The sequence below is a fragment of the Brassica napus genome, chromosome C4 (genome assembly GCF_020379485.1).
Source record: "Brassica napus cultivar Da-Ae chromosome C4, Da-Ae, whole genome shotgun sequence".
NCBI lineage: Eukaryota > Viridiplantae > Streptophyta > Magnoliopsida > Brassicales > Brassicaceae > Brassica > Brassica napus.
The window spans coordinates 41,142,303-41,195,519 of NC_063447.1; the positions used below are offsets into that span (position 1 = coordinate 41,142,303).

At 36.1% G+C, this 53,217-nt stretch overlaps 5 protein-coding genes across 6 annotated transcripts; 1 reads left to right on the top strand and 4 right to left on the bottom strand.

Moving 5' to 3' along the window:
- Positions 1–234: 234 nt before the first annotated feature.
- BNAC04G29610D (protein MIS12 homolog) lies at positions 235–1,860 on the bottom strand. Its single transcript, XM_013831321.3, has 7 exons — positions 1,600–1,860; positions 1,470–1,536; positions 1,273–1,392; positions 1,112–1,192; positions 895–1,033; positions 532–663; positions 235–458 (listed from the first exon to the last, which is right to left on the bottom strand). Exons 1-7 carry the CDS (start codon positions 1,722–1,724, stop codon positions 406–408), a joined length of 717 nt encoding a protein of 238 aa, XP_013686775.1. The 5' UTR covers positions 1,725–1,860; the 3' UTR covers positions 235–405.
- A 191-nt stretch (positions 1,861–2,051) lies between these two features.
- LOC106390784 lies at positions 2,052–5,416 on the top strand. Its single transcript, XM_013831320.3, has 4 exons — positions 2,052–2,650; positions 2,735–2,798; positions 2,932–3,097; positions 3,623–5,416. Exons 1-4 carry the CDS (start codon positions 2,212–2,214, stop codon positions 3,905–3,907), a joined length of 954 nt encoding a protein of 317 aa, XP_013686774.1. The 5' UTR covers positions 2,052–2,211; the 3' UTR covers positions 3,908–5,416.
- Positions 5,417–5,937: 521 nt separating this feature from the next.
- LOC106390786 (glycerophosphocholine acyltransferase 1-like) lies at positions 5,938–7,962 on the bottom strand. The gene is made up of 8 exons (XM_013831322.3): positions 7,782–7,962; positions 7,594–7,713; positions 7,396–7,453; positions 7,213–7,313; positions 7,030–7,125; positions 6,847–6,940; positions 6,490–6,727; positions 5,938–6,421 (listed from the first exon to the last, which is right to left on the bottom strand). The coding sequence occupies exons 1-8, from the start codon at positions 7,872–7,874 to the stop codon at positions 6,058–6,060; spliced, it is 1,164 nt and encodes a 387-aa protein (XP_013686776.1). The 5' UTR covers positions 7,875–7,962; the 3' UTR covers positions 5,938–6,057.
- Positions 7,963–10,643: 2,681 nt separating this feature from the next.
- Positions 10,644–15,742, bottom strand: LOC106393764. 2 transcript variants are annotated; one of them, XM_048754730.1, is made up of 19 exons: positions 15,483–15,742; positions 14,721–15,035; positions 14,425–14,619; positions 14,254–14,337; positions 13,839–13,898; positions 13,659–13,703; positions 13,366–13,565; positions 12,958–13,276; positions 12,606–12,725; positions 12,334–12,531; positions 12,175–12,264; positions 12,037–12,099; positions 11,887–11,961; positions 11,770–11,820; positions 11,621–11,698; positions 11,374–11,508; positions 11,188–11,295; positions 11,045–11,110; positions 10,644–10,951 (listed from the first exon to the last, which is right to left on the bottom strand). In XM_048754730.1, exons 2-19 carry the CDS (start codon positions 15,021–15,023, stop codon positions 10,883–10,885), a joined length of 2,259 nt encoding a protein of 752 aa, XP_048610687.1. In that variant the 5' UTR covers positions 15,024–15,035; positions 15,483–15,742; the 3' UTR covers positions 10,644–10,882. The 2 variants fall into 2 exon arrangements, with proteins under 2 accessions (XP_048610687.1, XP_048610686.1); XM_048754729.1 differs by having other exon boundaries at positions 12,606–12,732; positions 12,938–13,276; positions 15,483–15,741.
- An 18,311-nt stretch (positions 15,743–34,053) lies between these two features.
- Positions 34,054–37,378, bottom strand: LOC106390787 (O-fucosyltransferase 35). Its single transcript, XM_013831324.3, has 9 exons — positions 36,712–37,378; positions 36,531–36,635; positions 36,376–36,448; positions 36,204–36,274; positions 36,031–36,119; positions 35,708–35,840; positions 35,366–35,598; positions 34,737–35,213; positions 34,054–34,646 (listed from the first exon to the last, which is right to left on the bottom strand). Exons 1-9 carry the CDS (start codon positions 37,204–37,206, stop codon positions 34,421–34,423), a joined length of 1,902 nt encoding a protein of 633 aa, XP_013686778.1. The 5' UTR covers positions 37,207–37,378; the 3' UTR covers positions 34,054–34,420.
- Positions 37,379–53,217: the final 15,839 nt, after the last annotated feature.

The following is a 53,217-nucleotide window of genomic DNA, read 5'->3' on the forward strand; positions in this document are numbered from 1 at the left end:
AATTTACATTGATTGAACGTGTTTTTATTGATATTTTCGGGATTTAATTTTGTTATTTGATTTATAGAGTTAGAATTGACTATTGAAAATTAATAAATCGGAGCTTTCAGGAAGAGTTATTTGAATTAATATTGAAAATGCGGGTGTTACGAAGGCTTTATAACTCTTTTTTTTTTTTTTTTGCGTGCTGAGACATGTGAATCAAAGTTGAGTATTCATATAGCAAACGAACTCTGCTTGCAAGCTTTCTATTTAGGAATGCGTAGGATCATTTTGTATGTTACAAAAACAAACATTTGAAATGCGGAGAAGTGGCCATTTGGTAAGTCAAAAACAACGTAGTGTTTCAAGCCAAGCTAGTAGTTTACAAAACGGCAGAGTTCAAAGGCGAATGTTGTAACATTTTCACATCTTTCTTAACTCGGCCAGAAATTTGTCAAGCTCTTCAATCTTTCCACCTGAGAAGTGAGAATCCACGAAAAAAAGTAAGACATGGAAACACTAACTCGTCAATATATAAAATTTGGTTACCGAGAGCCGTTGCCGGAAAATCAATTCCATTGTTCTTTAGCCTCTCCCCTGTAGCTGTTTCAGCAGCATTCGTTCTTGGTGTTTTGAGCCTATTGATCGCTGCGCGAAGTTCTGATGCAACTTTTGTCATCTCTGCAGAACAACCAAACAACAAGGGTCATATAATAAATTTGGAATGAGAGCAGGAATATCCTATCAAAACCCAATAGGAAGTATATTCTCCTGGAGATGTTAAGTGAGATCAGGACACTCATTAAACTATAGCTAGAAGCAAGAAAATGTCGATATGCCCATGTCTAAAACATAGGCAACCCAGGGTGTAACGATGTAATCCTCAGTAAATCAAAGGCTCAATCTTGTTACCTTTGGACATATCGTTCACGGATGATTCATCATAAAGCTTTGAAACTTCATTAACGAGTCTTGCAGACAGTTCATTTGAAACAGATCTTCTTTCCAAAGCCTGGAGCTCCGAGTTAAGCTCAACAGACCTGTTTCGTACCTGAAAACAAAGTTAAGGCACCAAACTGCACAACAAAAGTATCATCACAAGACAGAAGAACAGTTTTGTGTGTCTCACCAAAAGAAGCTTACGCCTTAGGGAATCCAATTCCGCATCCAAGTCTTGGTCATTTGGCAAAGGTTGGATATTTTGGGCATCCTGAAGAAGAAGAACAACAACAAGAGCAATCACAGAGAGTGTAAGAAGAGAGCAAAGAGAATGAAGGAAGGACTCCTCACACTCTCAGGCAGCACAAAATCTTCAGGAACTGCAAAAGTGTATCGAAGACAGTAGGCTTCCCACATCCTCAAGCGGTCTTCCAGAACCGATTGAATCATACCACGAACACGATCAATACCCTGAAAGACATGGAGAGAGATCCTAAGAAATCTAATCTAGCACAAGGAGAAGGAGAAGGAGAATTAAAGGAACTCACTTTCGCTAACTCCCGTGACCTATTATTATCAGCTCGTCCATCGATTTTGAGGAGATTGGATGCTTCGCTGCAAATGTAAGCGCCCAGTTAGAAAGAAAGAAAAAAAGCATCGAATCGAAAGAGAAATTACAGTGTATAGAAGTCAAAAGCCTCGCCGACAATGTCCTCGACGGTGTTGAGTGTTTCGTTGAGGAAAAGCTGAGGATTCAAGTTCATTGAATCGAACACCGCTTCGCCTTTTTTGCTGCCTTCCATTCTTCTCCCTCCGTTTAGTTTATTCTTAGAGATGTCGATAGATTATTTTGATCTAATATTTTGAAATTTGGAGAGAAAAACAAGGACAAAATTGAAATTGTCTTTTACCAAAAACTTCATATTAAAGCACCCAATAGAAAGCATTCGGGAGAGCATTTGTATTATTTAATTCAAGAGAGATCTAAAACCGCTAACCGTCGACATTTTTCTCTATTCTCTCTCTCTCCTCTCTCTCTCTCATTGATCTTTCTCTCCCTCCCCATGCGTGTCTCTTTCCTCGTCGCCTTGCACCTGAGCCATTGGAGACTGCCGCGCTGTCGACCCCCAAAGTCGACAGTTGTCGCGAGCCGTTACCTGTTACCGGTTGTTGTTCGTTATTTTGTGTGTTCTTGTTCATGTGCATATGCAGGTTGTCGATGGTCTTCTCTGTTGTCTTTAAAAAATTGATGTATGAGATGTGTTTCAATGCTTGGTAAACGCACTTGATATGTCGTGGGTGGGTGTCGATCGCTGCTCATCTATTGTTGTCGATCGGCGCTTGTCTGTTGGTAGAGATGGCAGTTCAAGGGCTTGCCCGCGGGCCTGGCCCGAAAAAGACCTGTTGCAGGACGGGGCCGAAAGCGGGATGCAGGAAAACATATTGAGGCCCGCTACATTTTTCTCACCGAGAACATGGCTAAACGGCGATCGGATGATGACTATGGCGATTCTTGCTCTCTGTGTTTCTTCCCTTTCGATCTACAATCACAAGCTCTTGTACACAACTCATCTTCTTCGCATGCGATCAAAGACTCGCCTTATTCTTCTCTTTTCTTTCCGTTTCTTCATCTCTTTCCGTCTCTTCACTTCTTCTTCTTCAATCAACGACCACAAAGCATCTTCATCTTCTCCTCTACACAGTAGAGCGGCGACGACCATGTGCAGACGTATTTAGCTCATGCCTCTCTGTTTACACGATTTTAGATTTCACATTATTACACTAATATCCTAATATGACATCTCGTACTTAGAGCAAAGCAGGAGGGATGATCTGGATTGTCTTGGCTATATGATTATGTATTTTCTTCGAGGAAGGTAAAGTTGCTGTAGCTGCACCTTTTTTTTCTTTTCGTCCTTTGTATTATTAGAGTTGTCACTGATCCTTCACATCTGTTTTTTTTTTTCAGCCTTTTTGTTATTAATCATAATTTTTTGTTTATCAAAACAGCTCCATCAGGTTGTGGGCTCTAAGTGGCGAAGTTCTAAGTCACGACTCTTCACCAAGGTGGTTTGTTTTGTACAGTGGAGTACCAGCTTCACAGCAGAACCTTGAAGACACTGATGAAACTTGTGCAGATTCAAGATATCATTCTGATCATGGAAGTGGTTCTCAGGTACCAATGATAAATAACTTATGATATGCATGATCGATCAGTCTGATAGCACTTGAACTGTTATTGCTTAGTTTGATAGGTAGTGAACATGTATTGTTTAGTCTGATAGAACTTGACTTGTGATATGCATGATCTATTCGTTTGTCTGTTAGAACTTGAACTGTTATTGCATTAGTTTGATCGTATTTTTCTGATGTTAGTAGAGCTAGGTTATGATTATTAAAATTTACTATACATATCAATCAAGAGAACATAATCAGTGGTGTTCTATTACATATCAACGAACTGAGAAATGGAAGCAAACACATATACATGTCAATCAAGAGAACAAAATCAGTGGTGTTCTATTACATATCAATCAAGAGAACATAATCCGTATCTTTGTTAATATAAATATTGTATGAGAAGATCTTATTGATATTTGTCTTTTATTTGTTACCATGCAACATCTACCTACCAGCTTGTTGGTATCAAGAGTCTGACTTATGTTGTAGTCTCATCTATCTTGGCCTCTTCTTGTCGCAGGTGACATGTGAAGACCGGAGTCCCGCGGGCCTGTACCAGGCTTGTGCAAGTTTCGGGACGGGATTAGGTAGCACTTCTCGGGACCGCATCCCGCACGGGCCTATATCGCCAAGACCCGCATTGAACGTGTACCACGGCGAGGTGGGACTATGCGGGGTGGTACAACCCAATTGCCATCAGTATCTGTTGGTGTCGATCGATTCCATCTTGTTGATGTGGATTGATGTCATCCGCTTTAACTCGATATGGGATGGGAGGATGCGTGTGTCGAGCGGCGGAGTCTGAGTGGCTCTGAATTTGAACTGTTTTGCACGATCCCAAAAGTAGTGTCGATCGACGGCTGATGGTCTCAATCGACACCAGTGCGAGCTGCCGATGGACGTAGAACTTTCGACTTGAAAGTCCCTTCTTGGAGCTTTTCTTGCTTTGCCAATTCCTCAAAATTATCATCTAAGATGGCATCAACCTAGTGCCTCTTACTTTCCTCAGCTTTCCCTTTAACCGAAGCTTCTTACTTCTGCAGTCAGAGAAACATGGGTGCCTCACGACATAGGCGTCCAAGGTTTCAGATTTTTCATTCAGCTCTTTGTAGTTAAAATCCAATCTCATATTTAAGTATGCACTCATCTTCTGCTGAATTTCCAGGACCTTTTCCATCTTAGATTCCATCCTCTGAAAACCGGCTTCATTGATGTGATTCACATCCTTCTCTACAGCCTGTTCCACCCTCGAGACTTCATGTATAGAACAAATTTTGGCCTTGACCTCAACGATCTTGTCACCATTGTAGCCAATTTCTTCATGTGCATATCTGCATTCTTGGTATTATTGCTAGAAACCAAGTTCTCAATCAGTCTCTTAGCTTCTTTTGAGGTCTTGGTCTTGATGTTTCCTTCATTTGTACCATCCAACATCAATATATAACACAAATGAATTCGCTGAAGAAAATTTCCAACAGCTGAACTTCCGTGAAACCATGATGTGAACAGTCCCGTTGGTATCTTTTAAACATGTTCCAAGAGCTTTTGAAAGCTTCAATAGGTCCCTGAGAGACAAATTTTATTCTTCATCTCTTCACCCTTTTCATCATCGGAAAATTCAGTTAGGAACGCAGTCTTAACAACATTCCATGTAGTATAGAAAGCATAGCCGTCAACAATGGCTTAGAAAATACATAAATATGGTTTCAAGTCGTCCAGAGGCATTCTGGTAATTTGTGATGACTTCTGGGCGTAAGTCGATCTTGAAATAAACTCGGACCGTCAGCGACACTAAGGCTGTGTTGTCGATCGACACTCCTTCTAATCCTCGACAACTTCCTCTCGCGAGTCAGACAGACCACTCTTTAGTAAAACGATCATAACCTCTGCTATAGAATGCTGACTGACCTCAAACCCAGAGGAATTGGAAAGCTAACTCAAATCTCTATCATGTGTCAAAAGATGGGCTCAATCGCACCGTGGCAAATTCTCCATCCATAGCTAAACGTCTGACGCACCTAAGCAATTCTCCACTTCAAAAAGTTCCAGAATCACCAAAGTTCTCTAAAATGCACCTAAACCTGAAAACACTGTAAAACAGAATTCAAACACATATAGTAGACTCTAAATAGATCATATACCATGGTCTAAAAATAGTAAAATCGATGATATACCAGTTAGGCGTGGAGAGCAAAGACTTTAGTTGTTTTGTCATTTTCAAGACCTTGTGTATGTACAAGGATCTTATTTATTTAAACTGGTCGAAATTTAATGAAACAGCAACCATTTTTCAGACTAAAAACTTGTTTTTCTTCTTCAGTTCTCTTTTGAGTACTCATGTGCTGGTGTGTAATATCCATCAAATCAAGAACTTTGTTTGGTGTGTAATATGAACAAAGAACCTAGAAATATCATGCGAAGAACCATCTCTTTCTTCTTACCATTCGATCCACACGTCTTGAGAGACTTGAATCTTCAAATTCGTTTCCGAGACTTGAATCTTCAAATTCGTTTCTGCAAAGATTATCCATCGAGTTCAAAAGATCTTATCCTAGGGAGATTCTTATTATGTTGGATATAGTTAGATTGGTGGGTTTAAACATGTCTAGAATCATTGAGACCATTATAGCTTGCCTTCTGACTTAGACAAGTCTCTCTAATCTCGTACTCCAGGCTTTTTTGAAGAAGCGGGTGTTACACCGTTTCTCTTTCTCTCTTGGATGTTTTGAGGATTCCACACTCTTATTAGAGCGATTTTGATTTTGCATTAAGTTGTTTGCTATTCATTCTTGAAGTAAACTTTGTGGTAGAGAGAAGTGAAAATAAAAGAAAAGGTAACATACAAACTCAAACACTATTACCTTATAAAATGACGTAACAGGAGGGACAAACCGTAACAGAAATAATAAAAAACAGTCATGATTCTGAAACATTATTTTAGATGTGCCCTCCTCCTCATGTTTCAGTGGTAGAGTCTGCCTCATAGTGAGTTGGAGGTGAGACCGGTTCATGTTGTGCGGGCAGCTGCTCCTCTATAGGCTGCATCTCTGTTTTTTTCTTCTTCTCTTTCTGGATCACTTGTCGTGGCATTACCTCTAGTAAAAAGCTACCTCCGTTCCACACAGCCGCCGAAATCTTCAGGATCTGAAAGATGACGTGAAGTCTATACGATAAGAAGATAGGTACGGTCAATGCCATGGTCGCAACCGTGAAGATGGCCTGGAACAGGATGTACATCCACATACGATTCTGATCCCCTAGGATACCGCTTAGCTGCCACAACTTATTGTTCGCCTTTTGAGCTTTCTTCGACAGCTCTCTGCAGAGACCAGAGGTCGTGTTGAGTCAACGGTAAGAAGACAAGGTATTATAACGGATGATGGATACCTGTACGAAGTCATAACTTCAGGATCTCTCAGGAGTCTCTGCCTACGCAAGACATTGACGATCAGAAAATAAAGCACTTGCCAAAGAGTATAAACCACCAAGGGGATGAGAAACAGCCATGTGAAAAGGTAAGGCTTATCATCGACGTAAGGCCATGAAACCCTACGAGCAGTGCCAACAGGGTGCATAGCTGCAAAAGTCTCTGGATTCCACCACCTAATCGTGAAGAACACGAGCCCTGCAACCAAAGTCATTGCATGACTTAAGAATCCAGGAGACAACATATGCTTAAAGCAAACACAGCCCAATTAAGATTTAAGATTACGGAGCTCTGAAAGAAAGATCATATAAACTCACCAGGCAAAAGATGTATAAGAACACTAACAATCTTATCGACGGAACTAAAAACCAGGCTGCAACGCCAGACAATAAGCGCCCATGCCAATGGTCCCTGCAAATAAACCACAGTACAAGACACAACCAAGTCGATAAGTTAGCTTACACCGACTCATATACATGTAGTTACAGAAGCATGCATACCTCTGCAAAGGAAAAGCAAACCATGAAAAGCTTTTCATTTTTAGGGTACAGAAGAAGATCAACCAAGAAGATTGTGTTTGCGTAGTAGCAAAAGTCCTATCATTACAAAAAAAATGCTTTAAGAGTATAATCAAAACGGTGTTTTGGTTGGTTGATTAACAAAGCCTCAAAAGGGACGGTTACCAGAAGATAATAATGCCACTTCTTAAACCGGTAATATATCCATCGGAGAGGAACAAAGATGACATAGAAGAAGCAGTAAACGAGAGGAATGTCCTGTGGCCCTGAGAACAAAGACATTAAAGTTATTAGCAACTTTGATTTGAATCAAAGATCAACTTTGGTATTTATATATGTTGAACTCACTTGCCCCAAGTAGGAAACAAAATCCTCCAAATCCGAGCACCCCAACAAGATGTGTAACCTTAACACCAGAAAAGAATTAAAAAAAAAAAAAAACAACAACAACAAACATTAATGGATCATTCGATTGTTCTCTTACTGCAAGTAACGTTCAAGCCCTAACTAAACACCACGTTCCGAAAACGAGAAGAAGAATGATACCTTATTGATGAATCTTTCGTGTTCTTCGGCTTGTTTGGCGATCTTAACGGCCTGTTTCGATAAGATCTCGCGTGTCTGCACCGCTTGTTTAGACAATAAGTCTCTCGTCTGAACAACTTTCTGCAAGATGAAAATCCTGTCAATACGATTTGTCCCAAAATCGAATCTAAGGAGGGGGGCGATGATACCTTTGATCGATCCTTGAGACGTTGTTTCACAGTTTCGAACGAGTCTTCTCCGTTGAGGTTCGAATCTTCCGAGTGGTCCTCGTTATTAGCCATTATTGCGGTGCACGAGAGTCTGACTGCAGAGAAACCGTAAAACACCGGACAAAAGCAATTTAATTACTTATGATCTTTTAAAATAAATTAAACTTACATATCTATTGCTTTTATTTAGGCTCTGACGGATCTAGATATCCGAGAAATTTAGGGTACCTGGATCCGTGGATTTAATATCTGAATCCGGATTAGTAGGTTTTGGTTATCCAGAATCTCGATATTTATTACCCATAGATATTCAGATCCGGATCCATAAAAATAATTAAAAATATATATTTTTTTAAAAAAAATACTAACTTTTTAAAATAATACATAAATTAAATATGTATACAAGATTTATAAATATATTTATATATGTCTATAATATTGTAAAAACTAAAATATAAGATTATAAGATTAATTAATATATAAATATTAATATATCAAATATTAATATTAATGAAATTTAAAATTTTAATGTGTTTCAAAGATACGGATCATCTAAAAACTAAGATATCCGGATTCGGATTCGGTTTGGACGGATCTAAGATTTTAGTATCCGGATTCGGATCCGGATCCCCCAAATATATATTTTCGGAGCGGATCCGGAACGGATCTCGAATCGAATCTGGATCTTGGATAATAAGTCCCAAACCTACTTTTATTGTCCATATTTTGTAAATTTTACAACATCGTCTATTTCTAGCTTCGACACGTGGCTTTCTCTTGGGAAATTAGAGAGAACGTTATTCTTTTAAGCATTTAATAGCAACTAGAGCTAGATCCGTCCGACCAGAAGGGTATTTTTTTTTGTTTACGTAATATAATTAATTTTTTTGCACCATCATATAAATTAGAAAATTTAAAATAAAATGGTGACAAAATACTGCACATAATACAAATATCTCTGTAACATAATACGTGCATTTTGATTACACTATGACAACAATATTGAGTCAATTCATAAATATATGTGAGCTAAACTTTTGAAAAAATGAAAAACCCAACTTAGATAAGGTAAGTTAAGTTGAGCCATATTTGTATTAATCTAATTAAAAGTTTTAAAATATATGTTCAAATGGCTCAATTAATCCAAATCTTTTTTTACACGGAAAAGACTCTTTGTATTATGAAAAAAATATAGAAAAGGAAATCTAAAAAACCGTCTCGATCTCCATCTTTCTCACAGGCGATTACAATGAAGACAATCAGATTGCCGAAATAAATGAAAAAAATATTTTCTTGATTATGTTTTAACGTTAAAAGACCATAATATAGGATAGACTAAGATTTTGTTAGTGTTAGTTTGAATTTTGTGTGCCATCATATATTCTGTTTTCTTTAAATACTTAGTGGTTATGATTTGAAAAAAGAAATAATAAGAACTCGTGTTTGTTCCACAAGTGTAGACGCAAAAAAGAAACGATTTTGTGTTTATCTACTTTATAATAAACGTAAATGTAATTAGTTATAGGAAAATTATAATATTCTGGATTTTAAATTGATGATTTTGTTTATAATATTTTTATTTGTACCAAATAAAATGGGAAATTTACATATTTGCTGGATTTTGTTGTTCTTTTTGAATTTAACTGTATTTTGTTTTTATTTGTTGTGAAATTAGATTTATAAAATAATTATAATTATATCTTTGTTTTTAGATTGGAATGTCTTTATGAATTGCATATATATAATCATTAGACGTTAGATGGTGGTGAAATTTTAAAAAAACAGATGTTAATTTTTAAAAAAATTCAAGAATTTGTTTTCAAACAGACGTTATTATTGTGCTTATTTTTCTATATTGCAGGGGAACTATGGTGGTAAAAGAAAACATAGTGTAGTTGGATAATTAACAAAATCCATGTGGTCGTTCGAAAAAAAGCAAAATCCACGTGGTTTTCTTATTTGTAGGTCGTGTAGTTATTTTAGTAAATGTGGAAAAGATAAACTATTTTAAGTTAAAACTAATTAAATTTTCAGTGACATATGACCGTAAATAAGTTAGAAAACTAAAAGTTATTTTATAAATGTACTTATATTTTAATAAAATTGATAATTATTTAATTGTTTTAGGAAACAGATAAAAGAAAGTAAAAGAGTTGGGAAGACTCCAAGTGGAGGAAATGATAACACTGTAAGGCTAATAAAGAGCCACGTGTTATGGTTGAAACTTCTAGGCTCTTTTTGCATCCTTTGAGGAAGCTTCTAGCGTACACGTATTTTATTGTTATTGTATCTCAAAACTTATTTTCTTAGTAATTTAGTAAAACTAAACATTTTTTGTCAACAATTTATTACATAGATTTCCTGTAAATAATGTAGAAAACTAACGTTGACAAAAAAATGTAGAAAACTAACAAAACATTTCTTATATGCTGCGGTATCACTTCCGCTTGAGGTTTTTTATCGATGCAAAGCTAAAGTCTTTGAAGTGTTAAAAAAAAACAATTTGAAATGCTTGCCTTCAGGCGAAGTTTCAAAAAATGACTCCAAGTATAGATAGAAAGTGAAAAATGTGTCCCTCTATGTAATTTATTCATATCTTTGAGAGCTTAATTTATTTTATCTTTCAAATTTGAGAGCCTATATGAGATAAGATCAAATAACAGATGCATACTGATTATGGTAGGAAGCACTTATGTTATGTTGGTATTAAACTGTCCCGAAAATGTTTTTATTGCGGTCAGTAAACCTATGGAATCACAAGAACTTGGAACCATAAACAAATACAACCATTAAATAAGCAAAGAAATAGAAACTGGGATTATAAAACAATAACGCCCAGAATACATCACACGCTATTATTTATTGATGATACTAACTCCCGTGAAAACAACACCTAGTAGCACAAATATAACTTTGGTTTACTATGAAGAGTCAAGATATCAAATCCTCATATAGGGAAGTCTTTTCTCCCTTGCACTATTTCTCAAACAACAAGTTACAAATAACACAGAATTGATGGCACTTTTGTCTCACCAACAAAGACATGCTTTTACTTATACATGTAGAGAGAGAGGGGAGTCCTATAACTTCTGGATGAAGGAAAGAACAAGATCTGTATGTACAGAGAAGAGTTGTGTATCCAAGAATAGCTGTTCCCATTACAACATCAAAGCCATACAATTAGCAAAGTCCAGACTTCATCAAACTATGTGTACAAAAAAAAAAAAAAAGGGGGATCTCACCTTCATGAACGGGCGATGACGACTAGGAAACGAGTCAATGAAACTTTCCTTTAGGAGAAGTGATACCTGAAAGATGGCAAAACATATTGTTGTCTCAATACACGCTTTAGGATGGAAATCTTTTGAATGAAAAGAAAACAAACCTTATCATTGTTGGATTGCACATTTGTTATAGTGTGTGACTGAAGATTAGAGCAAAGAGAATCCAGGTACAACCTTAGGACATCCAGGAAGCCTTTTGCAGCTTCCACCTTTTGATTGATGACAAGTGGTTAGAAATAGTACACCAAATGTCTAGAGCAAAGAGAGAGAGAGAGAGAGAGAGAGACCTGCACATCAGTACATTCATAAACAGGTCTTTTCTTTGCAAGATAGCTTTCTCCAACGAGCTTTGAGTGATAAGGACTCAGTGCATTATATAAGTCTCGATACTGAGGCAGCTGAGGAATACTTGGTGACTTAACCTGAAACGTAATTAGAAACATAGATCAACGAATCCTAGTTATAGGTTCATAGGCCAAGGAAAAATATATAAGTTGCTCTATCAATAATACGAGGGCAAAGGCAGAAACTGACCTGGTTCTTAATAACATCCACGACGACAACATTTGTTAGTTTCGACTGAACTTCGCTTGTTTTGTTCTTTACCCCAACCTAGAATGAGAGCATAGCTTGTTAATGTGATGCGGATCTTACAACCAAGGAACCATGTTCACAAAACTCACTATGTAAGGGACTGGGGCATCCAAAAACTCCAGCATATCATCTGGCAAAACCTGGAAATCAAGACCAGCTATTAGTTAAACGGACACTATTGCAAGTGAAGATAAAGAGGATAATACCGGCATTAAAAGGCTCTGCCACCGAAAGGGACGGATTATAGGGATGATAGATAGAACTGATGCAGCTAAGATACCCTAGAGAAAATACACACAAGTTAATAATAGTAAAGAGGAAGATAGAAGGAAAATAAAGAAGATAGCTTGCTTTACCAAGTTGGAGCAAATAAATACAATCTTATTCTCAAGCAGTGCTCCTGCTAAGATCATCAAAACCTGCAAAGAAAAATGTTTAACGGGAATATTATATCAACATAGGCAAGTCATCATGAAAAGGGAGAGAGAACTCACATTGTCAAGGCGCAGTGATCCACATAGGGAAGCGACAGCCCATGTTGATAGTGCAGCTGCTTCTTCCTCAGCCATGAGCGCAGTGTGTGCCTATACACCAAGGAATTTACGAGTTTGTACAAAGTCATATATGCACCAAAAACGATTTGATTGTGGTACCTCTGCGAATTCTAGACTAGTGCTGCATGATCTTAGGTCGATTGCTGTTCCAATAGTATGCAACGCTGCTTCATCGGGTCTATGATAATTGACTGGATGAAGATGCTCCAAAGGATGAAATGTAATAGTTGAACCTCTTTCCGGGCATTTTGATTGGTAATACTCACTTAGTATCTGCAACGACCCATTCTTTTTGGACTGAAAGAGAATTTGTTAAAGAGCATGTATACACATGGGCAACAAACAACACAGGAAACTTTCAAGATACCAACCTTTGCCCACTCAAGGATATCAAGATTACGGCTTCCATCTTCTTGACCAGAAAAGGATGCTTCATTTGTCTCTGTGTCACCTGCATTGGTCCTAAACTGCCTCCTCTCGCAAGGCTCGGCCTGAAAGCTGCAAAAAGCGAGTTACTTGCTTTGCAAAAGTTTAAAATAAATGCAAACCCTCTCTCTTAATTTTCGGCCCTCAGGATTCTTTTGATCAACAAGATAATAGTCACATTATTAATACGATCCAAAAATCTTAAGCAGCATACTAGTCAAGGGATTGTTTTTTTTATGCGGCTTAGCAGATGAAGGAATATATATTGACAATGTACCTAGAGCTAGAATCAGAGACCTCATCCAAATAAGGGCATCGAAGAAGAGGTCCTGGATTTGGTAAGCAGCTTTCTCTGACAACTGGCGAGGAATCATCAGCTTCGGCATGGTTGTTAGATTCTGGAAAACACATCCCAATCCTCTCAAGTTTCTGCGTCTCATCACAGGTCCCATTATCTGAACTTTCTTCAGCTTCACCAGATTGTTCATTTGTGTCACCACCAGAGTCTCTTTGTTTGAGTGTTGAGTCATTTAAGCTTTCTGCAATGCTTGGGGGTTCTAAAGATGCACAACTAATGCCACTAATCAGATGCTCCAGTCTTTCTTCCAAGAAGATGCTGCATAAAAAAAACAAGTATCAATGTGAGGCACAAGCGAAATTTGCAACAAGGAAGATTTAGCCACAGGATATATCGTCTATAACCACCTATTTAATACACCGAAATGCAATTCAAAAAAGGGCAGCCTGGTAAGGATGCAGTAGCATCTGCGAGTTGTCATAACATAGCGACTTAGTGATGAGCAAGCAGGTTGTTTTTCCAAAACCGTGGAAAGCAATCTGGACGGTTTGTTCACTATTTCCTCCACTAGTAAGCAACATCCATACAGAGTCGAATTATCAGCAACCTGAAGAGGAAACAAATGACTCATCCAAATAGAAAATGTATTAAAGGTTTTAAAACAAAAGGAGAGATAGCCTGCGCGTGTGATGATTCTTACCTGTAACCTAAATACAAATGAAAGGTCACTAGGCCTAAGATGTTCCTGCAAATTTAGCATCACCGTTTCTAAAATCAGTGTATGTTTCCGTGAATAAAAGCTTCTTAGCCTTGCGAACTTAAGTTAACAAAAATGACGAAATCCACAGTATGTTCCCACAGAGAGAGTTCACGAAAATACCTGACTGAGAATGATCTCATTCAACTCGCTCATGGAAGGGGTTCTCTCAACAGCATGGACCTGAAACAAATAGTCACCACCAGCATGAATTCAAAGACACAGCAAGTAAACAAGTTATCAAGGTTAACGTGCACAAAAACATTTAATCCACAGAGAGAGAGAGAGAGTAACTAAAATTATGAGAAACTACAAACACTTTAAGAGCTTCAAGTTGAGTAAATCCAAAGTCTCTGGTACGTACTAGCCATTATTTCGAGAACTAACAAAAGTGAAAGAAAAAAAATATATGACCAGCATTTGCTTATACTAGTCTAGGCGATGCATTATGAGGACATCTCAGCTCAGAAACTTTTACCTTCTAAACGAATTTAAGCTTAAAGAGCAACCAAGGAAATGAGGAAACTGAATAAAGTACCTCAATACCTCCAGGGAAGCAGAAGGAACGAAGATCCTTGAATTTAATTGGAGGTTCCTTGTCCGGAGGGTACACAAGTAAGACCTGAAAAAAAAGATATATATACTTAAACAGCTTGCAGATGAGAAAAAAGAAAAGAAAAGAAAAGAAAAGAAAAAGATGATAGCTGACCTGAGGTTCGAGAGTGGGTTCAACACGGGAATGATTTTGAGAGACTTGAAGTGCACTTCGCAACCTCCCGGTAGAGCCTTCGGATTTCCGTGCAATGTACTGGCTTTCAAGTGCTTGAATATCACAATTAGGATGAAGTCCAACCACCACAACACTTTCAAAAAGCCTCGAGGGATCCTTTAATGGTCTATGATCCTGTTCGAGACCCCCCAAAAAAAAAAAAAAAAAACTGTTTAAAGATCCATCCAAGTGAAATATAAGTCATCCAAGGGGTTGATTGATTGGTCAAAACGTACCAAATACTGGACCTGATATTTCGCCCACTGACGCTTCTGGCTGGTCAAAACCTCAGGATTGTACACTGTACTCTTCGTTTTAGGAGTTTCGTAGAAGTTTCTAACCGCTTTGGAGACCTGCCTCTGTAGTCTCTCCAGAGGGCTATCACCTCCTTCATCTTTTGATGAAAAGACAACGGATGGCCTTGGGGGGTTTATGGCAGAGGCAGCAGCAGCAAAAGCGGTGGCGACATCTTCTGATGTTGGCATGAAAAAAGAAGCTCCCCAGCTCGGACTACTAGTTCCTTCTTCATTCTTGGACATAACTAAACTTCACTGCAAGATATATGGTGAATCAGCTTAAGCATCTTAGAGCGCTAACAGAAAGACTATTATTTGTTTATTTATTTTTCTTTTATGGACATGGTCCATTTTGAGTCGAACAAGATAGTTTCTGACAAGAGAAGATAACTCGAGTTTGAGGAAATATTGTTCCCAAACTACTTAAAAAGACAGTGATGGGTAATCCCATTCTATTGCAATTAAATCAGAAGCAAATTTTTTTTTGTTAACCTTTTCAAGAGTTTTGATTAGGACATGGAAGAAAAAACAAAGGACACAAACTTAGATCCATTTTGAAACTCTTAAACCCTTCTGAAATCCCTAAAAATTAGATCGGAAGGTGAAATCAGAATAAAACCAAAAGACTAATGAAATACTAACTGCAAAACTTTCGTGATCAAAGGGTATAAGATAAGAAGAAAGGTAAAGAAGATCTCTCACCTACACACAAAGCAATTTGAAGAGGAAAAAAACGGATAGCATAAATTTGAGGAAACGCCGAGAGAAAGGCGAAAAGGGATTGGGAACTAAAGAGAGGAAAATAATTTTAGTTAATTTAGAGGAAAAGATGATGATGATGATGAAGAAGAAGAAAAATATGATGATCCTCGTGGTGGTGGTGGTCTCAGAGAGAGAAGGGGAAAAGGCTGCGTAGGACCATGAGATGGAGAAGAAGCGCCGGTCAGTTTCTTTCTTCTCTTTCTGACTAAAGTAATCTTGTCGTTTTGTCTCGTGTCTAATAATGTCTTAGTGTGAAACTATCATCTTTTTGACAAGTTCTTTTTTTTTACTACATTCAATTCAAAGTTTTAGGCGATTTGTACTGACAAATCCACTCCTGTTCAAACAATTTTTTAAAAAACTCATATAAAATCTATCCTTATTGAACTTAACATTGTACGAAATACTCTGGAATTCACTATTATTGAAATATTTTTAAGTTATAGAATTTTAAAGTTTTAAGTGATTTTAGAATATTTAGATATAATTCTTTAGTTAAAAAATTAAAACTTAAATTTCATAGTTTTAGGTAATATTCTAGAATAATTTAACAAAAATCACCCTTAACTCTGCAATTCATTGAAATCATCTAAAACCTTATTAAAAATCAAATTATCTCAAATTTTAAATTGAATACACCACCCCCCCCCCCCCCACATTCTTTTTTTATTTTAAAAAAACTAATATCACCTACAGTTATTTTTGTTAAATTTAAACAAAATTAAATAAAATGACCAACCTTATTTTATTTTTTTGTATTCTTTTTATTTTCAACATTCCTTATATATTTTCTTACGTTGTTCCTTTTTAAAATTGAATTCATTGGATCCATTTTAGATGGAATCCGTAAGGATTAAAGTTTTAAACAAAATAAATGAGAAATCCTGAAACTGAACAAACATCAAAAGAAATAAAAAGCTAATACCAATAAATATCAGGCCTATCAAAAATATCAAAAATTCAACACCATATTTTATACTTTTACTTTAACACATCATCTTCTTTTTCTTCCACGTATACATTTAATATTTATATTTCATAATGATTTTTATAAAAAAAATCAGCATCTTATCTATTTATGTCTATTTCATCTTTTGATTTTGTAACTAAGTAATAACACTTAAAACATAAACAATTTTTTTAAAAAAATAAAATTAATAAAATTAAATAAAAATAGTTAGAGTTGAAATTTTATAAAATATTTAATAAAAATATAATAGATTTGACTGAACATGTATAAAACTTATGATAAAAGATTTTTTTTTGTATATGTCCAAGCCATATAAAACTAGTCTCGATTTAGTGCAGATCATTAAAAATTATAAATTTTGATATAATGTAAAAAAATAAATAAATAAATTTGATGTGGAATAAATGAGTTATAATAAAGAAGGTGAATATGAAAAATCTAATTAATATCAACAACCAGTAAAAAAACAACAAAAATTGTTGTGGACTCCATTTTTTTGACTTTCAACATGTTGAATAAATTCAACAGCAAACAATTCACGTAATGTTTTTACCTTTTTCAACAGGCTCACGATAAGTATTCAACAGTTTAAAAAAATATTCAACATGTCCATTGTAAGTAGTCTAAGCAAAAACCGTCAAGACAAAGCAAATAAAAGTATCTATAACCTCATTCTATTATCATTTCTAAACATAATTTGAAGTAAGAAATATTTTAACTCTACTCAATTTCCAACTCTATAATGAAATTAAAATGGAGTTACTTTTGCATAGGACATGCATTTATCTTTTGTTTATTCCTTTATTTTGCATGGAGTAAAAAATAAATGAGTAATGTATTTATCTCTGGGAGAATTGCTAAAACCAACCCAAATATTCATGTCAAACCTAAAAGTATACCCCATTTTCAGTCAAATGCAAAATCAACTTAAAGGAGTAGTAAAAAATACTATTTAACCCTTATGACCAAACAAAAAAACAGAAATGTATTTTACAATTATGTCATTAGTAAGTCTACATATATGTAGACCTCCTAAGAAGTCTACTGTATAGACTTATTCTGTAGACTACAGCGTAATTTGATCAAATAATTTAATTTTAGAAATGTATAAAAATAATTATTGTCATATAGTTAATTAATCATCAATATAAGGGAGAATTGCCAAGTGTGACTCAGAACTTGGAGTCAAACCCAAAACAATACCCCAACTTGGGTCAAAGGCAAAAGTAACCTAAAAGGCTATTGAAATTACAACTATCCCCTTGTGACCAAACAAAAAAACGGAATTTTTTTTACGTTTCTACCCCTCGCAAGTCGTCTGTTTAGACGACTTGAAAATAAGTCGTCCAGACGACTTAACTGAAAGTCGTCTGGACAGTTAGTCTTAAACATAATTTAAAAATTTTGTAAAAAATATTTTGATAATTGAAAAATGGGAATTATGTAATTAACATATGTCTTAGGAGGTATAAATTAAGATATAACAAATTTCAATTGTTTTCAGCATAGATGAGTGAAAGTAGTGAGTCATGATATTCTTTAGTTTATGTTTCATCAACATATGTTGTAGTATTGTATGTGTTCTTAGGGTTAGATTTTGGAAAGCATTAAAACCGTTTTTGAAAATTTTTAAAATTACTTATGCGTGTTCATTTCTGTGTATAGTAAACACTATTTAAGTATAATTTGATTTTATAACGTGGTTAGTTAGTTAATCTAGTCATTTTAGTTTAGGGGTTCATTTTAGGGTCTAGGACGACTTAATATTTTGTCGTCTGAAAACAGACGACTAAATATTAAGTCGTCTGTTGTACATTATCAGCCAGAATAAGTCGTCTAAACCGGACCAAACCTTAAAGTTTACCAATGTACTTTTAAAGCTAACCGGATTATTTACCCAATATATAAGGTGATTTTTATTTTTTTTGTTTCATTTTTCGCGAAATTCAGAAACCCTAACAGTTCTCTCTCAAAGGCGATTTCGAATTCCCACGATTTCCGAACAAACCATCGTTCTCAACGTCGGCTATCTATCTCACTTCATTCTCACCGTTGTCGCCGCAGCTTCTTCTAACCCTAGCGCCGCCGATTCCTCTAAACCCTAGCGCCGCCGATTCCTCTAAACCCTAGCGCCGCCGCTTCCACTATTTCCGAACAAACCGTCGCCCTCGCCACCGTGGTCACCAACGTTCTCACCGCCGCTTCCTCTAAACACTAGCGCCGCCGCTTCTTCTAAACCCTAGCGCCGCCGCTTCTTCTCTGTAAACCTTAGCGCCGTTTCTCTGTAAACCCTAACGCCGCTAAGTCATCAATCTCGAGGAAAAGATGAACATAAAACGTTGTCTCTATCAATTTACTCATTCTCACCGTTTCACGTTTATTTTTTCAGATCTATAACCGCAATGACGAGTACTCCAACTCCTTCTGCGACTGGAAGACTTGTAAGTAATTTAAGTCGTCTGGAAAGTCTTCCAACTGGACGACTTAGTAGATGACTTAAATATAAGTCGTCCATTTGGAAGACTTTCCAGACGACTTAAATTTAAGTCGTCTAAGTCGTCCAGTTGGACGACTTTCCAGACGACTTAAATTTAAGTCGTCTACTAAGTCGTCTGGACTTATATTGTTGTCTTTGATTATTTTGCAGACAAAAAGGATGGATATTCCAGAACTCCCCCGTAGGTTATACACATCAGGGGAAGAGCCAGAAGCCCACAATAGCATTTCGTATCATACGGATAACAGCAAGTTGCATACTGCTCTTAGGAAAGCTCTTACTGATGACGAATTTGAAGAGCTCAAGGAGTCGAGTTTGGGAGTTTTCATCAAGTTCAAGGAGCAGGGATTTGGTTGGGCTTCAAGGCTGGTTCACTACATGCTCAGTTTCAAGCTGGACATTAAGAAGAAGTATGAGATGTGGTCTCTCGTTGGTCCAGAACCTTTGAGGTTTTCACTGTTAGAGTTTGAAAACCTCACTGGTCTAAACTGCGAGTACATCGAGGACCTTGAGACACCAAAATGTGACGTTACCCCAGAGATGGTTTCTTTCTGGGGGATGCTGGGAGTTCATCTGGAAGCTGGGCCAACTACTGATCAGATAATAGCAGCACTGAAGAGATGCGGGGATTGGTCCAGGGAAGATCGCAAGCGGCTCGCGTACCTCTCCATCTTCACTGGATTCATTGAAGGGAGAAAGTTTTCAACCGCTACACGATCTACTCTGGCAAGGCTAGTGATGGATTTAGAACGGTTTGAGAATTATCCATGGGGGAGAGTCGCGTTTAAGGTGCTGATGGACTCTTTGTGGAACAAAGAAATTGCTGGCTGTTACACCGTGGATGGGTTTATACAAGTTCTTCAGGTCTGGACGTACACAGCTATGCCGGAATTGGGTGCTAGTATTGGTGGTCCCAGAGCAGACAGTCCGTCTCCACCGATACTGGCTTACGAGGGCAGCAGAGGCCGCAGATCAATGAAAGCTGCTATCTTGAGTCAGGTATTTACTTCAATCCAAAAGACTGCGCAGACGACTTATTATAAGTCGTCTGGAAGGTCGTCCAGCTGGACGACTTATCGGACGACTTATAATAAGTCGTCTGGAAAGTCTTCCCAGCTGGACGACTTATCGGACGACTTAATTAAGTCGTCTGGAAAGTCTTCCATCTGGACGACTTATTAGACGACTTATTATAAGTCGTCTGGAAGGTCTTCCAGCTGGACGACTTAGTAGACGACTTATAATTAAGTCGTCTATTTAGTATTTTTTTTCAAATATCTAACTCGATTCTTCTATTTACTGCAGACCCGCGTGATCAACTTTGTTGAGAAGGACATTAGTGAAATGTGGCCAAAATGGGACTCTGAGGTTGAGGACCTGCCCGCGGAGAACATCATTAAAGTCATGTATGAGCGGAGACCGTGGAAGTGGACCATGGATTGCTGGGAAGTCACTGGTACTAAGGTCAATACAAAACCTAAGGTTGTGACTCCATCGAAGAAGGCCAAAGAGATGGTTGTGTTGGAGGAGGAGGAGGAGGAGGAGGAAGACAATCCAAGACCTCGGAAGAAAGCTCGTAAAGAGGCCCCTAAAGTGGCTAGTGAAGAGGCTAGAGAAGAGGTTAGAGGGGTGACCAGAGAGGAGTTGGAAATTATGTTCAAGGGCGTAGCTGACTGCATGAAAAAAGGGTTTAATAAGTGCATGAGGGAGTTTAGGAAGTTGTCCGATAGATTGGAAGCTGTGGAGAAGAAGGTTGGTGTCACCAATCAGGCTACCCCTCCACCTCTAACCAATCAGGCTACCCCTCAAGATAAACAGCCTACCCCTCTTGCCAAAGAAACCGGGGGTAGAAACAAACAGGCTACCCCTCATGCCAATGAAACCGTGGTTAGTAACCAGCCTCCTCCTCCTCATCAAACCAAACAGCAGCCTCCTCCTCCTCAAAAGAAACAGCAGCAGCCTCCTCCTCCTCATCAAACCAAACAGCAGCCTCCTCCTCCTCAAAAGAAACAGCAGCAGCCTCCTCCTCCTCAAAAGAAACAGCCTCCTCCTCAAAAGAAACAGCCTCCTCAAATCAAAGAGGTTAGTATCAAATCCAGGGTTAACTAGTTGTCCAGACGACTGTAAAAGTTGTCTGGACGACTAGTTGACCCTGGACGACTTAAACGTAAGTTGTCTGGACGACTAGTTGACCACAGAAGACTTAATTTTAAGTCGTCCAGGGTCAACTAGTCGTCCAGACAACTTTTATTTAAGTCGTCCAGGGTTAACTTGTGTGCAACTTTTATTGCAGAGATGGTTGCCGGAGGATACAGCAACCGAGGCGAACTCGGTAAATAAGATCTTGCCGGAGGATAAAGCAGATGGTGTCACCTCCAAAGAGATTGTTGCTGTCACTTCCACCGATCACCAACCGAGCCTCGCTTCCACCGATCAACAACCGAGCCTCGCTTCCACCGAGCCAAGCGATCCAGTTTCAGAACCGAGCCTGGTTGTATTGGACAAGCGTGCAAAGAGTAAACGAGCGAAGAAACCTGCTCCCACTGTGAGATCTCCTTATACGGCAGAGAAAAAAAAAGATAAAGTGGCAGCCTATAATCCATTTCCGCCAGTAAACAAAGATAAGTTGAAGGAACTCGCTGATTGGTTGAAAACTGATCCGTAAGTGATTGCTTTACCCATAATAGCTTGATTTAGTCGTCCAAAACTGATTGCTTTTTTGTTTGCAGTCATTATTTAACTAAGACCGAGGACAAACCACGTACATCACCAACAAGGTGGTACCACTTCCTCCGGACAGCCAGAGGATGGCTGGAAGACTGCGTAAGTCTTCTACACACGACTTATATTTAAGTCGTCTGGTAACTTCTAACTTGTTATATTTAATATGCAGCATATAGATGCTTGGATTAATGTGCTAAGGCAGAGGTATCAGGAGAACCCACAAGCTTTCAGGAGCGAGCGAATGTGCTTCCTGGATCACAACTTTTCCCAGTCTTGGAGAGAGCAGTATCAGCTCTTCAAAACATCGGAACCTGATCACAAAGGTTTAGGAAGAGTTCTACCTGGTGGGGCGTCAAATTTTTATGACGGATCAATACCTTCATTTTGCCAATCAAACAAGAAGTGGGGGGAGGACATTGATGATATCTATGCGCCAGTGAACTTGGACGACAAGCATTGGGTTGCTATTTGGATATCGATCCCTAAGAGGCACATAGTCGTCTGGGACAGCATACCTTCATCTAGTGTACCAGACGCATGGGATGCGATAATGGAGCCTTTTCTCCAGATGGTCCCTTATCTGCTTGTTGAGTGCGCAGCCACCGACGAAATACGGGTCAAATACGGGTTGGAGCCATACACATATGAGAGACCGCTGAAAGGTGTACCCACGGCCAACAATGGTGATTGTGGCGTGTACGCTGTAAAGTACATTGAATGTCATGCTCTTGGGGTCTCCTTTGACCCTAAAGACTTTGCTAGGTGCAACGCGAAGAAAATGAGGGATAATATGGCGGTGGATATATGGAAGGAGCTTGTTGATCAGCATCTGAAAGAAAATGTGGATGGTGATAAGTTCGTGGGCATGTATGATTAGATTTGTGTTTGTATTTGAACTTGTCTTTGTATTTGAACATGATTTTTTAACGAGCGAAGTATTTGTATTTCAGCTTGTCTTTGTATAGATTTGTAAATATATAAGTTGTCTGGAAGAAATAAGTCGTCTGGAAGGTTTTCCAACTGGACGACTTACAAATAAGTCGTCTAGAAGGTTTGGACGACTTATTATAAGTCGTCTGGAAGGTTTTCCAACTGGACGACTTACAAATAAGTCGTCTAGAAGGTTTGGACGACTTATTATAAGTCGTCTGGAAGGTTTTCCAACTGGACGACTTACAAATAAGTCGTCTAGAAGGTTTGGACGACTTGAAGGGATAGTAGAAGGTAGTCTAAAAATAAAATACACTTGAAGGGATAGTAGAAGGTCGTCTAAAAATAAAATACACTGGACGACTTAGTAGAAGGTCGTCTAAAAATAAAATACACTGGACGACTAAAATTTTAGTCGTCTGGACGGGTAATCAAGACTGGACGACTTAAATTTAGGTCGTCTGGACAACTAGTCAACTGGTTGTGTACATTGTGGTTTCGTATGGCCAGTTTCCTTGCAGTTTGAGCATCTCCGTGCCCTGTGTTTCTTCCTGGGTTTGTGTCCTCTCATCCTAGATAGCTCCAACCAAGATTGCCATCTTGATTTCTTCGGTCTCCCCCGACCACGCTTTAGTTCTGGAGGAAAGCATTCTCGTTCCTCAATATGTTGTGACACGATAGGATATATATTCTCTGAGTATCCTGCATACAGATAATTCTTTGAGTACAGTGGACATACAAGTGTGGAGATATGCAAACCAGCATGTATTCCAGCAGCTATAGCATGAGAGCAAGGTATTTTCTCCACTCCATAGACACCACAATCACACTTTGCATGTTCCAAATCAACCACACAGTCCATTTTGCCACCTTTGACAAAGAAATGCCATCCATCAATTGGTTCGACCGTCATCGTACCCGCTATCTCTTCTCGAACAGCAAGCAAGTATTCAACACCCCCGCTATGTTCAGTTGTGAGACTCAAAGCATCTTGTCTCCTTTTCCAATACCATTTTCCTAACTTCTGCCTTATGAACTCCAGCAGGAACGTAATCGGAAATCCTCTTGCTCGCTTCAGTGCGGAATTAATAGATTCAGCAATGTTGCTTGTTTTTATGTTGAACCTGTTCCCCTTACAATAAACCCTTGACCATAGCCTGACGTCGGCTTTCTCCAAATACGTTGCAAGTTCCGGGTTTGCACTCCGTATCTCAGCCATGTACCGGTCAAAATCGTAAACCGTGTGAGCATAAGCAGCCCCTTTCACCAAGTACATGAGATGTTTCCCTTTAAACTTTTTGACAATGTTATCTTGAAGGTGATAATAACATATTCCTCGGGTTGCCCAAGGAAACACCTTATCACACGCACTTTTAATGGCCTTGTGCCGGTCGGAGACTATCACCAGAGGCTTGTCATGAGATATACAACTAGCCAATTTTGTGAAAAACCATTCCCAAGAAGGTATATCTTCCTCATCCACGATCCCAAAAGCCAATGGGAATATCTGAAAATTGCCATCTTGTGCGGCTGCAACTAACATAGTTCCTCCATACTTTCCACTTAGGTGAGTTCCATCCACCACAATGACCCTTCTCTGATACTTAAAACCTTTGATAGAAGCTCCAAAAGAGAGAAATAGATACTTAAATCTTTTCATAGAATCAAGTTCTATCGCCGTGATAGAATCAGGATTTGCAATGGAGATTTGCTCGAGATATGATGCCAGACGCGAATACCCTTCTTCTGCTGATCCTCTCACCAATCTTTGTGCATATAACAGTGCTCTGTATGAAGTGGTGTAATCAAGCGCCATGCCAAACATGTTCCTCATTGCATCAGTGATATGCTGCGGAGTTATCCCATCAATGATTCCAACACGATCAATGAAAAGACTACCTACATACTTCGGAGTACAGTGTCTCCGCTGAGCGATTCGGTCTCCCGCTGAGCATAAATGTTTTTCCACATACTTTGTTACCCAAAACGTGTTTGTCCCATGTTTGACACTCGCTCTGACCTTCCATCCACAATAGCTAACCGGACATGTTGCCACAACGAGAGTTTTCGTTGATTTGTATAATCTGAAAGAAAACTTACCCCTCACTGCTGCCAACCGCAGCTCTGAAAGCAGTGCACCCTTGCTAACAAAACTCTGGTTGACATAGATACTGGTACCATTCGATTTTCCTCCTTCAATAGCATTTGTCTTAGCATATGTCTTTTGGATTTCTTCAAAACAAATATTATCATCATCTTCCTCGTCCTCATCTGGAACCTTTCCATAAAGACTGTAATCCCCACCATTCTGATCCGTTTCACCAACAATAGAATTATCAGCATCCTCCTCCCCATTTTCCTCCTCCCCATCTTGATTTTCATCTTCAACAAACTCATTATCACCAACATCTTCAAAACATTCATCAGCTTCATCATCATCACCAACATCTTCTTCCCATTCACCAGCTTCATCATCATCACCAACATCTTCTTCCCATTCACCAGCTTCATCATTATCACCAACATCTTTTTCCCATTCACCAGCTTCATCAATATCCCTTTTCTCTGAAACCGTTTCGACCTTGCTGCGGCTTGATACACAAAGACATACTCTATGGGTTTTGAGTATCTCCAGCAAGTTTCGAACTTGTCTATCACTTGTAACATGAATGGGAAGACTGCCTGGAGCCATCATCATTTCTGCTGGTAATGAGTAGCTAATCTCCACACTCACTGTTCTCATGTCCAGGTTATAATCTTCTTGAGCCATTGCAACAAGTTCAGCATGTGTTGAATCTTCATTCAATAAAAACAATCTTGCTCCTTTGAGATCATCAACCACAAAATCCCAACGGAAATCTCTCAACAACCATTCTCCATACACTGCATGTAACTGAAAAATCATCTGCAAATATTCAAAATAAAACACATTAGTAAACATAGAGAAAATGAAGAAGTTCAATAAACATTGCCGCAGACGACTTAGCATTAAGTCGTCCAGAAGACTTAAAGGTAAGTCGTCTAAAGAGGTCACTTTTGCAATTGAAAATTAAAAGGGACGACTTAATTCTAAGTCGTCCGGCTTTGTTTGTTAAAAAAAAAACTTCAGACGACTTATATATAAGTCGTCTACGAGAAACGGGCTAGTTTTGCATTTGACCGAATCGTGTCAGATCTTTGACTATTTCTGGACGACTTATAATTCAGTCGTCTCTGGGAAAGTTAAAATTTCAATATTTTATGAAAACTTGACGACTTACGTGTAAGTCGTCCTAGGTTAGTTTTGTAATTGAAAAATAAAACTTGAAATTTAACTTTCTCCAGACGACTTAGATGAAAGTCGTCCAGCTAAACGACTTAATTTAAGGTCGTCCGGGATAAGCAAGGTTTGACCAGAAAATTGGGAAAAATTCTGGACGACTTTGCTTTCCCCGGACGACTTTAAATTAAGTCTTCTGGAGGGACGACTTTATATTAAGTCGTCTGGTTAAAGTTAAATTATGAAGTTTTATTTTTCAATTACAAAACTAACCTAGGACGACTTACACGTAAGTCGTCAAGTTTTCATAAAATATTGAAATTTTAACTTTCCCAGAGACGACTGAATTATAAGTCGTCCAGAAATAGTCAAAGATCTGACACGATTCGGTCAAATGCAAAACTAGCCCGTTTCTCGTAGACGACTTATATAAGTCGTCTGGAGTGTTTTTTTTAACAAACAAAGCTGGACGACTTAATTTAAGTCGTCCGTTTGACCAGAAGACTCATCAGTAAGTCTTCTACATACAGATGACTTACTAGTAAGTCTTCTACGCGAACAGATCTTGAAAAAAAATTCAAATTCGTACCTTAAACTAGGTGAGATGACTTCGTTTGCACACAGGGTCTTCTCCAACCACCCAGAACCTCAAACGAAAGCAACCGTAAGTCAAAACGAAAGAAATATGGCTCTGTCAACCATAGCCCATATTTTGAATCAAAAGCTTGAGTTTTTTGGATGAATATAGAGAGAAAGTGAAAGAAATGTTGTTTTTAGTTCATAACAATTGAAACAGAGAGAGTGTAAAGAGATTTACGTGCATTAAAGGGCATTAAAAGCTCCAAACAGTTCGTACAAGGTTGTTGCCACTATTCATTGCAGTGGCAATATTGTAAATACTTGAAGAAGATGAGGTTGAGACAGTAAAGAAGCCATTTTCGAAAAAAAGAAAAAAAAATGTTAATGGCATTTTCGTAGATAAAATGCAGGTGTGGGGTTAAAATCTCAAAAAAAAAAGGAGTCAAAAGAAAATGTTAGTTTTCTGTTTGACTTCAAGTTTTGAGTCACTTTTTCAAAAAGCCCTCAATATAATGATCAATATGAAGTAAATAAATTACAATTTTATATAATTGAACAACTTTAAAGAATATCTTCTAATTTGGTAACCATGTGTTAGACAATATGGTTTAGAAACAAAATGTTATAACATGTTATGTATTCTAGTGGTAGATTTCTTAGGGTTAGATTTAGATTTAGATTTTTTTTATTGACTTAAATTTGTATATTAATGTTTAGTATTTTATATTTTGTATAATTTGATATTTGATACAATAATTAAGACCTTTTTATTATAAAGCAGAACATTTAGGGTTTGAGATTTGTGGTTTAGGGTTTCGTAGACCTACAATAAAGTCTATTTAGGTGGTGACATCTTTTTCAGTCTACATTTTTCAACTTTTTTTTACAAAAATCATTATATTTAAACTAATTAGTTGAGTTCCTTAAGAGTAAAATAGTGAAATCATATACTATAACTATTAAAAAATAAAAAAATAAATTTAGTAAATCATATATTAAAATTATTAAAATAATAAAGAATAAACAACAATAATAAAATTATTATAGCAGACTTTCAAAAAAGTCTACTATATTACGGTAAAATCTACTCTAAAATTTTAATTTTAGTAGACTTCAAAAAGAAGTCTACAGTCTGATAAATTTTAACCTGGTTACATTTTTGTCTCTATATATAAATAAAATTTATACACTCTCTCTCTATAGTGGCTGCACAAGTTTTTTAAACTCTCTTACTTCTCTCTAAAACTCTCTCCCTTCTCTCTAAACTTCTCTCTGTTCTCTCTAAAACTCTCTCATTTCTTTTATTTCTCTCTAAAATTTTCTCAAGTCTTTCTCACAATATTATCTTGACATATTAGGTATTATAATTCATGGTTTTCATCTTCTCCTTTAAAAAATGTAAGTTTAGATCTATAGATTTTAAATGTGTATTTTTATGTTATTTATTTCTCACAATATTATCTTTTTTTTTTGTAGGTATTATCACTCATGGATTTCATCTTCTCCTCTAAAAATGTAAGATTTAGATTAATAGATTTTAAATATGTATTTATATGTTTATATTCAAATAAATTTATAGATCAAGCTCTGTGCATTAACTTGCTACTATTTTATCTTATAAATTCTATATTGTAAAGTATTTTCAGATTTAAAATTATTTTCACATTTCAAAAAGTATATATTTTTTCAGATCTGAAAATTAATCTTCTAAAGAAGTCTGCTTATAAACTAAATCTAGTAGATTTCATATGAAGTTTACTAAACCCACAAGTTTAAGCAGTCTACAAAAATATGACATTAATTTTATTTTCTATGTTTTTTAATAATTGTATCTTATTTTGCAGGTATTTTCTTCTATGGTTGTTCTCTTCTCCTCCCAAAATGTAAGGTTTACATCTATAGATTTTAAATATGTGTTTTAGTATCTATACTATTAAAGCAGGATTCTATTGTCCTTTTTACCTTAGTCTGCCCTTTCTTTTTTAATGCTTCCTTACATTTCGAAGAATAATAAAGGGTATTTACGTGAATTACGATCAACACATTATGTGTCAAAGTTTTTGAAATGGCCCACGCCTGAATGTAGGCCCAAACAATTTTCCCCTAACCGATTTGTCTAAATGGCCCACGGCAAGCAGATATTCAAAAATTCGGTAACAGTATAACATATCTTAACAGTATAAATTCTCTAACGATTTTCCCTTTAATGAATCAAAATATACTAGCTTGCCCATGAAGCATAATAGCTTGCCCATGAAGCATACGTAATAACTACCCAAATATTTGTTTCATTTAATTCGTTTATGTTAAAAAGATATCTATACCAACAGAATTGTAAATATTGTTAAGATATGTAAACAACCGCAAACAATATCGATCTCTAAATATTTTTTCTTGATCAATACTCTAAGGGTTTCCTATATTGAATTAAGAATATACGAGAGATATTTTTTGACCAGACATTTAGAACCATCGATTAACCTACTGCTATATAAACACCTACAACATGCCTAAGCTTTCTCACATTTACTCACAACTACATTAGCAATCAAAAAAAAAAAATGTCTGCCGCAATGAAAGTGACCCCTTTGAAAGATGTGAAACCCTTCAAGAGTGGCTGGAAAGTACATGTGAAGGTTCTGCACTCTTGGAAGCAGTACAACCCAGTGCACGGGGACACCCCCGAGATGGTGCTATCCGATGAAGTTGTGAGTGTTCTAATACGTGTTTTTTATTTGTTGTTTAGCGTAATATATAGCTTTACGTTTGTTCACTAACTTTCTTTTTTTTCAACCTGAACTAGGGATGTAAAATACATGCCTCTTGCAAGAGAACTTACATGGAGAGTAAAGGCCGCCTTCTTCCTGTTGGAGCATGGAGGCACATTCAGAATTTCACCCTCAGTCCTTCAACTGGCATGTACCGAGCAACCGATCATCCCTTCAAAATGAGCATCAAAATAAAAATAAATTAATATCATAAAAAATACATGAACCTATTACATGTCACAAAATTTTCCAAATTTTATAAAAAACATTAAGAGGAAAATAAACCCGCGCTTTAAAAGTGCGGATCAAAATCTAGTTTATATTTAAATAAAGTTACATATTCAAATTCTATGTCTTTAATTTATTACTATTTTGTCTATTTAATTATATTTTTAAAAGTTTTTTACATTTAAACTTATTTCATATTTTCAATATATATATTTTTCAGATCTAATTTATTTTTGATAGAGTAGACTTCAAATGGAGTGTACTTAAAAGTTAGGGCTGATAGACTTCAAGTGAAGTCTACCTACCAGCCCTTACTTTTAAGCATATTTCATTAGAAGTTTACTCAAATATGATTTTAATTTTTATCTTATTTTTTATAATTTTATTTTATTTTGCTGGTATTCTCTTTGAAAGTTTTCAAATCATCTTCCCAAAAAGTGTAAGTTTTACATATATTCATTATAAGATATTTGTGTGTTTATATTGAACTAAATTTATAGATTCATACTTTATGTTTTTGGTTTGTTACAAGGTTGACAAAAAAAACTATTTTGAAATATTTTCCAAAACCAAGTATTTTCAAATCTTCTAAATGTACACTTTTAGATATGAAAATTTTCCGTTAGTGTAGACTTCAACTAAAGTCTACTAAACAATAACTTTACGTAGACTTAATAAAAAGTCTACTAAAATATGATTTAATTTTTATCTTATGTTTTTCTCATAACTCTATCCTATTTTGCAGGTACTCTTTTCCAAGACTTTATTTGAGGCATCAAGATTATAAAAAATCAAACACACTCAAGAATAATTTTTAATATATTGCTCTGTAATAATTTCTCATAATAAAATATTAATTTTTAAATAATTTTTAATGCATAATCTATAAACATTGTATTCATTTTTAGTTGTGTTTCACTTGTATGATACTATTAAATTTTTGTTAGATATCATTTTTTTCACAAGATCTAATCAACCAAACAAGTAAAACCACCATAAGCTAAAATAATAAGTAACACACATGTGAGAAGAAGAAAATCTATACAAAATTCCTAAGAAGTTTCAAGAGTAAAACTAATCACAAATTTTTGCAATAAGTTTCAAGTGTATAATTATAACACATTAAATTTTGAAATTCATCCAAGACCATTAAAATTTTACTAACATACACTGTAAAATAATTAAATCGTGAAAAAAATATGATGAATAATACACAAATGCACTTTTAATAGAATTTACGACGTAGACTTCAACTGCAATCTACATTTGTAGATTTACAAAGACGTCTACACTTATTATCTAACATATAGTCAATCCAAAAATTTCTAGTGTACTTGGCGCTGGCTTGATACACAAAGGCGTACAAAGTGTGTCTTAGATAACTCGATCAAGTTCTGCACTTGTCGATCATTCGTGACATGCATAAGAGGAGTATTCGCCTATTCAGAGTCATTTGTTGTAAAATGACGTCTGGTAAGAAATATGTTAGCACCATCTTCTCGATTTTTTTGTCCAGATCATAATCTTCTTGTGCCATTTCAAGAAGTTCACCATGTTTACAACCATCATGCACAAGGAACATTCTTCCCCCTTTCCGATTATTGACCACAAACTCTCACAAAGAGTCTTTCACCACCCATTTTCCGTATAAAACAGGTAAGAAAGCTATTTCCGGAAACAAAAACAGTTTACATAATTAGCGGAGAAATATTTCATGTTTCATAAAACTATAAAGGTAGACTTACAAATACGCTTACAATTATTAGCTAACAACATAGTCAAATCAAAAATATTATACTTTCATAATTATAACAGATTTTCTTTTCAAAATCACTCGAGCCTGTTAGGATTAACTAATACACACTGTCAAACAAAAAAAATCTTGAAAAAACTTAATGAGTAATACACAAATTCACTTTTAATATATTTTTCTATGTAGACTCCATATTCAATCAACGAAGATGTAGACATTCTTTTCAGTTTACTAATGTAGACTATCAAATACTCTTTGGGTTAGTTTTTGCAATTGAAAATTTTACGGGTTACTTTCTATATTTGAAAAAAGGTTGTGATTTTATACATGTAGACTTCCATTTCAGTCTACACTTCAAAATGGTTAGTTTTTTCGATTGACCAAAATTCACCCATGATTTGACTTCCGGAAGTAGACTTCATATGCAGTCAACATTTTTGATTTTTTTTTATAAAGAGGTTAGTTTTGCAATTGACCATGTTTGATTTTCTACGATTAAATAGAAACGAACATCTACATATTTTTAGACTTCGTTTGAAGTCTACTATCAAATTCGACGGGTTAGTTTTGCATTTGACCAAAATAAAATAGTAGACTTCACATGTAGTCTACCTTTTTTTTCTAAGATAAGAAGACTGCATATGAAATCTACAATTTAATAAAATTTTAATTAATTTTTAAACTTTTTAGTCAAACGCAAAAGTAACCTATTCAATGAAGTAAAAGTTTTGGTTAAATGCAAAACTGACCTTTTGCAAACTTCTCAGACAGTCTACACTTCGTAGACATCCGTTGAAGTCTACAATAAAAAGTCAAAAGTTTGGTCAAATGCAAAACTAACCTCTTTTACGTAGACGTCTTAGTAAGTCTACCTAAATTTTTGTTTTTGTTGTCAAAGATAAAGACGAAGACGGCTGGGGAAGTCTGCGGTACAAAAAAAAATTCGTTTGGTCAAATGCAAAACTGACATGTGCGTTGACAAGTAAACTGCATTGTACGTCTGCATATAGGCGTAGACATACAAAACAGTCTACTATCTCGACACAGATTTGAAAAATAATGAAAACCATGTAAATTGTTATTTTTTCTGATGTAAAGCTCGTTTCCAACCTTCTCAACTGTCCAAATTCCAAATATGAACAAAAAAACAGCCTTTAACGATTCACTAATGAAGAAACTCGAAAATATGAAATTTGTGTTTATGAAATTGAAAGTTATGAGAGTTTTTTAGATGAAAATGTAAAGGAAATGAGAGGAAATGAAGATTTGTTGGTTTAGAATGAGAAAAAAGTGGTTGAAAATTGAATTCTAGATTTTTAATAGCTCAAAAATGGTGGTTCATGATGGTTGGAAAAACTGATGATAATGGTGTTATTGTAAATAAGAAGAAATGGTGTGGGTGTATTTGGTTTTTTGTGAATTTCGAAATTAATAAAAAAATAAATAATAATGGCAATTTTGTAAATGATTGAAAAACATAGAGATAATATAGAAAATTCATTGATGAATAGCAATGACAAAAAAAAGAGGTTGGTTTTGGGTTTGACTTGAAAAGATGAGTTAGTTTTGAAAAACTCCATTTATCTTTTGTTTATTCTTTTATTTTTTTTTACTGTAGAATAGAGTGGAGTTACAAAAAGACTCACTCCATTTTGGAAGAAAAATAAAATTTTACATTGGAGATACTCTAACTACAAAAATCACTTTTTATACTATTTATAGTTATTTTAACTACATATGATTATATTTCCGTAAAAATATTTTATTTTCATATCTCTGAAATAGTATATTTTATTACTTTAAAAAAATTATAATTAATCACTAATAATATTGAAAAGTAAAGTGTAATGTGTAAAGTTTTTAATGAAAATAAGAAGAGACACCATTGGAGAACCATTACTCTTTTGTTTTATTTGAAGGGTAAAATAAAATAGATTGTTGGAGATGATTTTAGAATTTGAAATTGGTTGTTGATGATGGTTAGTGTATTGACGATAATGACAACATTGTAATTAAAGAGGAAGATGAAGACGATAGAGTAAAACAATCATTTCCGAAAAGAAAAAAAAATATTTTTCATGAATAACTTGATCTTCTAGAACGAATAGAACAAATAAAAATTTCAGAAAAACAGGAAAATGTAGGTTACTTTTGCAACTGAATACAAGTTTTAGGTCATTTCTGAAAAAAATCCATTTAGTATATGTTCAAATAAATACAAATTATCGATCCAAGTCCCTTTAAATCATCCCAAACACCAAATGTTCCACAACCAACGTACGAAATTTTGGAGATTTTTCACTAACAGTCATCAAAAATATTTAATTTGTTGCAATTCAAAAAGTATTAAACGTTACATATTAATACACAATATTTTTTCTGTCAATTGGTAGAACTGTTCAACTGTTAACTTTTCTAAGTCACCAAGTTTTAGTTGCTATTTGGTGGACACTAACAACCTCGCGGTCAAATTCGTGCGACAAAACCATTTATTTAAAACCAAATTTTGTTGATAGTTTAGCTACGATAGACATATCTTATTGTCACTTATAAGGCTCAAATGAAATTTCTTGTCGTGGTGGGACATAGCCTGTTTGGTGTTGCATATCATATCTACAACTTTTGATGATTATCTACAGACATTACAAGATCAATGAATTGATATTGTGTATTTCTTAGTAGTTTTTTGTATCATTAAAGTACCAAGAAATAATTTAACAGTTTTGGGAACAGTCTTGCATCTGATACCTGTTATAAAAACCGTGTGACCTTCTAAGATACGCTGTTAAGTAGGAGAAAGAAGTAGTAGCAATATATCTTCTATGTTATTAATGCGTGTGAAAGAACAAAAGTTGATTTGGAGTTAAAAACAAAAAACAAAAATGAGAATTGTATCGTTACAAACAATGAATCTTTGTTTATCCACTTTCACAAATCTCCATGGCATACCTCAATGCCAACTTTGTCGATAGCATTTTGACTTGGGGATGGACATACCTTACGAGTCTATGTAGATTTCTCAAATTTGTCTTTGAAACCGTTTTCTCAATCTTGAGCTTTTGGTAATCATCACTCTCTGGCTTCAGGAGCCAACAAAATCACGATCCCTTTCTTCTTCATTTTGTTAACTGTAAACTAAAAACAATTACCAGAAGCATATCCTCCCATGTTTATGTCCGTCGCATCATACTCTCTTCTTCTTCATCTGTAGTCTCGCAAATACACCCGGGAAGAGGATTAGCATAGAAACTCTCTTCTAGCTTCGGAAACTCCCCTGATTCTCTGTTATATGGAGCTCCGTTTCGATCTTTGTGTAGCTTTTTTACTTTGGAACTGAATTTTTTCCAAGAAATTCTCCCTTCATCCAATGCATCAACAAGTTTCACAAAGCTCATCCTGCATCCAACAACAGATAAAAGATGTGACAAAAAATTATATATAACTTTATATCCTACAAACTAGTGGGGTGTACTCAGGTGCACTAACTTGTCTGGGTTGATCGTCTTTTTGAAGTTCTCGAATCGCCTGTGACCTTGAACAGCTTTTGCCATGTTCCCATCATAAGTGTAGAGAAAGACCTCGCTCTGAAGTGCAACAATATAGTCTAAACCAGCCAACATGTTCTGGTGATTATTAAAAGGACTCAGCTCTTCTTTGGTGGCTAGTGTTGAATGTGAGAAAATGTTGGGGTAGTCTGTGTTGAGGGGATCCATGCTTCCGTTTCCATAAGCTTCACCAGCTACGAGGTAAATCCGGGAGCTTGATGGGAATTCCAAAGCCCTCAGCAGAAGCGAGGTTTCTCTTGGAGTCAATGGACAACCACCTTGCAGTCTTCTCTCTGTTCCATTTATCTCTTTTTCTTTCCAGTGAGCAACCTCATACCGCATCTGCCGTAATTCTTCGTCTTCTTCAGCTGTCAAACTGTGACTGCACCCTGTGAAAGCCAGCATATCCTTCTCATACCTGTAGAGGATGGATGGATGTATGTCATGAGCTAAGCTAATACACCAAGCCAAGTCAAACTTGTCTTCCATATAGATTTATCTTAAATAAACTTGCATATGGCACAGTGTCATATCAATCACAAATTTGACAGAATAAATAAAGCAACTTGCCTTAAATGAAGAGCAAGGTATGGACCTCTGTTCTGCCTCATCCTAGAAACTAGAACATTTCCCAGTTCCTCTATTGGAGCTGAATATTTAAGCGCCCTGTAGTTTACTCGGCAACGAAGCTTTTGTACAGAATCAGGCAGATCATTGTTGGCGAGCCGGGAGTCAGTGTGAGTTAAGTACATTACGATATGCTGTTTTAACAACGGAAGGACCTCTTTCTTGTAGTAACCAACCTGTAACAAGGGATATTAATAATTGACCGAGGGTCTTCATGGAAATAGTTGTGTACATGTGAACCGAAGGCCACGATAATAAACCAAATGACAATAAAGCGATCCTTACCTTAGACCACGATATGGGTGTCTTCACAAAAGGCTCGACTCCGGCTAATTCTGATGGCAGCGTCTCAACTATGTGTATATCATCCTCCAACTCCTCAATAAAGTGTTGCCAATCAAATAGATCCTTGAAGCCACTGCAAACACGGTGGACTAAGAAAATAAGCCAAACGCATTTAATAAAACGAACTGAAAGTTCACTTATCATGACAATGGTAGTGTCTTAATTATCATTTATTTCGTGAACTTCCAAAATCTACAGAGGGGTTACCAAATTATGTGCTTATGCAAGGAGGTGAGAATAAACAAGGAAAGCTAAGAACTAACCTGTCGTCCGCCCAATACGAACTGTGGTCAAGTGAGGGAAGAACTAAAGTTGCCTTCATAATTTTGGCCACTGCAACCATATCACATATCTGCATTCTAAAATGGTTAAACACATCAGCCTAGAACTTATCAAGAGAAGATAACAACTGAGAGAAAACACACAAAAGCCTGACCCCAAATCTCATTTGGTTCAGCCCTCCATTAGCATTTATGAGAAGGTATCCATTGGTATTAGCAGCTAACTCTGCACACAAGATACACATGTTATATGATAAAAAAGAAACTCAAAGCTCTGCAAAAGAAAATTGTTATTAATATAGTATTATAATTTTAAGAAAGGCATACTTTTGCGTCTCCTTAAACTGTCAATGCACTGCGAGTAGTTACCACTCTCAGGTTTAGCCCAGACGCCTGAATACTGAACAAAGAAAGAATAGAGAAAGATAAGAAAGCTTGTGGCCAATGAAGCAGTAGAAGAAGAAGAAGAAGAAGATACTTACTTCAACCACACTGTTTCCGTCGCCAAGCAAACTTGGATCAACATCAGATTTATAGATGTAATCATGATCTAGCAGATTTACTCGAGGAATTGAGTCGGATAAATCCTACAACAAGTTATGTATTAGGCATATCATCATAATAACAAAGCACAAATCTTGGTTTGGAGAAGGAAGGAACTACCTGATCAGAAGCTGCAGCAGCATCAATGGCGGATCCAAACCAACCAGTAGCACAAATCTTGAAAACGCCCATAAACAAACACACACCACAGAAGGCGAAGAACATCCAGTGCCCAAGCTTCTTCCTCTCTCTCAAGCTAAACTCGGAAACCATCGGCTTCCTCAACAAACCTCTCACCACTCTCTCCCTCAACTGACCATACGTCTGGTGCTTCCTACTCATCGCAGATTCGAATCCACCGCTCGGATCTAAACCCGAGCCGGAAGCGATCTCCGATCTAGGTGAGTTAAGCGGGAGATCGATCTCGTGGTGAACTCTCAAAGTGGAGGAGGAGTTATTGTTGCTATTATCGCCGCCGATGTGAGTGTTGCTGCTGCTGCCTCCGGAGCCGCCGCGTTTGAATGATTGAGCACGGCGAGTCATGGGACCGGAGAAGCGTGGGCTGTTGACATGTTGAGGGACGCCATCGCCACCGTCGTGATGGTGGTGCCCCATCTCGAGCTCTTCTTCGATTGTTGCTATCTTTTTCTGAGAATACCCAAAGGCAAAAGCTCTCTCTGTTTTTAATCTTATCTTCCAATTTTTTTCCTCTAAAATCAATTATTTTCTTTCGTGAGATTCAAGTGGGAACTGAGATTTGAGAGACTTGGAATTTCTGCGTTTCGTTAACTAGTAGTATCACTTCGATTTTGATGTTATAAATCAATCGATGGATCTCCATAACCGTTCCGGTCCATAACCGACCCAACACCTAGAGAGAGTCGGTCAATCCTAGAGATAAAGAGAGGTGACTGCGTGAAGAGAAGAGAAAAAAGAGAGGCGGTTTAGGAGAAAAAAAAAACTCAATTTCTTTTTCCTTGTATGATTAGGATTTCTTTTTTCTTTTATGTTTATGATTTGTAATCTTTCATTTTTATCTATCTTGTAATCCCCTATATAAATAGAACACTTTATGATTAATAAAATACATAACTTACAGATTCCAACTCTAAGTTTTACAACACGTTATCAACACGAAACTCTTAAAACACCATGAGCCAAAACCAAAACCTTAAAATCCTAACCCTAAGCCGGCGGCGATCCTAACCCGAGGAACCCTAACCCGAGGTGTTCCCCGTTCCATCTCAGCTCAACGCTCCGACGATCTCAGCCAGCTCGCGTTCCCGAAAGACCAGCTCGCATCCGACGGTCTCCGCTCCAGCTCGTAGACGCGCGTTCCCGATAGAAGCCGACGAACGTCCCCGGTAGTAGTTGGCGCGCGTTCTCAGCATCAGTCCAGCTCGCGTTCGTTCCTGTCCAGCTCGAGGTTCATTCCCTTGGTGGTCTGGTTTCAACAATCAACTAAACTAAAGGTAATCCGAATTCTAAGAACATGAATCGAATTTGGATTGATTGTAAAGAAAGAAACCCTAAAACCTAATCTCTAAGATAAAGCCATAGGATAATAGATCAAACCCTAGATGAGTAAATCGAAGCTCTAAAAAGTTCGATCCCCAAACCCTAAAATCGAGATTGATCTATTGATCAATTAAAATCGAAACCCTTGAAGGTTTTGAATCTCAAATCAAATTCCTATTGATCTAAGATCAATTTTTCGAAAATCCTAAAACCCTAATTCGAAAACTAAATTGATTAATCAAACTAATTGAATGTTGATTGAGATTGAATTTAATCATCCTGAAATTGTAATTGCTTGTTAATCAAATCGAAACCCTAAAACCCTAATTCTGAAAATCGATTTTGATTGTTTGAAATTGAATATTGATTGATTGATTTGATCACCTAGAACTATTGTTAAGATTGTTTTAACTTGAATCTGAAACTGCATACTAGGTTAATCGTTCTAGATCATACCTCGTGGCCGTGTGGCCTTGTTGCATTCATACCCTAATCTGATCACAATTGATTGATTGCAAATTGCACTTAGATCTTTATTCTAGGAATGGTATTGAATCAAAATCAAGTAGCCATGTGGTTTGTTCTTTTGTTTGGCCGAGAGTTTGTTTGTATTGATTGCATCATATGAACTGATAGAAACATCTATGCTAAGATTGCAATTACACAATGAACCATATGCATTAGAACAAAACTGAATTGAATCCATCAGCCGTGCGGCTTGTTTCCTATTGTGACCGTGTGGTTTATTCTTGGCCGTGAGGCATTGTTTAAACACTAATAATATTCCTAAAAGATCTAAAAATATTAATCTATGATTTCAGATGTCGAAATTCAACAACCTTGATTTTGCTGCCCTAAATCTCTCTGGAGATAATTACCTTCAGTGGGCGCTCGATGCTAAGATCATCCTGAAATCCAAGGGTCTCGGTGAATGTATCACCGAGAACAATAATGCCAATGAAAAGGATCGTTACAGAGCCATCTTGATCATTCGTCATCATCTAGCTGAAAGTCTCAAGGATCAATATCTAACCATTGAGAATCCACTAGATCTTTGGACTGAATTGAAATCGAGATATGATCACCAGAGAACGGTGATCTTACCAAAAGCTCGGTTTGATTGGACGAATCTCAGGATCCAAGACTATAAGTCTGTTGACGAGTATAACTCTGCACTGTTTAAGATCGTTTCTAAAATGAAACTGTGTGGTGAAAGTATTACGGATCAGGATATGCTTGAGAAAACTTTTTCCACTTTTCACACAAGCAATGTATTGTTACAACAACAGTACCGTAAGAAAGGTTTCAAAACCGATGCTGATCTTATTTCTTGTCTCTTGCTCGCTGAGCAGAACAATGAATTACTAATGAGAAACAGTCAGATGAAACCTCTTGGATCGGCTCCACTACCTGAAGCACACACGACAGAGAACAATAAAGAATCCCATCACGTCCAAGGAAATGGCCATAATGGCCGTGGTCGAGGAAAGTGGAACGGACGTGGAAGTGGTCGAAGCTCCTTTGGCCGCGGGCGAGGGAATCAACAAGGTAGAGACCATGGGCGTGACCGTGGCTCATTTGGAAGAGGTCATGGTCGCGGCCGTGGATCTTCATTCAAACCTCAACACTCGACCAACTCAAGCAAATCAGTGTGTCATAGGTGTGGAATGGGAAATCATTGGGCTAAGACTTGTAGGACTCCCAAGCATCTAGTTGACCTCTATCAAGAGAGTTTGAAAGGGAAGAATCCTGAAGCCCATATGACTTATCAAGATACTGAACATGATTTCGATCATGAAAAGGACGATCTTAGGGATTATGAAACTTCAGATTGTCTTAAAGACTGAATATTGATTTCGACATTTAAATGAACGAGAACAAGGATGTACTCGTTGTGGACAGTGGGTCAAGCCACACGATTTTAAAAGACAAGAGATACTTCATAAACCTAACTCTGAAAAACGCCAACATCTCCACCATTGCGGGAATAGCTAGTCTCATAGAGGGTCACGACCAGGCTAACATCATGTTGCCTATGGGTACACATCTTGAGATATCAGATGCTTTGTATTCACCCAAATCTAAGAGAAATCTATTAAGCCTTAAAGACATTCGAATGAATGGCTTTCATATTGAAACCACGGGCGAAGGAAACAAAGAATCCCTTAAGATCATTGAAATCATCCATGGCAATAAGAAAGTTTTAGAATCCATACCTGCACTATCTACTGGTCTTTACCATGCTAAAGTCAGTATGATCGAGGCCAATGCCACTTTTAATAAAGAGGCAATCGACAACTTCACTCTATGGCACGACCGGCTTGGCCATCCCGGTTCGACCATGATGCGTAAACTGATCCTGAACACTAACAGCCATACCCTTAAAGAGAAACGAATTATCCCTAAGCACCTATCGTGTGTTGCTTGTTCCCAAGGGAAACTCATTTCTAGGCCATCACCAGTTAAAGTCACTAAGGAAATGATAAATTTTCTGGAAAGAATTCAAGGAGACATATGTGGACCAATTCACCCACCTAGTGGGACATTTCGATATTTCATGGTCCTCATAGATGCGTCCATTAGATGGTCGCATGTCTGTCTCCTCTCGACCAGAAACTTGGCATTTTCCAGGTTACTTGCTCAGATAATTTGATTATGAGCTCATTTTCCAGATTTTCCTTTGAAGACTATACGTCTTGACAATGCTGGTGAGTCCACTTCCCAAGCGTTTAATGATTACTGTATGTCCATGGGGGTAACTGTGGAACACTCCGTGGCACATGTACATACACAGAACGGCTTGGCCGAATCATTTATAAAACGCATACAGCTCATAGCTCGACCATTACTCATGAGGTAGAGACTTCCGGTCTCAGTGTGGGGACACGCCGTCCTTCACGCAGCCGAGCTCATATGCATCAGACCATCTAGTGAACATAAGTATTCCCCATCACAATTGCTTACGGGTCATGAGCCAGACATTTCCCATCTTAAGACATTCGGCTGTGCCGTTTATGTTCCAATTGCTCCACCACAGAGAACAAAGATGGGACCTCAAAAGAGGATGGGGATATATGTTGGATTTGATTCTCCCACCATTATAAAGTATCTTGAGCCAACTACGGGTGATTTGTTTAAGGCCAGATACGCGGATTGTCATTTCAATGAATCCGAACTTCCAACATTAGGGGGAGATAGCAGTAAAATGGTAAAAGAAATTTCATGGAATCAAAAATCCATATCTTGGCAAGATCCTCGAACTCAAGAATGTGATCTAGAAGTTCAAAAGATCATTCATTTACAAAAGCTAGCTAATCAATTGCCAGATTCCTTTGCTGACCCGAAAAGTGTGACTAAGTCATACATACCAGCTGTTAATGCACCAATAAGAATTGATGTTCAAGAAGGACACAATCAAGTTGCTACAGAGTCTAAACAACGTGTGAAACGTGGTAGACCAATAGGTTCCAAAGATAAGAACCCTCGGAAAACAAAGAAAGGTGCAGAAAATGAAACTGAGGTTCATAAGACACTAGACATGGCCGCGGACGATCCAGCCCGTGATGTGGCCGCGTCCAACCCTACGGCTTCAGACATGGCCGGACCTGATGCCACTAATGTGGCTGGCCCTGATGTGCCAAACAATGATTCTTGGGACGCCAAGATTTATGGTACTGATGGTGTAGATAATAATGAGATCTCAATAAACTATGTCTTGTTTGGAAAGCAATGGAACAGAAAACATGTCGACATGGATGATATATTTGCTTATGAAGTAGCACTTGAACTTATGGATAATGAGGATCATGAACCCACATCTATATATGAATGCATTCAACGACCAGATTGGCTTAAGTGGAAAGAAGCCATAAACGTGGAGTTAGAATCATTGAGAAAAAGAGTTTGGTCCAATAATTCGGACACCTCATGATATCAAACCAGTTGGATACAAATGGGTCTTTGTGAGAAATAGAAATGGGAATGGTGAAGTCATGAGGTATAAAGCCCGACTTGTTGCACAAGGATTCTCACAGAGACCAGGAATAGACTATGAGGAGACGTACTCCCCTGTGGTGGATGCTACGACCTTCAGATTTTTAATAAGTCTGGCCGTGAGAGAAGGTCTAGATTTACGGTTAATGGATGTTGTAACCGCATACCTATATGGTCCACTGGATAATGAGATTTACATGAAAGTCCCAGAAGGTATCGAATTAAAAAACAAAGAGAGTTCTCGAGAACAACATTGTATTAAGTTGAATAAATCTCTTTATGGATTGAAACAATCCGGTCGGATGTGGTACAATAGATTAAGTGAGTACCTAGTAAAAGAGGGATATAGAAATGACCCTATCAGTCCATGTATTTTCATTAAGAAATTTGAAAACAAAGGATTCGTGATCATAGCAGTATATGTTGATGATCTGAATATCCTAGGAACATCTGGAGAGATTTTTCAAACGGTTGAATACCTTAAGAAAGAATTCGAGATGAAAGATCTCGGGAAAACAAAATCCTGTTTGGGATTACAACTTGAGTACATAAATGATGGGATCCTTGTGCATCAAATGACATATACAGAAAAGGTACTCAAGAGGTTTAATATGGTCGATTGTCATCCTCTGACCAGTCCCATGGTCGTGAGATCTCTCGGTCTGGACACTGATCCATTTCGTCCCAAAATGGACGATGAAGATTTCCTAGGTCCCGAAATGCCATATCTCAGTGCCATAGGAGCTTTAATGTACTTTGCAACTCACACACGGCCTGATATAGCCTTTGCCGTGAACCTACTATCTAGGTTTAGCTCATGTCTGACCCAGATGCACTGGAACGGGATTAAACATGTTCTTCGTTACCTGCAAGGAACGAAAGACTTGGGTCTATTTTATACTAACCATAACAAAGATGGTTTAGTTGGCTTTGCTGATGCAGGTTATCTATCATATCCACATCATGCTCGATCACAGACAAGATATGTCTTTACACATGGAGGTACGGTCATATCATGGCGTTCCATGAAACAAACCATCGCGGCCACATCATCCAATCATTCAGAAATCTTGGCCATACATGAGGCCAGCCGCGAGTGTGTGTTGATTGAGGTCGATGACCCGACATGTCCGAGCTGGTTGTAGGATGTCCGAGAGCAAGAAGCCAACCGTGATGTATGAGGACAATGTTGTGTGCATTGCTCAGCTCAAGGACGGCTACATCAAAGGAGATAGAATGAAGCATATATTGCCTAAGTTCTTCTTCACGCACGAGCTTCAGAAAGCCGGCGAGGTCCTGGTTGTCCAAGTCCGATCCAGTGACAATTTAGCTAACCTATTTACTAAATCACTTCCGACATGCACGTTCAGGAAGCTCACGCATCATATTGGGATGCGTCGTCTGAAAGACCTCCACTGAGGTTCACATCAGGGGGAGTAGTACGTGTTGTACTCTTTTTCTTTCGTCATGGTTTTGTCCCACTGGGTTTTCCTGATAAGGTTTTAATTAGGCAACATTAAGCGTATTGCAATCCCTGTATGGTTATGGCATCCAAGGGGGAGTGTTATAAATCAATTGATGGATGTCCATAACCGGCCCAGTCCATAACCGGCCTAACACCTAGAGAGAGAGTCGGCCAACCCTAGAGATAGAGAGAGTTGGCCGCGTGAAAAGAAGAGAAGAGAGAGAGGCGGTTTAGGAGAAAAGGAAATCCAATTTCTTTTTCCTTGTATGATTAGGATTTCCTTTTTTCCTTTATGTTTATGATTTGTAATATTTCTTTTTTATCTATCTTATAATCTCCTATACAAAGGGAACACTTTATGATTAATAAAATACAGAACTTACAGATTCCAACTCTAAGTTCTACGACATTTTCTCGTTTTTTTTTGTTTTATTTTATTTATTACATAAGAGGGACTTTTGATTGGAGAATGAATAAACAATTGAAAGGGAGAGAGCAAAATACTCTCTAGTTGCCAAGCTGTGAGTCTGTGGAAGGAAACAAAAAAGAGAGAATCAGCTGCTGCCAAGCTGTTTGAATATTACATGTTCCTAAGTTCTATATTAATTTTGGTGGTTTCAAGTTTCTTTATGTTGAAGATAATTTAAAAGAATATTAGTAAACAAAATGTTGAAGATAATTTAATCTAGAAAGTAGTTTCTTTTCAGACAATATACGTATGTTCTCTCTTTTTAATAAAATGACTTGAACTTTTGGAGAGTTCAAAACATAGATGAAACAATATAATGAATGTTGTATATTACAAACATGAGAACTTACTAACATTTTTTTTTTTTGGTAAAAAGAACTTACTAATATGTATAGATTGTAATTATATATCAATTCAGTATTATATATTCTCATCAATTTACTCACAATCAACAATCAACAATCAACATGCGGTTCTATTACTACCTAACTATAATTAATTTCATTATATACCTACCCAAATATCAGTTATGTTCCCAACTTTGTACCAATATGTTTAGCTATAATAATGACTTGAGACTTGATCGTTTTGTGTTTGGTTTCGGTGGTCATCACTGGGCTTCATGATTACCATTTGAAAATAGTGTATATTATGTATATGGTACTGGAAAAGCAACAAAATCTACCAGATATTTGTGGACAATTGTAGAAATTTCTAACAACTATATATTTTAATTCCATTCCGTAGTTTCAATTGCCTACATATAATTTATCTTTTAATATTTTAGTGTTGTTGCACTCGTACTTCCATTCAAGTAAACCGTGGTCACTCCAAAAAAAAAAAGATTTTAAACTCCTTCGACCATCTAAAGATCTGCAAATTTAAACATCTAATTTATTAATTTAGGATTCTATTTAAATTTTACCGTAGCGTATTTTAAATTTGGACCTATTGAATATGTTGTGACTAAATACAAAGATACACTTCTTATACAATCTTTTATAGTGAACAATATATTTGAACTAAACCAACCTACAATTGTATTGTTAACCTAAATATAAACATGGATTTATTAAAGTTATACAATTTGTGAATGCTCTTTCTTCATGCTACGATCCTGCGTAGTCTCTCGGAAAAGACTGGGGCATAGCTGATTTTTTCCGTCACTACTTCTCCGATGATTCTTCAATCTCCCAGATTTGTAAACTCTCACTCTGCTTGCAAAATTGCCGCCTTTTTATTTTGAGATTAGGACAAATTGATTACGATTTTTTAGTTACTACCCAGTTTGTGGTTATCATTTTGGTTCTGTTTTTAACTAAAATCAGCTTCTTTAAGGTTGTGGTATATCCACAGATTGGTTGACCAATAGTATTTGTTTATTGTAGGTTCCAATCCTAGATTCGTCTATAGGAAATTCTTGGAAACAAATTCTATACCGGCCCTTACAAGGTATGCATTCACTTAGCTTTAGATTGTTTTTACTAAAGATTCGTTGAATCTTTGTTTTATTGTTATGTTTGATTTTGTGAAGGATTCTCAAGAAATGACGTTGTACATGCTCAACAAAGAAACATTTTTGATGTTTACAAAAAAAAGAACAAATGATAGTTTTTCAGAACTTTGTAGAGCGTTTTAAAGATTTATTTTTCCTGTATGCAATTGGTTGGAGACTTGAAATCATGAAAGTTAAACAGTGTAAGTTTGTTCAATGATTTAGAATTAGAGAATTCTGCCTAAGTTATCAATAATTACTTCTGTTTTGTAAGTCTCTACTATTGCAAGTACAAGCTACATATACTGATTAATTTAAGTTATTTTACCAAACTTAATACTTATGGATAGGTTCACTCTCTACGTACACAAACGCTGTTTTTTTGTTGCAAGGTAAAATAGATAATATTATGATACTTCGATATGATGAACCATGGAGATTATATGAGTAATATTGAGGTTTGTACATGGCACGCTGTGAACCCCCCTCTCTACAGCCCCAAGACTAAATATTAGAACCGGAATTTCCATTAGTGAGCATGATTGAAGGCAATCATAAGACATAAAATGTCAATCTTTTTTAAAAAATCAACTACATTCTTTTGATTTTTTAGGAAAACATAAAAATAGCTCTTATAAAATATTATTATATTTTTAATTTTTTAATATTTTGTTTTGCTGCACGGAAACAAAAGTATTTGACATAATTTTAGGATTCTTTTAATGTACATTACTTTTAGATTTCAATTGTTCTTCATTCCATCACTGCCTTAGCACTTAATAACTAATTCATTTAGATTTTCTTATCACCAAAATAATAAATAATCAATATTAAAATTTTAAAATATATATTGGTTGATTTTAATGTTAAAAATGTTTGAATTATATATCAATTTAACCATATTTTCATAACATTCAAATAAACAAGATAAAAGAATAATTGAATTTGAACTAATTTTTTTAATTCAATTTGGTTACGAACTTATATATATTTTGATATTGAAAGAAAAAAAGTTGAATTTTAATAGTTTTAAAATTTTGGTCATCAAAAATACAAAACAAAATTGCAAATTTTTTTAGTAATTTATATAGCATATTCAGTCTAAGTATAAAATATGTATTCAAATACAAACTCTATAATAAACTAAATAAAATTAAAATATAGAGAAAAAACATGGGCGTAGCCCGGGAAAATCTCTAGTGTCCATAATAAGCGAATATAATTACATTAAGTTATTCTATAATAATACAACGACTTAAATAATATAAATAGTTATAGTTTGGTACAAATTTATTTAACTTATAATATTTATACACATAGTTAGATACATTTTTTTACAAAAATTTATACGTTATCAAATTTTAGTATCGCTCTCTAATTCATCACCTATATATTAATTGAGAATCATTTAAAAAGTTATAACATATATTTTATACTAATTATAGAAGAGAATTAATGATGTATCACTTAATTAGGATATCAATTTGGCTTACATGGCAGCATAATAATCAATTCAATAATTTGCAGGTCCAAAATTCAATTAGGAATATTATATTAACCCAAAATATAATAAGTGTGTATTGTTTTCTTAAATAAAAGCTACGATATTACCTTATATGATTAACATATATATGAAAATTAATGATTATGAATAATAAAAATTTGATATCAATTTTTCTATCCTTCCTCATTTTTGTTTAGTGTTATATTATTAAAAGAAATTGAACAATCACATTAACCATATAATAAAAAATATATTTTTATATAAATTATAAAAAATGTTAAAATCACACTTTGAAAATTTTGTGATCAATGGCTTAATTTTTTTTATTATAACAAAATACAAATGATCATAAAATCGTATTAATATAAATTTTTATTTAATAGATATTCATATTAAATTGTATATATATATATATATATATGTATATCTATTTTAATATCGTTTAATTAAACTATGTACCATTTAAAAATACATAAACATGTTCATTTTGAAATTTGCATTGAAAAAGTTTTGAGACTTTAATATTTTAATTTTCAAATTTGCATTGAAAAAATATCACATTGACAAATTTGGGATTAATGGTTTAAATTTTCTGTTACATAAAATATACAAATGTTAATAAAACCATATGAGTGGAAAGTCTCAATAATAAATATTTATATTAAAATATACTATATATTTAGGTCAATATCACTGAAATTTAATTATATACCATATAAAATAAATAAAGTGATTATTTTGATTTACTTACCATAAAAATATTGTAAATAAACAAGAGGTATTATTTTGATTTATGTGATTACTCTAGTCTCATATATATTAATTTAGAAACAATTGATTACTCTAGCAAGTGTAAGATTTTATTAATTAATATTTTTCGAAAATTTAACAAGAAATTGATATTACGAAGATTTATTTAGTAGCTATTTAAATCACCTAACGAGAATATGGATTACACAACAAATTTGCTTTCATAACCCTAACCACATTTCTATTCTTCATAACAGCGACATAGAGTATATGGAAGTGTCGATTGACAATCTGAAATGGTAACGTTTTTTAAGTTTAACCCATTGTTTTCTTTAATTGGGCCTAGAAAAGTTTTTAATGATTAACTAAATGGGTCACGTACATAGTAAAATGGACACCCAAAATAAATATGAACCATCATCATTTTCGTTTAAAATTTTGTTACAATAAAAATATAGGGTTGGGCAAAAAATCCAAATCTGAAAAATTGAACCAAACCCGATCCAAAAAATAGTACTGAACTTTAACCAAAATTGGCTAGATATCCGATTGATTTCAAAATTTTGGTATCTAGAGAACCGGAACCGAACCTGATCCAAACTGAAATATTTCGGGTATCCGAATATATCCGAACCAGATTTATATACTTAAATATATTAATTATTTTTAAATTTAATATCTAAAGGAATATAAAAAATATATAAGATGTTTCTAAGTTGTCCAAAATACTCGGAAACATATACAAATAGTTATAAATACATGTTTTAAAATAGCTAAATGATACTTAAAATACCTAAATTACTTAAAATATCTATTGATTTATATGTTTATGTTAAGTTTAAGTATTTTGGCATACATTATTCAAATTTATATTTTATATATTAATTTTATTTTTATATTTTGAAAAATTTAAAGTATATGTGAACTTTAATTTGTTAATGCAGTGAGACCAGAGTAAAATGCAGAAATAAACAAGACACAAGTTTTTCTCTTTTCGAATTCACTAGAACTAGAAAGTCTTACAACAATCTTTTCTATTACAAGAATCCTTTAGGATTACCCCAATCCTAAGCTAAAACTCACCCTAGAGCCTAGACTTTTGTTTATCAGAATCTTCCCGACCCCGAGCTAAACTCCCCCTGAATCTAGACTTCAATCTTCCAACTCCTCGGAAGTACTTCACCAACTACGTCAGCACCTAGCGCAATGCAGTGACACCAAAGGCTTGATCACACAAGCACAAAACAGTGATCTCTCGACTTTTTCTTTTTCCAGAGACAACTCTCTTCATAGAGGCACGTCCTCCATGTATACATAACCAGAACTTGCTCTCCAAGTTCTTCCAAAAGAAACTTAAGCAACTTTCCTTTTTCTCCCAAGGAATAACTCTCTTGCCTTTTTCTCTTCAAGTAATATCCATTACACTTAATGTAAATATTCCAATAAACATATTGCTTCTTCGCCAAGCTTAACAAGCCCACGAACATCACAACATATGAACTTCAACCAAGCCCATCTTCATGACACACGCATGTACTACCTCCTGTAGTACTTCACGAACTGATACAGAATATACATCTTCAATCTCCCCCTTTTTGACTATGCATGTGAACTCATCACCTCTGGATAGAAAACCACGTCTTTATAATTTTTGAAAAAAAATTAAATAGGTTATCCGAACCCAAACCAGAACCAAATCCACAAAGATCCGAACCGAACCAAATCGTAAGGATCCGAACCGAACCAAAATGGTACTTGAATGTCCACCTATAATCAAATGTAAAAAATTTTTATTGATAACAAAATGTATATTGCTTATAATATTTAAATACAACATATTTTATAAAAATTCATTCCGCGCAGGGCACGGGTTATCATCTAGTTGTTATTAAGAGAGAACAAATTCGCATTTTGAAAGTGCATATCAAAATCTAGTTTTGACTTTGAGTTTGCAAAATTCCTTATGACACCACTAAAAGTTTTCAGATCCATTTTGTAAACGCATTCCAGCAAGTGAAACACGACTGATGATGAGGCTTGGTTGCTTGAAGGGTCAGAAATCAAGTACAAAATTCTTTACTTGTTTGGACACATCAAATTTTATTGATACTTGACCTAAGTTTCAAACCTCGTCAGTTTGGAGAGTAGGATTTGAAAGCTTTCATGACTGAAACCAAATTAACCTTATAGAGAAAATGAAACCCTAGAATATCTTATGAATTTTCACTGTTGGAGAGAAAGCGTTTCATGAACTCAAATTCTTTGAATGAAACATTGGTGGATGGAAAAAATTGGTCTTCCCTACATTTTGTATTTACTTCCATAAAAATACAAAAATACGAAATCACAATGTAAAATCCATGATCATTATTATGTAAAAATTTAAGATTTAATATAAATGAAATTACTATATAGATTTGAATTTAACACGATATAAATAACTGTAAGATTTATATAATTGTTACTATGTAGAAAATATTATTTTATATGATTACTTTATATATACAAATGTGTATGAAATCTATATATAAACTAATTAGTTGTTAGGAAACATGTTTTTAATATGTTTCGTTTCTGGAACGTTTTCAGAACACAAAACTAACCTGGAACAGAGTTTTATGCAACCTAGCTAAATTTTTAGAGGTCACCAATCCCTTGATACTCATTGCAGACACCAAAAGCCATCTTTATTTTCTCTTCTCTGACGTTTGGTCCGTCACCGTCGTGATGACAATGCACTGATTTCCTTTCTTTTTCTTTTCCTTTGCCCTGAGTTTCATGATGCTATCTCCTCCTTCTATTGGTTTTTCTAGTGGGCAAATCTGAAACTTCTTTGGTGTTGCGGTGGTCTACGAGTGTCTTTGGACTTTTTGGGCTTCCAAAGTTCCACGTTTGTAGACCACAGTGTTTGAAGATTCTTGGTCCTAACGGTGCGGCGGTTAAATTTCTCCGGTGAGAGTAGGGGTGGGAATCTGCTTTTGTTGGAGTAAACTTGAAATAATTTGAGGATCAAGCTATCTATTTCCAACCGAGATATGGATTAGAAAAAAAAGAAAGTTTATAACGTTTAGGAGTTATCTAAACATTAGATGTCTAGTGAGTTTAGGATTAATATTTTCATATATATGGAGATGTCAAAATGTGGCATAACATATTAATTTTAGAAATTGTGTTTTGAGAGCTTAAGTTTTGAATTAGTTTCTTAAGCATTAATAAAGCGAGTTATTCTTTATTAAGTTTCATATACAATCTTTGAGTTTCTACACTTGGTACGAGAGCTTAGGAAGAGATGAGTGGTGAAATTGTTCCTGCGACTGAGAAATCAAAAGAAGGAGGAGGATCATCTTCTATTCAACATCCTATGCTAAATTCTACAAACTAAACGGTATGGACCATTAGAATGAAGATTGCACTTAAGGTTCATAAAGTCTGGGATGTTATAGAAGAAGAGTCGGCTGTGGGAGAGAAAAACGACATGGCTATCGCCTTAGTGTTTCAGTCTATACCCGGAGTGTTGATCCTAAAAGTTGGAGAAATTGACACTGCAAAAAAAGTGTGGGAAGCAATCAAAGCGAGACATGTCGGAGCAGAAAGAGTGAAAGAAGCAGCAGACTTTAATGAATGAGTTTGATCGACTGAAGATTAAAGATACAGAGACGATTGATGATTTTGGAGGAAAAAATAACTGAGATAGCATTGAAGTCGTCAGCTCTAGGAGAAACCATAGAAGAACCAAAACTCATCAAGAAATTTCTCTAGAGCCTCCCACGAAAGAAATACATTCATATTGTGGCCTCGTTGGAACAAGTGTTCGACCTTAATAAGACACGTTTCGAAGACATTATTGGTCGCCTTAAATCATATGAAAGCGCATCAACGAAGAAGAAGAAGTACAAAAAGATCAGACCAAGTTAATGTACTCGAATACAGAGCCGCATACAACACAGTCCAACCGTGAGTACAGTAAGGACTTTTGAAACAGAGGACGTGGAGGAAGAACATATTACAGAGGACGGGGCAGAGGATGATACTATGGACCTCGAGATGTATCAAAAGTCACTTGTTATCGCTGTGATAAGATGGGGCACTATGCCTCTGATTGCCCCCTGATCGCTTGCTTAAGTTGTAGGAAGCTCAAGAACATGAAGGAAGCGACACACAAGATGCATATGAGTTGATGATGCATGAGGTAGTCTATTTGAATGATAAAAATTGCATTCCCGACAAGTACGAGACTAACAATGACAAAGAGGATATATCGTACTCATTGATGATCATTCGAGGTATATGTGGACGACATTGCTAAAAGAGAAAATCGATGCATTCGGTAAATTCAAGAAACTAAAGGGCGTTGTCGTGAAGGAGACATGAGAAAAAATAATAACCTTCCGGACAGATAGAAGTGCAGAGTTTGTGTCTCAAGAATTCAACGATTTCTACGAAGAGTCAGGCATAAAACAACACCTCACTGCTCTGTACACTCCACAACATAACGAGTGGTAGAGAGGAGAAATATAACCTTAATGGAGATGACCAGAAGCATGCTGAAGCATATGCACATGCCGACTTATCTGTGGGGTGAAGCCGTAAGACACGTTATGTGATTAATCGTACTGCCACCAGATCTCTCAAGGATAGCACACCGTATGAGGTATATCGAGGAAGAAATCCAAACGTAAATCAGTTGAGGATCTTCAGCTGTATTGGTTACGCAAAGACAGAAAGAGTGCATCTCAAGAAACTGGAGATGACCAGAAGCATGCTGAAGCATATGCACATGCCGACTTATCTGTGGGGTGAAACCGTAAGACACACAACTTATCTGATTAATCGTATTGCCACCAGATCTCTCAAGGATAGCACACCGTATGAGGTATATCGAGGAAGAAATCCAAACATAAATCAGTTGAGGATCTTCGGCTGTATTGGTTACGCAAAGACATAAAGAGTGCATCTAAAGAAACTGGACGATAGGTCAAGGATGCTCGTCCATCTTCGGACCGAAACAGGGTCAAAAGCATATCGTTTGTTGGACCCATAAACACACAAGATAGTGGCGATAAGGGATGTCACATTTCACGAGTCTAAATGATGAAACTAGAAAAGGTATGATACAGAGTTAAGTAAAGACTTCATTGTTACGCTTGGAGAATTTGGGAATCATGGCATTAATAATTCCATTGAGAATGTCGAGAATGACCAACCCGCCGAGAGTATTGATCAAGCTACGGACGTTGTCGATGATTTGGTGTATGACATACCGTACGAAGACGAAACAGAGGATGGTGAAGAACAGAGAATGCTAAGAAGAAGTGAAAGACAGACTTAAAGCCGAAATAACTAGAAGATTATGTCTTACTTGCAGAGGAAGAAGGAGAAATATTGATGATGTGCTTAAACAATGAACCAAGAGACTTTCATGAAGCGTGTAG

Bases quoted from the DNA above. Each gene is read 5' to 3' on its own strand.
- LOC106393764 (XM_048754729.1), bottom strand. From the start codon at position 15,023: ATGTCCAAGAATGAAGAAGGAACTAGTAGTCCGAGCTGGGGAGCTTCT. The intron at 12,532-12,605 runs GTTGGTATCTTG...ATTCTCTTTCAG, and splicing joins ATATCCTTGAGTGGGCAAAG to TCCAAAAAGAATGGGTCGTT. The intron at 12,100-12,174 runs GTGAGTTCTCTC...TTTTCTTTGCAG, and splicing joins GATCACTGCGCCTTGACAAT to GTTTTGATGATCTTAGCAGG.
- LOC106390786 (XM_013831322.3), bottom strand. From the start codon at position 7,874: ATGGCTAATAACGAGGACCACTCGGAAGATTCGAACCTCAACGGAGAA. The intron at 7,314-7,395 runs GTGAGTTCAACA...CTTTGTTCTCAG, and splicing joins TTGTTTCCTACTTGGGGCAA to GGCCACAGGACATTCCTCTC. The intron at 7,126-7,212 runs GTAACCGTCCCT...TTGTAATGATAG, and splicing joins AGTGGCATTATTATCTTCTG to GACTTTTGCTACTACGCAAA.
- BNAC04G29610D (XM_013831321.3), bottom strand. From the start codon at position 1,724: ATGGAAGGCAGCAAAAAAGGCGAAGCGGTGTTCGATTCAATGAACTTG. The intron at 1,034-1,111 runs GTGAGACACACA...CTTTGTTTTCAG, and splicing joins TAAGGCGTAAGCTTCTTTTG to GTACGAAACAGGTCTGTTGA. The intron at 664-894 runs GTAACAAGATTG...GTTGTTCTGCAG, and splicing joins CGTGAACGATATGTCCAAAG to AGATGACAAAAGTTGCATCA.
- LOC106390784 (XM_013831320.3), top strand. From the start codon at position 2,212: ATGTCGTGGGTGGGTGTCGATCGCTGCTCATCTATTGTTGTCGATCGG. The intron at 2,651-2,734 runs GTATTTAGCTCA...TCTCGTACTTAG, and splicing joins GGCGACGACCATGTGCAGAC to AGCAAAGCAGGAGGGATGAT. The intron at 3,098-3,622 runs GTACCAATGATA...TTCTTGTCGCAG, and splicing joins ATCATGGAAGTGGTTCTCAG to GTGACATGTGAAGACCGGAG.
- LOC106390787 (XM_013831324.3), bottom strand. From the start codon at position 37,206: ATGGGGCACCACCATCACGACGGTGGCGATGGCGTCCCTCAACATGTC. The intron at 35,214-35,365 runs GCAAGTTGCTTT...CATCCTCTACAG, and splicing joins TACCTTGCTCTTCATTTAAG to GTATGAGAAGGATATGCTGG. The intron at 34,647-34,736 runs GTTAGTGCACCT...TGTTGGATGCAG, and splicing joins AAGACGATCAACCCAGACAA to GATGAGCTTTGTGAAACTTG.